This window comes from Schistocerca nitens, chromosome 9 (assembly GCF_023898315.1).
Source record: "Schistocerca nitens isolate TAMUIC-IGC-003100 chromosome 9, iqSchNite1.1, whole genome shotgun sequence".
Classification (NCBI taxonomy): domain Eukaryota; kingdom Metazoa; phylum Arthropoda; class Insecta; order Orthoptera; family Acrididae; genus Schistocerca; species Schistocerca nitens.
In genome coordinates this window covers 294,475,630-294,547,718 of record NC_064622.1, presented here as the reverse complement: position 1 = coordinate 294,547,718, position 72,089 = coordinate 294,475,630, and the positions used below count along the sequence as shown (strand labels likewise).

The following is a 72,089-nucleotide window of genomic DNA, read 5'->3' as shown; positions in this document are numbered from 1 at the left end:
TGCGTACCACCACGTTTCCGACTTTGATAAAGGTCGGATTGTAGCCTATCGGCATTGCGGTTTACCGTATCGCGACATTGCTGCTCGCGTTGGTCGAGATCCAATGACTGTTAGCAGAATATGGAATCGGTGGGTTCAGGAGGGTAATACGGAACGCCGTGCTGGATCCCAACGGCCTCGTATCACTAGCAGTCGAGATGACAGGCACCTTATCCGCATGGCTGTAACGGATCGTGCAGCCACGTCTCGATCCCTGAGTCAACAGATGGGGATGTTTACAAGACAACAACCATCTGCACGAACAGTTCGATGACGTTTACAGCAGCATGGTCTATCAGCTCGGAGACCATGGCTGCGGTTACCCTTGACGCTGCATCACAGACAGGACCGCCTGCGATGTGTACTCAACGACGAAGCTGGGTGCACAAATGGCAAAACGTCATTTCTTCGGATTAATCCAGGTTCTGTTTACAGCATCACGATGGTAGCATCAGTGTTTGGCGACATCGCGGTGAACGCACATTGGAAGCGTGTATTCGTCATCGCCATACTGGTGTGATGGTGTGGGGTGCCATTGGTTACACTTCTCGGTCACCTCTTGTTCGCATTGATGGCACTTTGAACAGTGGACGTTACATTTCTGATGTGTTACGCCCCGTGGCTCTACCCTTCATTCGATCCCTTCGAAACCCTAAATTTCAGCAGGATAATGCACGACCGCATGATGCAGGTCCTGTACGGGCCTTTCTGGATACAGAAAATGTTCGACTGCTGCCCTGGCCAGCACATTCTCCAGATCTCTCAGCAATTGAAAAGGTCTGGTCAATAGTGACCGAGCAACTGGCTCGTCACAATACGCCAGTCACTACTCTTGATGAACTGTGGTATCGTGTTGAAGCTGCATGGGCAGCTGTAACTGTACTCGCCATCCAAGCTCTGTTTGACTCAATGCCCAGGCGTATCAAGGCCGTTATTACGGCCAGAGGTGGTTGTTCTGGGTACTGATTTCTCAGGATCTGTGCACCCAAACTGCGTGAAAATGTAATCACATGTGAGTTCTAGTATAATATATTTGTCCAATTAATACCCGTTTATCATCTGCATTTCTTCAAGGTGTAGCAATTTTAATGGCCAGTAATGTATATTGTCACCAAATTCTGACTCTTAACAATAAATATCTTCTAAAAAAAATGTAGTGCGTGACTTATTGAACGACTCTTGTACAGTATGGCGTCTCCTAAGACCTGCTTGTGAAGTAAAACCGATTCCGAATCTCATTGCCAACATTCCTCTAACATGTCAGAATCTTCTATTCACGCTTCGAAGTGTAGTGGAACGTGGAATTGCGCGCTGTGACGTCATCACCTTCTCACCCGCGTACGGTTTCGCCTACCTTGAGAGGACGGCTTTGGGAGGGCTGAAAGTTTGAACGGTAGATGCTGGGAGTGGAGCCAGCGGCGGCGGCAACACAGCAAGTATTGGACGCTCACCCCAGGCCGGCAGCCGTGACATTTGGGCTGTGGAGGGCTACACACCGGCAGGGCTGTGGCGGCGGTGGCGGCCCAGATCCAGATAGGCGCTCGCTGGACCGGAACGCCGCCGCGGGGGTTCCGGACACCTGCGGCTCCGGCGACGGAGAGGGCGACGGCGACGCTGGCCGCTGACTATCGCAACAGCGGCCGCGCCGGCGCGGTCACGCCCGCCGGCTATCGCAGCCCTCATTGCTGCGCTTGTACCGTGAAGGGGGGCTCCCACATCACATCACTTTCCTCGCGACCTGCGGTCACCTCACGTCGAGAACCTGGTTCTCAGAGCCGAATTTGGCGAAACGAGCCGAGCGAGGGGTCCGATACCGCCTAACCAGTGCTTGTTTTGTCAGAGGGTAATCATTCCAGGCCATTCTCCACAGAGCGCGCTACTTACACCGGAATTTGAGCTCGTTACTCGTTCAAATATCTGCTGCTACAATTTTTGTGGATATGGAGTGCACGTGCAGCAGACTTCGGTTCATTGGTAGGATACTGGGAAGGCACAGTCGGTCTAGTAAGGAGACTGGTAACCAAACACTTGTGCCTCCTGTCTTAGAATATTAGTAAAGAGTGCTGGTCACAATATTAAATCGAACTATCAGGGGTACTATTCCCATAAAAAAGAGGACACCACGAATAGTCACAAGGTTTTCTGACTCACGGTAGAGTGTCTGTCGCTTGAAGACTGACGGAAACTGCCAGGCAAAGGCCTACGTACTAAGTCCGAGAAACTAATATTAGGAGGAGATACTAGATATACACTTTATAGCGTAGGCCCGTAGGGGCCGCGAAATAAAAATAAGTCTATTTCTAGTGCGCAAGGGCCACGCGGTTAGAGGCACCATGTCAAGGATTGCGCGGCCCCTACCGCCGCAGGTTCGAGTCCTACCTCGTCCATGGGTGTGTGTGTGTGTGTTGTTCTTTAGCATAAGTTAGTTTAAGTAGTATTTAAGACTAGAGACCGATGACCTCAGCAGTTTGGTCCCTTAGGAATTCACAAACTTTTTGTAGTGCGTAAAAAAGCATTTAAGGAGCTATTCTTTCCTCGATCCTTAGGTGATAAGAACGGCAAAAACGCTAACATGTGGTACAACGCTTCTAATTCTCTTCCATGTCCTTCACGGTGATTTGCAGAACATACAGGTAGGTACAAATGTTCCACAATTGTGACTGAAAGGTATTTAAAATACTAATCTAATAGTCAAACCATCTATCTCTGGAGGCACGGCGAATACATATGATTGTATAGATACATTCTGGTCTCTGTAAGAGATTTTAGATATTTGCGGCACAAGAGGCGCGACGATAATGCGTGCTGGATACATTGTCCACGTTTTTGTACTTTCAACATTGCAGCCCAGTCAGCAATCGAGATAATCTAATACATAAGAAACTATCAGCCTCGATTGCGGTAATGAAACCAACCTTTACCTAGGTTCCAGCCCAAATAATTGAGCCTTCTTCAGAAGGTATACCTGAATCTATAATTTGTCTAAGAGGTCATGGTCTAGAAATGAAACTAAAACAGCCTTAATAGGCGTAGTCACATTTTAAAAATGTGGTACGTAAGTACTAAGTCAACACCAAGACTTAAGCTCTGGCGTGCGCCTCGTCTCCATTGACGCCGTGATCGCAAAACGTCCATGGAGACTTGCTCCAGCGTAGGACTCAGTGTTCAGAATTGTAGAGATACTGACTCTCTGGTCCTCATACACTGAACAGCAATTAGTGTTTTTTGTATTAATGAAGTTGTATTTACTGGGCTGCTTCATTGTGTGCATGTTTCTACATCATGAACTTTATGGGTTGTGCTTCGAGTACATTTTGTAAGTGATAAGAGTTTTGCATTAGTGAGGTAATTTTCTTGTTTTAAGACAATTTCCATATGAGTGCAAATGTGATGATGAAGTTAGTGTTTTTGAAATTCAGAACTGATGAGATAATGTACATTGATTTTTATTTTATTTTATGCATTACTGATATAATGTGGAATGATGCTGTACATAATAATTTGCTGAGTGTGCTTAACGTATGACGTTGTATATTTTTCTTACATTTATTTGTGTTTGTAATGACGTCAATGTCTATATGCTTTATGCCGCTTTGTGATAAATAGTGATGAGAGAGCTGATTCTGGTTGTTCTTTTGTCTTAATTATTGTGTGTTTATGCATTATGTCACTTGATTTGAGTGTTTTTGTGTGTTACTATAAGGTTATTCTATATTGTGTTTTGAAGTGTCTGTCAGTTTATGTTAAATTGAAATATGAGCCCAGGAAGCAACTTAAAATGGTGATTTATGCCGTTCCAGGAACATGGGGAGAAGTGGTAATGTAAATAGTTAACTTGTGTCTCTTGTTTGTAGGTGCATAGGGGGCAAGCTTGAAAAGCTGAGGCAGTAGGGCAGTGGCATCATATTAAAACTGTGTACATAGCCACTATGTTGTATGAGCTGATTCTGGTTGTTCTTTTGTCTTGATTATTGTGTGTTTATGCATTATGTCACTTGATTTGAGTGTTTTTGTGTGTTACTATAAGGTTATTCTATTGATGTGTTTTGAAGTGTCTGTCAGTTTATGTTAAATTGAAATATGAGCCCAGGAAGCAACTTAAAATGGTGATTTATGCCGTTCCAGGAACATGGGGAGAAGTGGTAATGTAAATAGTTAACTTGTGTCTCTTGTTTGTAGGTGCATAGGGGGCAAGCTTGAAAAGCTGAGGCAGTAGGGCAGTGGCATCATATTAAAACTGTGTACATAGCCACTATGTTGTATGATGTGTTTCCTATAATTGTGTGTCTCATGAATGCCTTCTCCATAGGAATAGAGAAATTCAACACATTCTTTTATCAACTTCTGAATTAATTCTGTGGATGTTTCCTATTTCAGTGGAAAAGAATTTTCCTAAACTTTGCAGTCAGTCAGTGATGTGTCTCTTTCTTGCGTATGTTTTGTTTAAATATAAGGATTCTTGAATTGTAGGAGAAAATAATGACTTGAGTCAAGGGATGGAAGAGGATTGTGAATCATAGCATGTTCGTCCCATTGTTTATACAGTGAAAACAAGATGGGCCATGTAGTAAGAAGTAGTGAGTTGGTGCAGATATGTGAGTGGGTTTAGTATGATGAAAACCATACCTTTTAGATTCTGTTTGTAAAACCCTCGCCAGTTTTGGTAAAAATATATTAGGAAAACTAAGTTAATAAACGAACAAGTAGTGCATTTGATTTATTAAAAATGTAAGATGCACACAAGCATATATTCAGATTATATCAGTCTATGTTGGGTAATATTAATAATTTAGAGGGTAATTGAATATATCACAATATCATGGACTGTGACATGTATCTTAGTAATTCTTTAGATTAAAGTTATTAAGAGGAATGTGACTACCAATAAATAATCACATTAACCACACTTATCACTGTGTTGCATTAGAAAATCTCAGCATGGGAACAGATACAACCTGTGGCTTAGATATAACCAATTTTCTTAACCTAGTTTCAATATGGTCCATGTAAAAAAACTGCTTGAGGGAGGTAACTGAGTCCACCTGGAAGCCACATAAGAGGTGGAGACTGCCAGCATTCTCAAAAATTTTAGAAAAAGTAATGTACAGGCAGCTGCTCAACCATCTGACCACAAATAACATATTATCAAGAACACAGTTTGGATTTCTGAAGGGTTCTGATATCGAGAAGGCTATTTACACCTACAGTGAAAATGTACTTAATTCATTAAATAACAAATTACAAGCAGCAGGTATTTTCTGTGATTTGTCAAAGGCATTTGATTGTGTGAACCACAACATCCTTTTAAGTAAATTAGAATTCTATGGTGTCATGGGCAGTGCTGCAAAATGGTTCAAGTCATACCTCACTAACAGGAAACAAAGGGTGTCAGTGCAAGGGACTAGTGAATTAAGTCATCACTCATCATCAGAATGGGAAGAAATTACATGTGGTGTCCCACAGGGATCCATCTTAGGGCCATTGCTTTTTCTTGTGTACATTAATGATCTCTCATCAGTTACACTGCCAGAAGCAGAGTTCGTTTTGTTTGCAGATGACACAAGTATTGCAATAAATAGTATGTCAAGTGTAGTTCTAGAAAGATCTGCTAATGATATTTTCATGGATATTAATAAATGGTTTAAAGCCAACTCACTGACATTAAACTTCGAAAAGACTCACTATATGCAATTCAGAACCTGTAAGAGGTGTCCACCCAGCATATGCATAAAATACAAAGACGAGCAGATAGAAGAGGTTGACAGTCTTAAATTCCTGGGATTACAACTTGATAATAAATTCAGTTGGGAAGAGCACACCACAGAACTGCAGAAATGCCTTAACAAATCTGTATTTGCAATTCGAGTGTTAGCAGACATAGGCGACATAAAAATGGAAAAACCTTTCATACTTTGCCTACTTTCATTCCATAATGTCATATGGTATAATATTTTGGGGTAACTCTTCAAGTCAAACAAAAGTTTTCAGAGTCCAAAAGCGTGTAATACGTATTATTTGTGGAGTAAATTCACGAACGTCCTGTAGAAACCTCTTCAAAGAACTGGGTATACTAACTACTGCCTCTCAGTATATTTACTCATTAATGAAATTTGTTCTAAATAATGTATCTCTTTTTGCAACAAACAGCTCAGTTCATACATACAATACCAGGAACAAAAATGATCTGCACAAGGACTTAAAAGCACTTACTTTAGTTCAAAAAGGGGTCCACTACTCAGGAACACTCATCTTCAACAATTTGCCAGTAAACATAAAAAATTTAGTTACAAATAAAGATCAGTTTAAAAGGAGCCTGAAAGACTTACTAGTGGCCAACTCCTTCTACTCCATTGACGATTTTTTAGTAGAAAAAAATGATGTAATGTATATATTCATACTATTAGTATTGTTATTTCAGCTTAAAAAAATGGCATGTTCCATATCCACGAGAATCTCCTCAGCATGGATCTATCGAACGAAAACTAATCTAATCTAATCTAATCTAATCTAATCGACGAATCTAACTGATACATGATACAATGAAATTGCTGGCCTATTATGGTAGATGGTCACCTGATGTACTGAGATCAGGCAAGCTGCAGCTAAGTACAGAGCCAACGCCTGTCTGTAGCAATCCAGCTCTGTCAAGACCACTCATGCTATACCACATGCTGTTATTGTGTTCTCCATCCTAAGCATGTGTTGTTAAGTAATTTCATTCACTTTCATTGAGGCCGCCGAGAAGTCATGATTAAGCAATTTCTTTGTAATGATGTACTTTCGTTCACTTTCAGTGAGGTCAAAGAGGCCATATCTAAGTATTTACCTATATTCATTCACTCACGTAATACATATTTAATTTTACATATATATAACTATTCAGACTACACTATGGTCATATCATAATCCTTGTTGACTTTCATTTGTTGAATAATGTCTAATTCCGTTACATACAGACATGTCTAGGTATTCTGCACTAACTGATGTGGATATGTACATTAGTTTCGACTTAGTAAGTGTCTTGGATTAGAATAGTCATTTTTTGTATAGAAATAGCTTGAACACTCTAAAACTATAATAGCATGACTTAGAATGAGATGCTCTTTCCTTTTTACAAGTGCAAAGGGAAATTATGTTTTGTAACATTAAGTTATGGTTCTGTCATGAGAGACTTTCTTTGCTTTTGTATTGTTTACTCAGGACTATGGAACGTAGAATCTATTCCAGTACTAAATTTGTTATACCTAATGTTAGTTGTATCATGTTTTGGTGAATGACGGCCGCATTTCTCATCATTAGGTTGGTTTAAACGATCAGCTTGGAATATATTCTGATCACTGCACCCCACACAAGTTTAATAATTGAGCGTACTCATGTAAGTCTCTAGTTTTCATTGATTTGATAATTGATTAGCTTTTCTTTTTGCTTGTTTCTTGTGACTTAATATGCATAGTTTTTTTGGTACAGAAAGTTGTGGACGATCCTGTATCGATATTAGCAGCAGGCAGCGCTATGACAGTAAGCTAACATGCGTGGTTACTGGATGTGGATTTAGCTTATCAGCTGTTGACAGAAATGTTAACCAGTTCTGTGCAACTCTAATGTACCACTGACAATTACATTCTCCAAGAGAAGCGAGACGATATGTTGAACACCCATCTTCTGCCCTTATTCTACTTCCACAACATTTCACAAATTTTAATGCTTGTTCTGGGAGCTTACATTTGTCTTGACATAACCCATTCGTGTAGCCAAAAATTGAGTATTTTAGAACGCTCCTCAGAGGTATTCAGTGGATTGATGTTTACAGTGCTCATGGCATGAATGAAAAATATAACACTTTTGCTAATAAAGTGCTTACCTTATTTGAACACTGTTTTCCCCCAAAACTAACCAAGGTTAGAGCAAAGTCTGCAAAGAAGCCATGGATTACTCATGGGATAGAGGTATCTTGTAAAACAGAAAGAAATCTGTATCTGTCAATCCGAAACAGTTCTGATGTTGATGCTATAGCACATTACAAGAAAAACTGCAAAATATTAAAGACTGTAATACGGACATTGAAGCAAATATATTACAAGGAAAGGTAGTTATATCAGATAACAAAACAACGACAATATGGGATATAGTGAAGGAGGAGATCGGTGGAACCAGACATGGAGTGGGGCAAAGAGCATTAAGAGTAAATGATACATTGGTGTCAGATGTATATAGTGTAGCAGAACTTTTTAACAAACATTTTATAACTGTTACTGAAAAGATGGGGTTGTCAGGTTCTGTAGACGCTGCCGTGGGATACCTCAGACCAGACGTTTCAAATAACTTCTGTAATATGAATTTGACCCCCACTACCCCAGCAGACGTAATGTCCATCATAAAATTTTCAAAATCAAAAACATCTAGATACTCCGTGCGAATTGGTATGGGTGGAGGTTATACTTAACAGCCGAACTAAGTTAATAATTGGCTCCTTCTACCGACACCCAGACTCCGATGATATAGTTGCTGAACAGTTCAGAGAAAATTTGAGTCTCGTAACAAATAAATACCCCACTCATACGCTTATAGTTGGTGGGGACTACAACCTTCCCTCGATATGTTGGCAAAAATACTTGTTCAAAACCGGTGGTAGGCAGAAAACATCTTCAGAGATTATCCTAAATGCTTTCTCCGAAAATTATTTCGAGCATTTAGTCCACGAACCCACGCGAATTGTAAATGGTTGCGAAAACACACTTGAACTCTTAGCCACAAACAATCCAGAGCTAATAGAGAGCATCACGACTGATACAGGGATTAGTGATCACAAGGTCGTTGTAGCTACGCTCAATACCGTTTCTTCCAAATCCACCAGAAACAAACGCAAAATAATTTTATTTAAAAAAGCGGGTAAGTGTCACTAGAAGCCTTCCTAAGAGACAGTCTCCATTCCTTCCGAACTGACTATGCAAATGTAGACGAGATATGGCTCAGATTCAAAGATATAGTAGCAACAGCAATTGAGAGATTCATACCTCATAAATTGGTAAGAGATGGAACTGATCCCCCATGGTACACAAAACAGGTCCGAACGCTGTTGTAGAGGCAACGGAAAAAGCATGCGAAGTTCAGAAGAACGCGATATCCCGAAGATTGGCTAAAATTTACAGATGCGCGAAATTTGGCACGGACTTCAATGCGAGATGCATTTAATAGGTTCCACAACGAAACATTGTCTCGAAATTTGGTAGAAAATCCGAAGAAATTCTCGTCGTATGTAAAGTACACAAGCGGCAAGACGCAGTCAATACCTTCGCTGCGCAGTGCCGATGGTACTGTTACCGACGACTGTGCCGCTAAAGCGGAGTTATTGAACGCAGTTTTCCGAAATTCCTTCACCAGGGAAGACGAATGGAATATTCCAGAATTTGAAACACGAACAGCTGCGAGCATGAGTTTCTTAGAAGTAGATACCTTAGGGGTTGCGAAGCAACTCAAATCGCTTGATATGGACAAGTCTTCAGGTCCAGATTGTATACCGATTAGGTTCCTTTCAGATTACGCTGATACAATAGCTCCCTACTTAGCAATCATATACAACCGCTCGCTCACCGATAGATCTGTACCTACAGATTGGAAAGTTGCGCAGGTCGCACCAGTGTTTAAGAAGGGTAGTAGGAGTAATCCATCGAACTACAGACCTATATCATTAACGTCGGTTTGCAGTAGGGTTTTGGAGCATATACTGTATTCAAACATTATGAATCACCTCGAAGGGAACGATCTATTGATACGTAATCAGCATGGTTTCAGAAAACATCGTTCTTGAGCAACGCAGCTAGCTCTTTATCCGCACGAAGTAATGGCCGCTATCGACAGGGGACCTCAAGTTGATTCCGTATTTCTAGATTTCCGGAAAGCTTTTGACACCGTTCCTCACAAGCGACTTCTAATCAAGCTGCGGGCCTATGGGGTATCGCCTCAGTTGTGCGACTGGATTCGTTATTTCCTGTCAGGAAGGTCGCAGTTGTGGTAATAGACGGCAAATCATCGAGTAAAACTGAAGTGATATCAGGTGTTCCCCAGGGAAGCGTCTTGGGACCTCTGCTGTTCGTGATCTATATAAATGACCTGGGTGACAATCTGAGCAGTTCTCTTAGGTTGTTCGCAGATGATGCTGTAATTTACTGTCTAGTAAGGTCATCCGAAGACCAGTATCAGTTGCAAAGCGATTTAGAAAATATTGCAGTATGGTGTGGCAGGTGGCAGTTGACGCTAAATAACGAAAAGTGTGAGGTGATCAACATGAGTTCCAAAAGAAATCCATTGGAATTCGATTACTCGGTAAATAGTACAATTCTCAAGGCTGTCAATTCAACTAAGTACCCGGGTATTAAAATTACGAATAACTTCAGTTGGAAAGAGCACATAGATAATATTGTGGGGAAGGCGAGCGAAAGGTTGCGTTTCATTGGCAGGACACTTAGAAGATGCAACAAGTCCACTGAAGAGACAGCTTACACTACACTCGTTCGTCCTCTGTTAGAATATTGCTGCACGGTGTGGGATCCTTATAAGGTGGGATTGACGGAGGACATCGAAAGGGTGCAAAAACGGGCAGCTCGCTTTGTATTATCACGTAATAGAGGAGAGAGTGTGGCAGATATGGTACGCGAGTTGGGATGGAAGTCATTAAAGCAAAGACGTTTTCCGTCGCGGCGAGATCTATTTACGAAATTTCAGTCACCAACTTTCTCTTCCGAATGCGAAAATATTTTCTTGAGCCCAACCTACATAGGTAGGAATGATCATCAAAATAAAATAAGAGAAATCAGAGCTCGAACAGAAAGGTTTAGGTGTTCATTTTTCCCGCGTGCTGTTCGGGAGTGGAATGGTAGAGAGATAGTATGATTGTGGTTCGATGAACCCTCTGCCAAGCACTTAAATGTGAATTTCAGAGTAATCATGTAGATGTAGATGTAGATGGGCATGATGATGAAATATCAACAAGTTAATTAAAGAAAGTGATTGTGAGTTAAGTAAGATATTAAGCTATCTGTGTAACCACTCGTTTATCAGTGGAATATTTCCCACATGGTTGAAATATGCTGAAATTAAGCCACTGTTTGATAAGAGAGATAAAGAAATAGTGTCAAATTTCCGTCCAATTTCACTTTTGCAAGCTTTCTCAAAAATTTTAGATTAGGTAATGTACAATCGGCTTTATAACCATCCTATCACAAAATAACATACTGTCAAAGTCACAGTTCTGATTTCTAAAGGGTTCTGATATGAGAAGGCTATATACACTTACAGTGAAAATGTACTTAATTCATTAGACAAAAAACTGCAGGCAACTGGTATATTTTGTGATCAGTCAAAGGCCTTTGACTGTGTAGATCACAATATCCTTTTAATTAAATTAAATATTATGATGTAACAGGAAATGCTGCGAATGGTTCAAATTTGATCTCTCTGGCAGGAAACAAAGGCTGCAATTAAGAAAGTGACATGTATTAAGCTATCAGGCATCATACAACTGGGAACTAATTACATGTGGGGTCCCACAAGGTTCCATCTTAGGGTCCTTACTTCTTCTTCTGTATATCAATGACCTTTCATCAGTAACACTATTAGATGTCAAGCTTTTTTCGTTTGCTGATGATACAAACATTGCAATAAATAGCATATGAAGTGTATTCTTAGAAAGATCGGCTAGTAAAATATTTGTGGACATTAGTCACTGGTTCCTAGCCAATTATTTGTCAATAAACCTTGAAGAAACACACTACATGCAGTTCAGAACTTTTAAAGGGTGTGCCTTGAATATGTCCTAACATAGGTAGAAGAAGTGAACAGTGTTAAATTCTTGGGATTACAGCTTGATAATAAATTCAACTGGGAGGAGCATACCACAGAACTGCTGAAGCATCTAAACTAATCTCGATTTGGAGTGCGAATTCTGAAGAGATAAGGGATATAAAATGAAAAAGCTGGCGTACTATGCTTACTTTCACTGCAAAATGTCATATGGGTTTTTTTTTTTTTTTTTTGGTAGTTGATAAAGCCAAGCTTAAGTTTTCTGGGCACAAAAACGTGCAATAAGAGTTATAAGTAATATGAACTCAAGAACATCCTGCAGCGCCGTGTTTAAAGAACTAGGGATACTAACTGCTGCTTCCAAATATATTTATTTCTTAATGAAGTTTCTCACTAAAATATATATCACATTTTCAAATCAACAGCTCAGGTTGAAACAACTTGCTAAACCCGCAAGACAGGACAAGTACTTGGAATTGTGGAAAGGGGCCAAAATGAGGGGCTGTCAGTTACATCCGAACACATATAACTTTATTTATTTGTTCAAAAATTACAGTACAAATTCTGAACTTAGTTATCGGCTGAATACGCCACACTATCTTATGCTTAAAGGGCACAAACACTTTAATTAAAAAAAAAGGCTAAAAGCCATTAACTCAAAATTCAGACGCCATAAAGAATATTTAGAAGGCAGAAGGCCTCAGGTTAAGTAAGTTCTGTAATTTGGTTGAAGGCCCAAATATCTAACACTTGAAAAGCAACAACCTTAATTTAAAGACTGCTGAAGGCTGATGATTTAAGACTCAAGGTAAAATTAAATAAAAAAACACAAGGTGGATGGCCTTATCTTCAATTAGGCTGAAGGCCCCAAACAATCTAATGCTCGAAAGACCAAGATCCTTAATTTAAAAACGGCTGAAGGCCCCATGTCTTTAAACTCAGGGTAAAATAAATTAAAAAAACAAAGCCTTATCTTAAATTAGGCTGAAGGCCCCAGACAATCTAACACTAGATAAGCAAGGAACTTTAATTTTAAAATGGCTAAAGGCCCATGACTTAAAACACCACTAAAAACAATTCAACTTTGATTCAAAACCATCAGCTATAAGCCATACAAATACACACAACAGAAAATAAGAAAAGGCAGTGCAGCTAACGGCGTTCAGAAGTTTCGGGGGTTGTCCAGAGCTTGAAATACTAACGTTCACTTAGGCGAGACAGGCAGTCGGACCAACCATTCTCGATCCGACGACAACCCAACGAACAGACAGTCAATGGACCCACCGACACGGTAACTTGCGCTCCACTCGGCCAGCACACAACCGGTAGTTCAATGCAAACGTAAAAGGCATGGACGCCGACAGCCAAGCATATATTAAGCTGTCGAACTACACACCGTGCTGGACAGCGACAACACGGTGAGGAAAGGACACTGCCTAAATTTATGTCAATGGCCAGGGCAGGTAACCAGAACGTTAACGGCGATAAGGCATAAAATTCCGCTGGTGCACTTCAATGGCAAATAACCAAATACAGTTAGACTCTACCAGACAGTGGCTAACCTTCGCCAACTCGAACACACGCGTTGTTGCTCATGGGAATGTCCCGACAGCCAACAATGAGAACCAAATGGCACAATATTAACAGTCTTGACTTGCTGGTAAATTAAATCCAAACTCAACTTTCATGTTCAGGGTCGGTGAGCCACGGACCTCGTAACAATGGGAACAGCCCCACACACTCCGACACTGTGTAGAGACCACCAGCAGGCCAGGCCAAACTACGCCCCGTGGAGACTTCCTCGCTGCTCCACACCAACCGACCTACTCTTCGCACAACAGCACGGAGACAGCACTAAAATAACTGAGCAGTCGAGATCACAAGCTACACACAATTTCACGAACACTAGGACGAAGAACGCAACCAATGCTAAAAGCAGTGACCGAGCAATGACACGGCCGAACCTCGAGACACTCACCGCCAACCCATAAGTGACCAGCGAGCAAATACACGTCGTCCGGTAAAACGACCAACCGACGATGAACCAAGACCGTCCCCGGTTCAAGTCATGTGTGCCGTCGACGGTCGGGCGAGTCATGGCCATCCAAGCCTGACTACTGCTCCAATCCGACCGACTTCCGCTGTGCCCGAACTCTACGACTGCCAGGTCCGAACTGCACTGCAGGCGCGTTCCAACTAGCTGCACGACAGACATCAACTGGGAAGTAATAGCAGTAATCAAGGATAATACGGCAGGGCTATATCGATAAGCGTTGCTGCTGCCACTCACAGGCAGGCAAAGCAGCAACTCACTGACAACAGAAACTGGAACTAACATAACAAGGTGGCAGTATGGTAAAAAAAAGAAAGATGTAACATAAGAGATGGCACAAACACGAGCCAGGCACGGCTCACAGGTCATGGAATAATTACTATAAATAAGAATAATCTTCACAAGTATTTAAAGTCACTTACTCTTGTACAAAAAGGTGTGCATTATTCAGGAAAACATATTTTCAATAACTTACCACCAGCCATAAAAAGCTTAACAACCGATGAAATTAGTTTAAGAAAAGCTTAAAGGCTTTAAAGATTTGTTGGTGGCCAACTCCTTCTGCTCCATTGATGAATTTCTGTCTAGCTTGAAGGGGGAGACCAGATGGCGCTATGGTTGGCCCTCTAGATGGCGCTACTACAGGTCAAACGGATATCAACTGCGTTTTTTTTTTTAAATAGGAATCCCCATTTTTATTACATTTTCGTGTAGTACGTAAAAAGAAATAAGAATGTTTTAGTTGGACCATTTTTTTCGCTTTGTGATAGAGGGCTTAAAATTTTAGCAATTTTAGACGAACAGTTGGTAACTGGTAGTTTTATTTTAAAGTACAGAACGTAGATGCGTTTGAACATTTTATTTCGGTTGTTCCAATGTGATGATGAACTTATCATTTCTGAGAAAGCATGCTGTTACAGCGTCCTTACCTGTAAATTCCACATTAATGCAATAAATGCTCAAAATGATGTCCGTCAACCTCAATGCATTTGGCAATACGTGTAACGACATACCTCTCAACAGCAAGTAGTTCGCCTTCCGTAATGTTCGCACATGCACTGACAATGCGCTGACGCATGTTGTCAAGCGTTGTCGGTGGATCACGGTAGCAAATATCCTTCAACTTTCCCTACAGAAAGAAATACGGGGACGTCAGATCCGGTGAACGTGCGGGACATGGTATGGTGTTCGACGACCAATCCACCTGTCATGAAACATGCTATTCAATACCGCTTGAACCGCAGGCGAGCTATGCGCCGTACATCCATCATGTTAGCAGTACATCGCCATTCTGTCATCCAGTGAAACATCTTGTAGTAACACCGGTAGAGCATTACGTAGGAAATCAGCATACATTGCACCATTTAGATTGCCATCGATAACATGGGGTCCATTTATCCTTCCTCCCATAACGCCGAACCATACATTAACTCGCCAAGGTCGCTGATGTTCCACTTGTCACAGCCATTGTGGATTTTCCGTTGCCCAATAGTGCATATTATGCCGGTTCACGTTACCGCTGTTGGTGAATGACGCTTCGTCGCAAAATATAACGTGTGCAAAAAATTTGTCATCGTCCCGTAATTTCTCTTATACCCAGTGGCAGAACTGTACTCGACGTTCAAAGTCGTCGCCATGCAATTCTGAGATTCCCTATTCTCACGCAATTTGTCTGCTACTGATATGCGCATTAGCCACGACAGCAGGTAAAACACCTACTTGGGCATCATCATTTGTCGCCGGTCGTGGTGGACGTTTCACATGTGGCTGAACACTTCCTCTTTCCTTAAATAACGTAACTATCCGGCGAACGGTCCGAACACTTGGATGATGTCGTCCAGGATATCGAGCAGCATACATAGCACACGCCCGTTGGGCATTTTGATCACAATAGCCATACATCAACACGATATCGACCTTTTCCGCAATTGGTAAACCGTACATTTTTACCCTGGTAATGTATCAGGAAGCAAATACCGTCCGCACTGGCGGAATGTTACGTGATACCACGTACTTATACGTTTGTGACTATTACAGCGCCATCTATCACAAAGCAAAAAAAGTGATCCAACTAAAACATTCTTATTTCTTTACGTACTACTCGAATATGTAATAAAAAATGGGGGTTCCTATTTTAAAAAACGCAGTTGATATCCGTTTGACCTATGGGAGCGCCATCTAGAGGGTCAACCATAGCGCCATCTGGTTTCCCCCTTTAAGCTAGACGACTTTTGTTCTGTGTAGTTTTTTCGTTTGATGCTTATTTCGTGAGATATTTGGCCCGGTCACTATCAATGGACCACCCTGTATAAAATGATTGTTTTTTTTTTCCTAAATACAGTGCACTAATGTGATCTTAGTAAATGAGTGTTGTAAAATGATCCTTTCATATAGTGTTAAAAAAAAAAGACGATCATTCCACCTGGGACCTGTGGAAGGTACATTAGCTTATTTGTCTTAGTTGTAAATATTTGTCAGGTATTATGGTTTTTCTGATATGTTCTACATCCTGGGGGACCTCCTCACTATAGATCAATTGGAATGAAAGTAAATCTAATCTAATCTAATCTTAGCCCATCGGATGATATCCTTCAGCGTTCTGTAAAATCTCCTGTAGATAAATTCTGTAACTGGGTCTGAAAGTCGTTCAGATTATGACGCTACTCTCGTTTCGTTTAGATAACGGGATGGTTTTTAGAAATGTCATGTAATTCTTTTAACTTAACAATACAATGAACTTTTAAATAAAATTATAAATCACCAAACCACCAAAACTGGCGACGTTTAAACCGACTTCCTGTGGTCTTCTTGAGGGCAGTTTAGTTGCTTTAGTGATACTGATGCAGCCTGAAACCATAAATAACTTTATTCTAAACGATACCGGCTGTGGAAGTCTACTAACTTATAATTCAGTGAACTTATTGCTAAATTTGCCCTTTGACACTGGCTTCAAATTTTTCCATTTAAAAGGGGCCCAAATGCCTTCTAATACTCTTGGGATATGACACTATCTTGATTTATTTCAGAGTTATTATCTGTAAACGATAATCTGGAAGACCATTAGTAATTTCTTTCACATTGTGCCTCTAAATTAAAGAACAACATATGAACATTTTATCTACAACTGTATCGCTGTTCTCACGCGCTACAGTTCGAAAGTGTAATATCTGTATCAGATTACAAGACTCAGTAAATTCATTAACTTACTTCCCACGGACAAACAGCAAAAAAGTTAATATTGAATTCTTAATATAAAATTCTCTTGATGGTTTTCATAAGGAATGAGCATAACACCGTGTCAAGTTTCGAGAGAAAAATCCTATGTGCGGTTCGTTGGCAGCCGTAACTAGGAATTTTCGGTAGAAAACTTCAACACTACTGCATAATCTTCAAATAACTGTGGTATAGAATGTTTCTAGATGGCAGTGTTTTTTTAAAGGAGAACCACATTTAGCTACTTCTCCCATCTGCGTAGAATTGCTCTCGTAGAAATCAGGTGAGCACGTGGCACGTCCCTATCAAGGAAGGGAAATTTAAAGACCCTTCGATAACGTTGACAGAAATGGGGACTAAGGTCGAATTGGGCAAACATGGGAAAGCCCTTTTAGAAGAAACCATTCCGATAACTTCTGAAATTTAACGGCTTATATCCAAATTATAGGCATTACGAACCAAAGATAACCATTTTGTGTACCCAGTGGCACGTCATACCGTCGACCGCAGGTCTTGGTGTAGTGGTTCATGTTAGTGCCTTTAGATCCTGCGGTCCCAGATTAGATTCAGGCCCGGGTCGGAGATTTTCTCTGCTTGGGGACTGGGTATTTATGTTGTTCTCATCATTCATCTTAACATCATCGACGTACAAATTACATTCAGAGGCGTCAGCCTAGAGTTGGGCTGCATGAGCAGCGCCTATTAGACGGAGAGGGTCCGACAGCCGATCAGTTCCAACCATTCCACCAGGATGGAGGTACACAGCTCGTGTTGTCTGTAGTTCACCCATGCCTAGACGGTCAAAACCGCGGTTCGATCGCGTCCGCATTGTTACTTTGTGCCAGGAAGAGCTCTCAACAAGGGAAGTGTCCAGGCGTCTCTGAGTGAAGCAAAACGATGTTGTCCGGATATGGAGGAGATACAGGGATACAGAGAGACAGGAACTGTCGATGGCATGCCTCGCCCAGGCCGTCCAAAGGCTACTACTGCAGTGGATGACCGCTACCTACGGATTATGGTTCGGAGGAACCCTGACAGCAACACCACATTTCACATAATGCTTTTCGTGCAGCCACAGGACGTCGTGTTACCAATCAAACTGTGTGCAATAGGCTGCATGATACGCAGCTTCACTCCCGACGTCCATGGCGAGGTACATCTTTGCAGCCATGACACCATGCAGCGCAGTGCAGATGGGCCCAACAACATGCCGTATGGACCGCTCAGGGTTGGCATCACGTTCTCGTCACCGATGAGTGTCACGTATGCCTTAAAGCAGACAATCTTCGGAGACGTGTTTGGTGGCAACCCGGTCAGGCTGAGCGCCTTAGACAAACTGTCCAGCGAGTGCAGCAATGTGGAGGTCTCCTGATGTTTTGGGGTGGCATTGGACGTACGCCGCTGGTGGTCATGGAAGGCGCCGTAACGGCTGTACGATACGTGGATGCCATCCTCCGACCGATAGTGCAACCATATCGTCAGCACATTGGCGAGGCATTCATCTTCGTGGACGACAATTCGCTTCCCCATCGTTCACATCTTGTGAATGACTTTCTTCAGGATAACGACATCGCTCGACTAGAGTGGCCAGCATGTTCTCCGGACATGAACCGTATCGAACATGCCTAGGATAGATTGAAAAAGGCTGTTTATGGACGACGGGGCCCACCAACCACACTGAGGGATCTACGCCGAATAGTATTGGCACTAAAGTGCGTAGCTTACAAGTATAAGCACTTGTTCAGTAGAAGAGATATGTTTCTCAATAGCGATAGTCCCTGTCAAATTTCTGAATATTTACCATATTTCTTGGGACACGCTCTACTGCGGGAGCTTGCTGCAGTTGGCAGAAGAATCTATCCGTTGCGACTATTGTATATGTATTATTAACTTGAAATTGATTTTATAAAGTAAGACTTTGGTAACTCAATGAATTTAAATATAATATTGAAGGGAAAAGGAAATACATACACTGACGGAAAAAATCGCAGCTCCAAGAAATAACGCAGAGTAATGAAATTCCGGGAACACATTTGTCTAGCTGACATAGTTAACTGATTAACATTTGAAAATCCCAAATTAATCTAAGAGCGAGATAAGCCATTGCAAGTGTGAAATGCTGGTACCTTGACACCCGGTGTAACCTTCAATGCAAGCATGCAAACGTGCATGCATCATGTCAGTTTGTCGAATGAACAACTGCAAAGACCACAGAAAAAGAACAAACATTCGACGACCAGACGTGAGTTCATAATATTGTGAGAAAAAAAAAAAAGATAAGGGGAACGCAGGAGTTTTGAACACAGCGTGGCCGATAGGCAGGCCTACACGATGACCACTTGCCCACGACGCCATTGATGTTTCAGGCTGCTCTTTATTGCACTTCTTGTTCTTGGAACGCTCACTGTTTGTGTTTAGCTTTTTTTCGCAGCTTGGTACGCCTTCTTCCTGTTTTCACGACTGATCTGTGTTCCGTTTTTCATAGGGTATCCACTGGTCCGTCTTACTACTAAATCTGAGGCGGCAGCGATGGGCAGTTTCCCTTTTTAGTAGTGCTAGGTGACCATCCGGACCCAGTCTTCTTGTAGCTGTATATTCTCGTTACCACCACTGCCAGAAATCTTCATTTGAATTCCCGATTTGAATACAGTAAGCTGTTGCAGATGGACGGAAGTGACGTGGCTTGCACGGCACAGTCTAGCGCGGCGAGTGGCATCACTTCGGCCAACATAACAACAACAACAAAAAATAGCAACAACGTGTAAATACACTCCTGGAAATGGAAAAAAGAACACATTGACACCGGTGTGTCAGACCCACCATACTTGCTACGGACACTGCGAGAGGGCTGTACAAGCAATGATCACACGCACGGCACAGCGGACACACCAGGAACCGCGGTGTTGGCCGTCGAATGGCGCTAGCTGCGCAGCATTTGTGCACCGCCGCCGTCAGTGTCAGCCAGTTTGCCGTGGCATACGGAGCTCCATCGCAGTCTTTAACACTGGTAGCATGCCGCGACAGCGTGGACGTGAACCGTATGTGCAGTTGACAGACTTTGAGCGAGGGCGTATAGTGGGCATGCGGGAGGCCGGGTGGACGTACCGCCGAATTGCTCAACACGTGGGGCGTGAGGTCTCCACAGTACATCGATGTTGTCGCCAGTAGTCGGCGGAAGGTGCACGTGCCCGTCGACCTGGGACCGGACCGCAGCGACGCACGGATGCACGCCAAGACCGTAGGATCCTACGCAGTGCCGTAGGGGACCGCACCGCCACTTCCGAGCAAATTAGGGACACTGTTGCTCCTGGGGTATCGGCGAGGACCATTCGCAACCGTCTCCATGAAGCTGGGCTACGGTCCCGCACACCGTTAGGCCGTCTTCCGCTCACGCCCCAACATCGTGCAGCCCGCCTCCAGTGGTGTCGCGACAGGCGTGAATGGAGGGACGAATGGAGACGTGTCGTCTTCAGCGATGAGAGTCGCTTCTGCCTTGGTGCCAATGATGGTCGTATGCGTGTTTGGCGCCGTGCAGGTGAGCGCCACAATCAGGACTGCATACGACCGAGGCACACAGGGCCAACACCCGGCATCATGGTGTGGGGAGCGATCTCCTACACTGGCCGTACACCACTGGTGATCGTCGAGGGGACACTGAATAGTGCACGGTACATCCAAACCGTCATCGAACCCATCGTTCTACCATTCCTAGACCGGCAACGGGAACTTGCTGTTCCAACAGGACAATGCACGTCCGCACGTATCCCGTGCCACCCAACGTGCTCTAGAAGGTGTAAGTCAACTACCCTGGCCAGCAAGATCTCCGGATCTGTCCCCCATTGAGCATGTTTGGGACTGGATGAAGCGTCGTCTCACGCGGTCTGCACGTCCAGCACGAACGCTGGTCCAACTGAGGCGCCAGGTGGAAATGGCATGGCAAGCCGTTCCACAGGACTACATCCAGCATCTCTACGATCGTCTCCATGGGAGAATAGCAGCCTGCATTGCTGCGAAAGGTGGATATACACTGTACTAGTGCCGACATTGTGCATGCTCTGTTGCCTGTGTCTATGTGCCTGTGGTTCTGTGAGTGTGATCATGTGATGTATCTGACCCCAGGAATGTGTCAATAAAGTTTCCCCTTCCTGGGACAATGAATTCACGGTGTTCTTATTTCAATTTCCAGGAGTGTAGTTCTATAATTCTTTCAGTTGTAGACATTAGTTCCTGTATTAATTTAATGTACTCTTCATATTGAACCAGGTATATACTGTATTTCACAGGGTTAAAGCGATTAGTGAAAATTAACCATACCCTGCGCAATGCGTCGCCACTGACGTTAAAGGTGCACTGCTGAAAGCAAGTATAGCATTGGGAAACGGCCTGTAGAAACTCATTGTCTGCTTGCTCTACAGTTTATCCACAATTGAGCGAAGGCGGCTTTGTTATTAAGTGTGTAGGTACAAGAGTATCTCTGTAACCCTGCTTCTTCTTTCTTTCTTTTGCTTCAGCGTTATTCATCTGTCGGATACTGTTATTCCTCGCTAGCTGTGCTCTAATAATTTACTCATCATCCTAGTTATAAATATTTTAGCGATGTCTCGTTAATAATAGATTACTGTTTCACACATTGAAGAAATTTAACGCGATTCGTTTCATTTTTGTGACGGGTCTCATTTATGTATAAGATAATGGCTAAAAGGCAGAGAAAGTTGTTGGCCTAGTTACAGTTATTAATATCTTTTACCATCATTTATAATTTTGCGATGTGTCCGTTCATTTGGAAACAAGCTTGAATTTCCCGCTCATATTATAATCAATTGTCACAGCAGTGATAAGTTTCTCATTGAGCCACTGATGTACTGATCGGTAACTACTCAGCTATTCTGCAGTTGCCATCGCCCACCAGTCCCTGAGCTTGGAATTTTGTGTGTTGAACTACGAAACTTTGGAAACTTTCCGTGTTTTTCTTTTGATTAATGCATAATTGATGTATTGGAAATGGCTATGTCAAAGCTGAGCTGGGAAGGTAAGGGAATTAGAATTAATGGAAGACGGCTTACCAGCTTGAGATTTGCTGATGATATTGCCTTGGCCAAAGACTTCGCAGAGCTCCAAAACTTAGTTACAGATCTTGCATCGGAATGTCAGCTGATTGAATTGAACATGAACCTTTCCAAAACAAAAGTAATGTCCAACAAATGGGTCGCAACTGGAGATGTGAAAGACAAGGACAGTCTATTAGAAGAGGTCAGGGAATATGTCTACCTTGGCCAGATTATAAATATGAAGGGAGTCATAAGGCGAGAAATCCATCGACGCATCAAGCTTGGCTGACAAGCATTTGGGAAGAATTCAACAGTATTGAGATCAAAAATGCCAGTAAATCTGAAGGAAACAGTATTTGATCAATGCATTCTTCCTGTGATGACGTATGGCTGCGAGACATGGACACTGAACTCATTTACAAAAGGGAAACTTAGGACAGCACAGAGAGCCATGGAGAGATCAATGCTGGGCTATACAAGAAAGGATAGGAAAAGGGCAGGTGAAATCCGGTCTGTGACGAAGGTTAACGACATCTTAGAGACAGTAGGGTTTTTGAAATGGCAGTGGGCTGGCCACTTCGCAAGAAGAAAAGACAACAGATGGACGAAGCTAGTACTGGAGTGGAGTCCGAGAGAGCACTGGAGGTCTAGAGGAAGACCACAAAGACATCAAGAAGATCGCTGGTAACACCTGACAGAGAACTGCCCAAGACCGTCCCACTTGGAGAAGACTGCTGAAAGCCTACCCGAATCCACGACTCGAAGAAAACATGATTGAATTGACTGATGATGATGATGATGTATTAAATTTGTCTTTCTGTGCGATGCTTTTCACTTCGCTGTTTATTAAATATGAATTAGCTTACTACCAGATCTGACCATTATTCTACAGAATGATGAATCTTGTATCCAAGCACCTGGATGTGTCGCTTGAAGGACTGCTGCATATTCTCATAAAGGAATTGTGGTGTCTCCTGGAAACGCTCCATGGGAAGATAAGCCGGGTGAGGAGGCGGAGGAAAGTGGAGTGGGTGCTTTGACACGCAAAGGTCAGTGCATGACACCAATACTACATGTCCATCTGAATTTTCAGTTTTTAATAAATAACTGTTTCCCTGTGTTTCCCTGTATTGTGTGTGTCCTTTGCCACTACTTGTGATTATTTGTGATTTTGTGCTGAATAAGAATAATCTCCTTACATATGCTGTAATCTATAACATTATATAGGGTCAGCAGTTTGGGTACTAGAATGGGCTATAGGTGTTACAAACATTAGGGGGAGGCAGTGAATGGAATATATGCAGCAAATTATTGAGGAAGTAGGATGTAGTGCGACTCTGAGATGAAGATGATGGCGGAACAGAGCAACTCGTGGTGGTTCGCATCAAGCCAGTCAGAAGACTGACGACTGCAGCATGGAAAATAAAAGTGTATAACTGTAAGAATAGCATAGGAAATGCTGAAGGGAACTCCCTCTCGGTAGCAGGCAATGACAACCTCGTAACTGCATCTTTCTGTGAAAACTCGTAATCCCAGTAACCGGTAACACTGTAATCAGAGATTTGAAAGCGCATGGATTTCTCTAATTTGTCAATAACTTGGCTTCTACTAAGCGCTTAGGCATGTAGCAACTTTCTGTATCACTTTATATTATTTTTTAAGAAACCATTTTTGCTTCACCTGCAAAATTTAACAAAATGCAGTTACGAGATTTACATTGCAATCTAACGCTCTGTGTTAAGGAGCCAAAAGCGCTAAAATGGAAGAAGTGGAGGTCGAAAGGAGAGCGCGCCCACGTACAACAAAGCTGCAGGTAAACACTGTTCTTACACGCAAGGCAGCGGGAAATATTGCCACTTATAAACGTAGGCCAGTGCTATACTTGGCACTGTAGTCAGACGTTCGGTGATGCTCATCCCGGCTTGGGCTGTACTGTTATAAGGAAAGAACGTTGTATGGGAGACAGTTCCGTTTGTATACGTATGGGTTGGTTATTTAGAGCCCCATGGCACTGGAAATTAGAAGAAAAGCCATGTGTGGGTTTCCACAAAGTCAGAGGCTATTTTTGTGCAATACTGGATAACGTCGGTGGGATGGTTCCTGTGAAAGGGCACGTCCGACTTCCTCCCCATCCTTCCCTAATCCGATGGGGCCGATGACCTCGCTGTTTGGTCCCCTACCCTCAAATCAACCAACCAGTTAACGACGTCGGCGCAGTGCTCCGCATCGTCTATGCACTGTACTGTTTCCTTTAGTACCGCATTTTAAATCAAAACAGATGGTATTTATTGTGTGTTTTTTATAAACACATTGGAAAGTTGAATTTACGAATGCAGACAATTATTAACCTAATCCATTTTACCAGTGACAGGTTTCTCTCGATCTTAAAGTTTACCGTCCGCAACTCGTGGTCGTGCGGTAGCGTTCTCGCTTCCCGCGCCCGGGTTTCCGGGTTCGATTCCCGGCGGGGTTAGGGATTTTCTCTGCCTCGTGATGACGGGGTGTTGTGTGATGTCCTTAGGTTAGTTAGGTTTAAGTAGTTCTAAGTTCTAGGGGGCTGATGACCATAGATGTTAAGTCCCATAGTGCTCAAGGCCATTTGAACCATTTAAAGTTTACCTTACAGTCATAATTATAAGAAAAACCATTATATTTTACTAACAAAGATTATCAGATATTTGTGTTGCCTGTAAAAACAATTGACTGATTAAATGCAGTTAAGAAAATGCTCCTAATTTAAGTGTTGCGCAATGTTGTAAAATAAGTGGAATTTCATGAAAAGTTTACCGTTAATATAAATATCACCGTCTCTTGACAGTAATATGTAACAGACAAAATGATTCAAATGTCTCTGAGTACTATAGTACTTAACATCTGAGGTCATCAGTCCCCTAGAACTTAGAACTTCTTAAACCTAACTAACCTAAGGACAGCACACACATCAGTGCGCGAGATAAGATCCGACCTGCGACCATAGCCGCAGCGCAGTTCCGGACTAAAGCGCCTAGAACCACTCGGCCACAACGGCCGGCTGTAACAGACAACGTTGATGAATGATTAAATTGTGTTTAGCATTTAGAAGCTGAATATTTAGCTTTCTCATGAAATAGTTAATGAAATCATCATTGACATTCTTCGTTAGGCCATCAGAATTTCCTTGGTCTCCCAACAGTATATCGGAGCTGGACTGGCGGCGTTAATTTTACCTTGTTACAACTCGTAACTACACTCCTGGAAATTGAAATAAGAACACCGTGAATTCATTGTCCCAGGAAGGGGAAACTTTATTGACACATTCCTGGGGTCAGATACATCACATGATCACACTGACAGAACCACAGGCACATAGATACAGGCAACAGAGCATGCACAATGTCGGCACTAGTACAGTGTATATCCACCTTTCGCAGCAATGCAGGCTGCTTTCTTCCATGGAGACGATCGTAGAGATGCTGGATGTAGTCCTGTGGAACGGCTTGCCATGCCATTTCCACCTGGCGCCTCAGTTGGACCAGCGTTCGTGCTGGACGTGCAGACCGCGTGAGACGACGCTTCATCCAGTCCCAAACATGCTCAATGGGGGACAGATCCGGAGATCTTGCTGGCCAGGGTAGTTGACTTACACCTTCTAGAGCACGTTGGGTGGCACGGGATACATGCGGACGTGCATTGTCCTGTTGGAACAGCAAGTTCCCGTTGCCGGTCTTGGAATGGTAGAACGATGGGTTCGATGACGGTTTGGATGTACCGTGCACTATTCAGTGTCCCCTCGACGATCACCAGTGGTGTACGGCCAGTGTAGGAGATCGCTCCCCACACCATGATGCCGGGTGTTGGCCCTGTGTGCCTCGGTCGTATGCAGTCCTGATTGTGGCGCTCACCTGCACGGCGCCAAACACGCATACGACCATCATTGGCACCAAGGCAGAAGCGACTCTCATCGCTGAAGACGACACGTCTCCATTCGTCCCTCCATTCACGCCTGTCGCGACACCACTGGAGGCGGGCTGCACGATGTTGGGGCGTGAGCGGAAGACGGCCTAACGGTGTGCGGGACCGTAGCCCAGCTTCATGGAGACGGTTGCGAATGGTCCTCGCCGATACCCCAGGAGCAACAGTGTCCCTAATTTGCTCGGAAGTGGCGGTGCGGTCCCCTACGGCACTGCGTAGGATCCTACGGTCTTGGTCGTGCATCCGTGCGTCGATGCGGTCCGGTCCCAGGTCGACGGGCACGTGCACCTTCCGCCGACCACTGGCGACAACATCGATGTACTGTGGAGACCTCACGCCCCACGTGTTGAGCAATTCGGCGGTACGTCCACCCGGCCTCCCGCATGCCCACTATACGCCCTCGCTCAAAGTCTGTCAACTGCACATACGGTTCACGTCCACGCTGTCGCGGCATGCTACCAGTGTTAAAGACTGCGATGGAGCTCCGTATGCCACGGCAAACTGGCTGACACTGACGGCGGCGGTGCACAAATGCTGCGCAGCTAGCGCCATTCGACGGCCAACACCGCGGTTCCTGGTGTGTCCGCTGTGCCGTGCGTGTGATCATTGCTTGTACAGCCCTCTCGCAGTGTCCGGAGCAAGTATGGTTGGTCTGACACACCGGTGTCAATGTGTTCTTCTTTCCACTTCCAGGAGTGTATAACGTTGTGTGAGCTGACAGTAACGATTTATAATCTGCATCGCTTTGTATGCTGATAATGGTATGTTTCCGGAAAAAATAACTTTGAGTTCCGACGGCCTAAGCATGAGTATCACCACCACGGTCAAAATTTCGTATAATAACTGCATGCAAGTTATATTATTGTAGGTAGTAATACATTGTGTTGTAAGTGTCTCACAGCATTTTTTCCATATAGTGAGTCATATGCGTGTCTAGATTGCCTGAAATAGTTATAAGTGTTTCACAGCTAAGACTTAAGCTAAGCCACGAACCCAGACCCTGAAGGTTAAATGCATCAGGAACCCCGAAAACTATTGGTACGACACTGGTACGTTTTTCAACTCCCCACCTCACCCACATGAGTGAAATACGAGTATGTGGGGCGAATGAATGGAGAGAGTTTCAGAGCACACTCTTGCCTTTCTGGAGGGAAACTGATTCCGAAATTAGGATGAACAACGATCAGTTGCATTGGGATGCAATTAAAGCCACCGCGTTAAATACATATAATATGTATCTACAGGAAATTAAAAATGGTTTAAATGGCTCTGAGCACTATGGGACTTAACATCTGTGGTCATCAGTCCCCTAGAACTTAGAACTACTTAAACCTAACTAACCTAAGGACATCACACACATCCATGCCCGAGGCAGGATTCGAACCTGCGACCGTAGCAGTCGCGCGGTTCCGGACTGCGCGCCTAGAACCGCTAGACCACCGCGGCCGGCAGGAAATTAAAAAAAAAATAAAAAAAATGCCATGTGCTCACGCCATCAGTAAGAGATTCCAAATTAGTCGCATTCAGATCCTTAGGAATGGAATGTCAAAAGAGAGATAAGGGGTGAATTAAAGTTTGAGGAACCTATGAAAGGGTAATATTCTACGAGGTGGCAGCCGTAGCAGGCATTAAATATCCTAAAATGGGAAGTGCAGAAGGAAAAGATTTAATTACTGCATTCCTTTTTGTCAGAATTTACATTAACCAATTCTAAAATTTCTCAGTTTGGTCTCAATTGTCCGCAGCTCGTGGTCGTGCGGTAGCGTTCTCGCTTCCCGCGCACGGGTTCCCGGGTTCGATTCCCGGCGGGGTCGGGGATTTTCTCTGCCTCGTGATGACTGGGTGTTGTGTGATGTCCTTAAGTTAGTTAGGTTTAAGTAGTTCTAAGTTCCAGGGGACTCATGACCATAGATGTTAAGTCCCATAGTGCTCAGAGCCATTTGAACCATTTTTTGGTCTCAATTAACAATTAATTAGAAAGAAGAGAGCGATGAAAGCGTTATTCGGTCGCAACAGCCTGCCTATATCAGTTTTCTACGTTCTGAGACTATATCGTCTGTTGCTCCGCAGCTACACAGCCTAGGAAGTTATCCAGTTAATTTCCCGCACGTGGCCAAGTTACGAACTGGGCCGTTTCCCCATTTACGTTGACAAGTAACCTTCAGGCGCCAACACAATCTGCCGTAAGTCACCTAGGGCGCCGTAAATTCTCTTGCGCTTTCTACTAAGCCAGCCTTCACCGCCATTCGCTCGTTGTTTATGTCATGAGATCACAATTGGGTTCGTGTTTTGTGCGTGACATTGAACACTGTAGAGACACAAGGCCGACCCCAGTGATACGTTTTTCCATATTTGATTTTATTTAATGCGTATTACGAACATAACTGCATTTTGAATTGTAATTTGAGATCAACCGTGCATCCGATGGCGCAATTCCATGGTGTACACTAGTGTCCAAGAATGTTGCATGATCAATAAATTATAAAGCAGTATAAACTGAATGCAAGACGTTTGGCATATAACAGTACCTAAAACACTATATTAGGACAGTAATGCAAAAATGGCAGTTAAATTATTTTTTGGTTCGTCAGTTTCCTGTTTGTAAATGTGCGATTGGTCACAATTTTGTATTCTACATTGAGTGTCATAAATAACTTTGTATATACATGTATTCCAGTCTCCGCCTTTTCCTACAAATTTTACCCTCTACCGATCCCTCTAGTACGATTGAAGTCGTTCCCTGACGTTTTAAGGCATGTCCTACCGTCTTATCCCATGCTCTGATTAGTGTTGCCCACATATTGTGAGGAGAGTCCCTTCATTAGTTACCTTGTCAATCCAGTTCATGTGAATTAAAATTTTTCCGGTGAATTAAATGAGCGAAGAGATTTCAGGATTGCAGCCGGTCGTCGCAAACTTCACGCTACGATATTTCTACTGGACACGTACCAAATTCCTTCAGGTGAGCCATCGAAGACTGACGAAGACGTTCTCCACCCCGACTTATATGGCATGCCGATACATACATCAAGAAAAGTTTTGCATCATCTCCGTTCCGAGAGTTCCGGAAACTATACAGAAAATTGGAGTAGAGATCAACATAAACATCATTTCCGTCCTTTTTATTGCTCATGAAAACAACACATTGCATGTTATACCAGCATACAGCGAGAACTTCAGAGGTGGTTATCCGGATTACTGTGCACACCGGTACCTCTAATAAACAGTAGCACGTCCTCTAGGAGTGATGCATGCCTGTATTCGTCGTGGCATACTATCCGCAAGTTCATCAAGGCACTGTTGCTCCAGACTGTCCCACTCCTCAACGGCGATTTGGCGTAGATCCCTCAGTGCTTGGTGGGTCACGTCGTCCATAAACAGCCCTTTTCAATCTATCCCAGGCGTGTTCGATAGGATTCATGTCTGGAGAACATGCTGGCCACTCCAGTCGAGCGATGTCGTTATCCTGAAGAAAGACATTCACAAGATGTGCACGATGGGGAGCGAATTGTCGTCCATGAAGACGAATGCCTCGCCAATATGCTGCCGATTGGTTGCACTGTCGGTCGGAGGATGCCATTCACGTATCGTTACGTTACGGCGCCTTCCATGACCACCAGCGGCGTACGTCGGCCCCGCAACATGCCACTCCAAAACAGCAGGGAACACCCACCTTACTGCACTCGCTGGACAGTTTGTCTAAGACGTTCAGCTTGACCGGGTTCCCTCCAAACACGTCTCCGACGATTGTCTGGTTGAAGGCATATGCGGCACTCATCGGTGAGGAGAACGTGATGCCAATCCTGAGAGGTCCATTCGGCTTGTTGTTGGCCCTATCTGTGCCGCGCTGCATGGTGTCGTGGTTGCAAAGATGGACCTCACCATGGACGTCGGGTGTGAAGTTGCGTATCATGCAACCTATAATAAAATAAGTAAAATAGAGTACCTCCAGTAGTCACAGGTTCCTTTCACTATGCTCTACTTTATTTATTTTATTTTTACTGTTAGATATATGTTTAGTTTTTTGTCAAAATAAACCCAAAACCATGTTCTGAAAAATTGTTTTGATTCTCCACTAGACAGTGCCACAAGTTCCTCGAAAAAATCGTAACACAACACACACACAAATGTCACACTAACAAATGTAAATCCACCTGATGATAGAGGTTTAAACCTTTGAAACACGCCTTGCAGATACATAAACAGTAACTGGTAACAGTAAACTTGTTGCTTCATTTAAAGATTGACTCAGTATCCAGAAAAATCTAAACAACTTTCGATGAAATTAAAAGCAAGGACTGTAACATTAAGAGTGTAGTGAGTATTCCACTGTTAAATGCTGAGGAGAGCGCGGGTAGCTGGATAGAATATACTGAAGTCTTCTATGAGGGGCAGGCCTTGTCAGATGTCACGATATAAGAAGAAACAAGAGTCGACAACGTTGAGATAGGGGATCCAGTATTAGAGTCAGAATGTAAAAGAGCTTCGTATGACTTAAGATCAAATAACGCAGAAGGGTTAGATACCAGTTTATCACAATTTCTAAAATCATTGGGACATGTGACAACCTAACGACTATCGACGCTGGTGTGTAGAATGTATGATACTGGCGATGTACCATCAGACTTTTGGAAAAATATCATCCACACAATTCTGAAGGCAGCAAGAGCCGACAAGTGCGGAAATTATCCTACAATCAGCTTAACAGCCCATACATCCAAGTTGCTGGTGTAGCGTGCGGTGGTAGATTGTAGTCTCGATGTTGTACGATTTTGGGCAGGACTACAACAAAACCAGTTACTTATTATTAGCGTAACATGAGCTTTTATTCAATCACTGCTTTTCCCGGATAATGATCATTGTTTTGTTACAGAAATCTCCACCTGGGGACGTGTAGAAATGTTGTCTGTCAAGCAGTGTAAATGACACTTAGTTCATGCACAAATGTGATCTTATACAACCAGCAAACAAGATAAATGCATGTTAAGTAATGATTTTTAGCAATCTTCAGTGCTGTTTCATAATAGTCTCATCACCATTTGCAAATCGTCTATCCAGTTTGCCGCTACTCTTGTTCTAGGTGCCACACTTTTCTTTAACCAAAATGAACAGTTATAACACACAATACCAAATGCCCACAACACTAATGTACTGTTTCCTGTTAAAAATATTTCATAAAAGTTGTTACAAAAAAGCCAGGCTTCATACATCAGAAGAGAACAATTTTTATCACGTAAGATGCTGTTTCCCTATAGTTAAAGATTATTCACAATGTAAGTGGAATTTATTACCTCTGAGTGGGTTCTGGGCCACTAGTACATAATTATTATCGCAATAAAGACCATCAAGATTTATGTCTGGTTAAAAATTCAATTTAAAACTGCCGCTGCAATATTTCACCAAGATGACGGCTAACATAAGACAATCACTTATCGATTCTCCTTCAGGCTCAGTTTTACTACTAACAAATAATATATATTAATTGTTTTCTGAACCTTTCCTATATGCATTAACATTTAAAAGTATTTTTCAATGTTAATCACTTATTATTCAGCAATTAGCAGTACACCACGATGTAGATCAGTACCGCTAATGGCTGCGCTCCATTGTAGCTGATCAGAAAACTTAACATTTATATAGGACGAGAATCACATTGAAATAAAAGTTCAAACAAAAGGGTTGATTTCAGTGACACAGAAACTCTATTTTTCAAACATTACTTAACAACATAATACAGGCTTTTACAGACCTCTGTGCTACGAGACATCAGTCACATACGATCAGTACAACGATTCGAACAAGAAGAAGCATTACTGTAGAAGAGTCATAGGTAACAAGAGATAGAGATTTTCATTATCTTTTTCCATAGGTGTTGTCTGAGATACAGGTTTTTACAGAATAGTAAATTATGTCATTGACAATAATTATTTATTATTTTAGTAACGATAAAGTCCTTTTTTATTAATATCACAAAAATGTTCATTCAGATTCCACACACAACTATGTCGTAAATATTTTTCTGAATAAAATATATGCGTGGATATTACAATGGCAAGAATAATATGGAGAAGAAGGAAAAGATAATTGAAGATCTGTTAGATGACAATCAGTATGGCTTCAGGAAAGATAAAGATACCAGAGAGGCAGTTCTGAAGTTGAGGTGGATAATGGAAGCAAGACTAAAGAAAAATCAAGACAAGTTCACTCGATTTGTTCAGTTGGAAAGAATTCGATAATGTAAAATGATTGAAAGTGTTCGAAATGCTGAGAAATAAGGGAAAGCTGTAGGGAAAGACGGTAAACAGAATATGTACAAGAACCTAGTGGGAACAACGGTATTGAAAGACAATCCTCATTGAAATTATGAGAAATAAGGGAAAGCTGTAGGGAAAGTCGGTAAACAGAATATGTACAAGAACCTAGTGGGGACAACGGTATTGAAAGACAATCCTCATTGAAATTATGAGGAATAAGGGAAAGCTGTAGGGAAAGACGGTAAACAGAATATGTACAAGAACCTAGTGGGGACAACGGTACTGAAAGACAATCCTCATTGAAAGTGTAGAAGAATTACAGGATAATTTGAATGGAGTGAACAGTTTAATGAGTACAGAATATCGATTGAGAGCAAATGGAAATCGAAGGAATCCGAAAGTAATGAGAAGTAGTAAAAATAAGAACAGCGGAGAACTTAGCATGAAAGCTGGGGACCGCCAAACAGACGAAGTTAAGGAATCCTGCTACTGAGGCAGCAAATTAAGTCATGGCTGTCCGAGCATTGAGGCAATAAAAAGCAGACTAGCACTGGCCAAAAGGGGATTCCCGGCCAATATAAGTGTATTAGTAATAAACACAGGCCTTAATTTGAGAGAAGAGGATCGAAACATTTGACATGTGATGCTACAGAAGAATGTTGAAAGTAAGGTGGACAGACAAGGTAAAAATGAGAAGGATCTCCGCGTAATCGATGAGGAAAGGAATGTATGGAAACCACTGACAAGAAGAAAACACAGTATGACAGGACATCTGTGAAGACATCAGAGAATAACTTCCATGGTACTGGAGGGAACTGCAGAGGGTAGAAACAGCAGAGGAAGATAAAGATTGGATTACATCGAGCCAATAACTGAGGACGAAGGTTGCAAGTGCTACTCTGAGATGAAAAAGTTGGCACAAGAGAGGAATTCTTGACCCAGTGGTGCATCCTTAGCACAGGACAAATATAAGTACAACGGGATAAGAACCGATTCGTGTCACCTGATGTGTTTAACAGTTTTTTCATGAACAGAGAATCTTACTTCATTGCCTTCAACTTCACCAGATGCATCGTTACCTGAATGTGTACGTATTTTACTCGCAAATAAGTGGACGGCCCAATTCCATACATCTTCAGTTTTTTAGATTCATTCCTGCTGTTTGCCAATTCATTTTATAGCCAATCAATGCTGCATTGTGTAGATGTTCATTCAACTGTAACAGCTGCGAATTTTTGTTTTTCTCGCCGTCAAAACTTTCGTGTGGTGCTGTAAATGTAATATAGTACACTATGTGTCATGAGTAAATGTATATAACATCTTATTTCGAAGGCCCTAGAGTATCAAAAATTCGGAGACAGCATATTTCTTTTTGTACAATAGACAGTTTAAAGTATACTACAAACTGACATAACTGCTGCAGTAGACACGACATCCTCTACCTTTGTCTAATGACTGTGTACAAGTTTCGCCAACGGATTGTGTAAGACGAATACCTCACAAACGTCAGTTGAACTACAGCGTTTACTAATGGTCTAGATACTCAAAATTAAAAGCATTTTCCTGTATTAATGTACCTTACCGTAATAAACCGCGCTACTTTCCCTGTCGTTCGTACTGTGACGAATAGGCCTATTGAATTAGAACTCAATAAAGATTTGAGCTGTATAATTAATAGCCTGTAGAAATTAACTGTGTGCACGTGGCATTAGGTCACGGAAAGTTACAAAAGGCAAACGTAAGGTACGTTTCGTGTGCTCCTTTTAAGAAGAAATAGCCAGACCCTGACCTGTTTGTGGCAATGACGTGCTTTATAATTGGTGTGTTTCTCTTCCTAATCACCACCTGGGGATATTGCACGGTTCTCTTTGTTTGAAGACAGCCCAATTCAGCACTGCAGTCCACAACAATTCTGTGAACCGTTTACCTTATTAGTCTACATGGCTAATGACTGCGCCAAGCGAGTCTTGGAACTATAATTGCAGGATGGTGAAAGATATTTGAATTTATGCTATGAAGGAACTCAAGTCTGGAATTAAAAGTATTGCTATAAGAATTTATGTTTTCACAGTCTTGGCGGCGCCTTATTTGACCCCTATATTGGGTTTACTGTATGTATGAACAAGTCTCCTTCTCTCGGATCCTGCCTTTTTTCACTTCACCTTTCCCTTTCTCCATTATCCTTTCCATTTTACCACTTATGTTTCACCATGTTCACTAATTTCTTCTGTCTCATTAACTCATACTTTCACTTTCGTCCCATTATTCTTTTCTTCTTTTTCCATTCCATATTAATTTCTTCTTTACCTTTCCTTTGTCTTCTAACGCATTGATTTTCTTTCTATTTTCTCGTTAAATAAATTTAAATTGCTGTCATTGTTTCATTCTTTCCCTATCTCAGTTTCCTTCATTTAGAATTTTTTATTCACCTCCTTTTCGTCCCTGCTTGCATCCTCTTATTCCATTTCTTCTGTTTACATTCTTTTTTCTTCTTTTCCAGTCCCTGATTTTCACATGATTCTCTCCATCCATCTCCGTTTCTGTTATCTTCTCTTTAGACTACTCTATGTAAATCTGCTAAGAACTATATGAAGGTACTAACAGTAAATACTGAGGTATTTAATGTCTTGTATTTGGTAATACTGGAAAATCTCTATAAGAAATGATGAAATGTTATTCATGTTATGAGATAAGTAATGGAAAGAAATTTCATATAATTAAAGAAGAAAAACTATTCAAATGTGTAGTAATGGTGCATTTGAAAATTCGTAGTCGAAATGCATCAATGCGCTACAGTTCCCTACAGTGAAGCTCCTTCCTATCTGGTCTATATAAAACTAGGGACAATTGTCACATAAAAGGCTGTAAATATCTGATTTTCACTGAGAGTGGTTGTTGGCCTTCCTGCAGTTAATTTATACGTTGTTGTAGGTTGTTGTTAGTGGTGAAGGATGTCTGAACAGCAGTATTACGAGAAAGATTAGCATATTGGTATGAAATTTTTCTTATGCACGACAGACACGAAGGAGCTTGACAACAGTGAACAGGAACACATGAAAGCCTTTGTACTAAGAAGCTTTTATAAAACCACCTTTGCAACGGTTTTGAAAGAACATGGCCTATCAACCACAGACATTAAAAATAACCTTCAAATGCTACGCATTGTCGAAAAAGAAATGAAAATTAATCTCCTTGAATAGCTCGAAATTATATTCACTGTCCCATTTCACATACCTCATCCTCAGTGAGCAAGTGGATCTATCAAGCAAGTTATTTCAAGACTTCCTTCACGAATTATTTCGAAACACAACCCTGTAACTTGTCCTCACAAAACCACCAATTTTTTTCAATTAAACTCTTTATCACAAAAGGATATTTCTTCTGAATTACTTGATTTCTGTAAATCATCTGAAAGTTTAATTTATTAATATGGATTACTTTGCACACACTGTTCGATTTATGTGTACACTTTTAATTTGCTTTTTATAATAGGCAATATACCAAAGACTGTTTCCTTTGAAACGAAACGACACTGTTGCTCCGTCTTTTAAGAACTACCAATATTTAAACCGTACGTCATCTGTCAGAGAAAGGGTACATTTTATTGATTACATCAGGTATTATAATTTGGTAGTGACTTAATTACATATTATAATTTGAGAACATGTTTCTGCAACCGTGAGATAATTTTTGTGACTTGTAATATCTTCTATGCTTAAAAGGGGGGAACAGATATGTACCTTTTAGCTGTTATCTCTTTGACCATAATTTCTCCGTAGTGGTAATACCGGTTTTCGTCAGATCACTGAAGTTAAGCGCTGTCGGACTGGGATAGCGCTTGGGTGGGTGACCATCCGGTCTGCCGAGCGCTGTTGGCTAGCGGGATGCGCTCAGCCCCTGTGAGGCAAACTGAGGAGCTACTTGATTGAGAAGTGGCGGCTCCGGTCTCGGAAATTGACATACGGCCGGGAGAGCGGTGTGCTGACCACATGCCCCTCCATATCCGCCTCCTGTGAAGCCTGTGGGATGAAGATGATCGGCGGCCGGTCGGTGCCGTTGGGCCTTCATGGCCTGTGCTGGAGGAGTTTAGTTTAGTTTAGTTTAAATTTGTTGGATGCAGTGAATTGATGTTTTGTCCGTATTTTATAACATTTGAAACGGAATTAGTGTGTGAATGTAGAGATAGAGTGCTTCGCATGACTACTTTCGAGGCAGATGCGTAATTACCGTTTGGTAAATTGGACTGTATATAAGTAGGCCTGTATATTCAACTCTTGTCACTTCGCTTCTTTAAGTACCTTCAATTACATTTTCTCAGTCAATATCATATAAATTATTTTTCATTTTACGTAACGAACTCAGTCATTGAATTAGGAAAGACAAAACTGAATGTAATCGCCTTAATGTGGGCAGTAGGACCAAACTGGTCGTTCTTTCAACCAACCACCTTCAGACCTGACTGGTAACAGACTGTCTTCAATATTACCTTTCAACGGGAAAAGACTCCGCATTTACAGATGCAGGAAAATATTTTATTTGAGATGTACCATTGTAACCAAATAAATATTAATCTACGAATAACAGATAAACAGTACGTGTCTAGTACACCTGAGGATGCAATAGCAAATTTTTTCTTTTACTAGCAGCTATCCTTCTATTTCACTTTACTAATAAGGAAATGATCCGATCCGATATAATGAAACCTACCCTGAAATTTTTCTGACGGAGTGAAAACATCGAAAGGAAGGCACTGTCAAAATTTTAGCTAAGACGCGCTGTAAATATTTTAAAACTATGTTGAACTTATTTGTATTCGCCGCTCGAAGAGCCGCTTATAACAGAGGTTTGTACAGGGCTTTCTGCCTAGCGTGGTAACCGGTGAATAATCAGATGCAGAGAAGAAGGATCACATGCCTCAGCACCCGCGAACGAATACTATCGGTCGAGAACAAACCGCCTCGGCAAAGACTTACGTTTGTCATATTCATCAAGCAAAGATATAGGAAAAGAGCTTATACTGGTAGATCGAAACCGCTTAGCTCAAGTTCTCACACAGTACAGAAAATTTAAGCATTGCGATTCACAAAAAGGCAAAATATAGCGTGAGGAAACAGACATACTTCATGTATCACACAAATGGCAGGGTATAAAATGCCACTGATTAACGTTTGGGTTTATATGCATCGGTCATCAGATGGGCGCAACCTTTTTTAATTGCTGGTAGAAGCTCGCAGTGTTCTGTTTCCTACAGCTATACGTATTCAGTAACAATAAAAGAGTTTATTTTTGTTGCCTAACGTCTCTCTATCTGTATTACTAACACTCAAATCTCCAGATATCAGACACTCAGATGAGTACCAAACGTTGTGTGTAGATAAAGTATCAACCAAAACACCGATTTACTTCGTGCTATGTGATATGTCAAGCAGAACATGCGTAAACGGAAATTAAACGGAACATCAGAACTACGATGGTTCAAATGCCTCTGAGCACTATGGGACTTAACTTCTGAGTTTATCAGTCCCCTAGAACTTAGAACTACTTAAACCTAACCAACCTAAGGACATCACACACATCCATGCCCGAGGCAGGATTCGAACCTGCGACCGCAGGGGTCGCGCGGCTCCAAACTGTAGCGCCTAGAACCGCTCGGCCACCCCGGCCGGCATCAGAACTACAAAGCATGTGAAAAGCGTATCTGTGAGTAACTGTTTGGAAATCTCGTGTGGTGACTTGGTAGCGTCTGAGGACGTTTTTAGTAAAGATTCCGCGTTCAAACCGCACTGATGACTTTTTTTTTTAACTGTTTAAGCGTAAAAGTGTTACATGTAATTTGCTTCATACCCGTCTTCGTGTGCAACCATTATTGTGAAGCCTTTGTTTCTGAATGATTGACACCGTGTGTGTGTGTGTGTGTGTGTGTGTGTGTGTGTGTGTGTGTGTGTGTGTGTGTGTGTGTGCGTGTGTCGTCGTGTTTGCACTGAGTTTCAGTGTAATGCATTTGATCTTACTATGTTCGTTACTATTACTACTATTAGTTTTATTATGCGTACATTACTATTACCATTACTTCCACACGTGTGATGCAACAGTTTCGTTGTTTTTTGTTCTGAATGTATATTCTGTGATACTACCGTGTACACTACAGGTTTAGTACTTTCAAAGAAACGAAGCGAAAGCAGAATGTCAAGAGAACATTGCTGTAAACTCCAAACGGCCCTTTTACATGTTATACTCTTATTGTCCCATACAACACTTTCACGCAAAATGCAGTAAAAAAAAGTTGTCATCAGTGGAATCTGAACTCACGATCCTTGGGGCAACCATCCAACTTCCCCACACACATAGTTATGCGTTTCCTGTGCTCCGTGGTTCTCGTGTCACTTTCAGTTAACTTTTACCCCCGTTCTGCTGGACAACAGTACGTAGTACGAACTAAATTGGAATTTAATTGATACCCTCTCGACATACAAGGTTTGGTGCCGATTCGAGCGTCTGACTTCTGGAAGTTTCGTTGTAAGCGACAATCACGAAACTCAGAAGGTTACCTACGTAACAGCTTCTAGGGGCAACAAAAATTTGATTTCTAATATTTCACGTAGTTATTGACCGGATTTAAAAATTTAAAATGCTGTCATAATTTGTGCATTAAGATTCTATCATGTTAAGCGTTCTCACATGTTCAGCGTTTAACACATTTCAGGTAAGTATTACAATTAGAAACTGTGTATTTGTCTTGAGACAGCGAAACTAACAGCGCGCAGATACCTGGATTTTATTCATCCAGTGTTTGAGAAAGAGGACGCTTAGGGACTCCCGAAAAACTTTACACATAATTTCAAACCTTTAAGAAACTTTTCTCTACACATTTTCGTTGTTCATGTACTAAACTAAAAGATCAGCATCAGACACATTTAATTTATTACTTCTTTACTCCCCATTCTATTCACAACACAGCACACAGCATCTACATATGCCACTGAATGTACCTACAAAACTCTCATTATACAACACATTGTTCAGGACATACGAAGTCACAGACATTTAGATGAGTAGAAGACTAGCTTCTGTTTAAAATGCCGCGCAGTGGAACTTCATCAGGCATGAAACTTAACTTGTTACTTCTTTACTGCTTAGTCTACTCGCAATACAGTTTGCAGACATTACCTACACGTATCAGTGAATGTAGCTGCCTAATTATATCACTGTATGGCACATAGGTCAGGAGATGAGATATCACAAACACTGAGATGCGTGAGAAACTTTCTTTTGCTTAAAATGGAGCGTAAATTACCCGGACCGTATTCATTCAGTGCATCATAATGAAAGCCCTTAGCAACTTCCAACGAACTTAAGTATAATTTCAACGTCAAATACACTGACGAGAAAATCCGTAAGCAAAGAAGAAGTTATGCGGCATACACGAAAGTTAGTAGGCGTGTTCCCACATCTGAAAAGTGATGTTTATTCCGATTTCGCGCCAGTCGCATAAGAGTAAGGCTAGTAGTGGCACTGTAACGCTGCAAATTAGGTTGGCTTTAAATGCACGCTATAACGGTGTTGAGCAATAGTTACCTTTGAGAGTGGACTTGATTAGTCCATGTTGTCAAGTATGCCTTTCAGGCGACAAAGACGGCTTTGTCAGCACCTCACTGAGTTTCAACGACGTCTTGTAGGAGAGCTACGAGAAGCTGAAAGTTCCTCCTACGATACTGGAGAAAGACTCGACAGGAACGTGGCCAATGTACATGACTGCTGGTAGCGATGGCCACGGTCGCCAGAAGACCGGACTCCGTTCATGTGGAGGGAAGAAGGAGGGTTGTCGGCGTATGGCTCTGTTGCATCGTATTGCATCTGCAGCAGCAATTTCAAGCGCAGCTGGCAACACAGTAACATGTCGAACTGTTGCAAATCGGTTACTTCATCAACATCTCCGGGCCAGATCCCCTGTAGCGTGCATTCCACTAACGTCAAATCACCGCCATTTGCAAATTCAATGGTGTCAAGCGAGAAGTAATTGGAGGGCAGGGTGTAAGTCTGCTGCGTTTTTTTGATTAAGTCTGGTTCTACCTCGATGCCAGTGATGGTCATGTGTTGGTTAGAAGGAGGCCAGATGAGGACCTGCTACCAATCTGCTGCGTGCTAGACACTGTGGACCTACACGTGGTGTTGTCGTCTGGGGTGCTATTACGTATAACAGGAGCAGCACTCTCTTGGTTGTCCCACACATTCTGACAGCAACAACTACTCAAAATAACTAAGAGGTGTCCAGTTATCTGTTGCACCATAGTAGAAAAATAACTTATCTCTGTACAAGTCTATTACATGATGATCAAGTTCTTTCACTGTATTCATTTCATCATCAGCTAGGGAAAAACATTTCTCAATACCTGCGGATTAATTAATTGTCTGGTAACATCAGAAGCATCACTTCCTGAAACACGAATTAAAAAATACAGCTACTGTAGGCAGTACTTCATCTTACTGGGAAACAAAGTGAATATCCATGATAAGAACAATATTATGGGTACTATGGGGAGTACAGATTTTGTTAGGAATTTTCCATTGGGTGACTCCGTCATTCGCTCAACTGTGGGGAATAAAAGATAACACTTAACCACCCGCTTGTCTATGTCTTCATTTTTTAACATATTCAGTATAATTTTACACCCGATAGAATGGCCAACAAGATACAACCTGATGTTGCTTGGTACATATTTCTTTATAAATTCTATTTTATGTTGAGTCTGAAAATCAAGGTCATAAGACTGCTTTCCGTCAACTGCAGTAACATTGCCCGTTGGTAATTCGTGTCCTGCATGAGATATCACACACACCGGCATTTTCAGAGTCTTATAAACGGTATCTAAAAATTCTTCATAATAACCAATTAAACCAGGGTTTCCTGGAATAAAAAGTACCAGTTCTTCACAATTTTGTATTTCTTCCTTTTTTCCGATACCCCATGTAGCAATGTGTGTTGGAGTAGCACCGACTTTAACAAATTCATCTTACATGTTGTCTTATGAATTTTCCTTCAAACTTAACCTTCCACGTCCTTCCAAGTAGATGTAACGGGACCCATTAGCTCTGAAGGAGGGTAACAGGGTATTCCGCTTTCTCTTTTCTGCGATACCTCCTACCACATCCCAACAGCCTATGACCTGCATAATATATTATCGACTTCCATCTAACAGCGTAAAACAGGAGATCAGAATTACGTCCGCATTTTTTAATCATTGATTTTCTCGTAGTAAATTTGTACTGCAGTCTAGACTTTCGACCTGTTGTGCTGCCATTCCAGTACAACACATCACGGGGTGCTTTCCAAGAGAACAACGCTCGCCCACAAACTGCTGTTGTAGACTAACATTTTCCACAGTGTCAACATATTGCCTTCGCCTGCTCGAGCACCAGATCTGTCTCCAATCGACCACATATACGACATCATCGGACAGCTCCAGCTTCATCCATAAACAGCATTAACAGTCCCTATGTTGACCGCCCAAATGTAACAGGCATGGAATTCCGGCGCACAAGCTGACGTCCGGTAGATGTATAGCACAATACACGCACTTTAGCATACTTGCTTTCAACATTCTGCCGGCTACATCGGTTATTTATGTGCCAGCATTTCACTTTTGCGAAGCCTTGTGCAGCGCTTACATTAAGCTATAAAGTAGCAATGCTAATTACTTAAATATGTTACCTAGACAAACGTATTCCCGAAATTTCATTACTCTGTGTTAATTAGTTTTTGGTTTTGCGATTTTTTCACCAGTGTATTTAACAAGTTAACTAATTTGTAAAGTAAGTGGATATTTGAAGCCATTTTATACTGATAGTTCGATTCTTTAAAGAATCGGAGTTTACTGAGTTTTATCTAAGTCTTCTGCAAATGTTCATTTTGCTTTACATATGACGTTATACGCTCACTCATTAGTCGTCTTTCAGTTCTATAAAGGCGTTATCTGAGAACTCAGTCCTCATTTCTTATCCTGTGCAACTCTAAATTTAATTGGAGGTAATCAACGTGAGAAATAAGAACTGAGTTCTAAGATAGAGCCTTTCCAGGAGGTACGTCGACGATAATTATCAGTCTGTACCTTGTGACTTTATATAGGCGCTACGGCATAGTGCATTTAAATTAACACTAACGACGTACACTGCTCGTTAAATACTAGTACGCGTCATACACAGCGTGTTCTAGCAATAGGATAGTGCGTATAGATACGGACGTGGCTTGTATTCGTAATTCTTGAGTACATTAATTGATGGAAAACAATACTTCGTTTGATTGAATAGCAGTGCAGATGCAGACAACAAAAACTGTCCGCGTTTGGAAAAAGACAATGATAAATCGTAGCCTGCACTGGTATTGTTCTCTGCTAAACAAGCGTCACGACAAGCACGGACCTCGACCTGCTGTTGAGAACGGACGACGATACCACGCAGTAAAACAATTAGAATCTCGTTACAGACAGCACTGCGTCTGATGTGCGATAAATCATACGTCGCAGCTGTTACCCCTGTGTTACAACCACTAGCGGCATCTAATTGAATGAACGAAGCAAACTGGGTGTGCAGCAAGAAATGGACGTTGATGAAGCAGACGATAGGAACGTTGGCGCAAGTCATGCAGCCGTACTGATGCGGGATTTCACGGTGCTGCGCGCACACTGGACAACCGTAGATTTGTTACCGAGGTGTATGTCGGCTTCTTAAAGAGATAAGAACATTTTTATTCATCACCACACTGTCGGATTTATGTTAATGAGGCAGTCTTACGAATTTGTAGCGGTAGCTTGGAAACATTCAATCACGTGAGCGAGAGAGATATCACAGGACCCGCAAGGACCGCTTTGACGAAACATGGTCGTTGGTTGCGTATAGAGGGCCATTTTGCACGATGGCAACTTGTTGGGACAGGAAGTGAGAGCCAGGTCGTTCGGTTAAAATTCGGCGGAGAAGACAAAGATTATGTCAGTCACAGAGCTCATGCAGAGATAAACGCTACCATAAAAGTCCCCTTGACTTAGAACTACTTAGATCTAACTAACTTAAGGACAGAACACACATCCATGCCCTAGGCAGTGTTCGAACCTGCGACCGTAGCAGCAGCGCGGTTCCGGACCATAATAACTATTTGGGCTTTCTCAGGCTGTAGTAATACAGGCTTTCTTAGTATCCGGAATACGGAAGAAAGTATTCCGAACGCATTTTCCACTATCCGCCGTGCTCTTGGAAGTCCGCTATTAAAAAAAAAAAAAAAAAAAAAAAAAAAAAAAAAAAAAAGGAAGTTGGTTTGGGTTGTTTGGGGGAAGAGACCAAACAGCGAGGTCATCGGTCTCATCGGATTAGGGAAGGATGGGGAAGGAAGTCGGCCGCGCCCTTTCAAAGGAACCATCCTGGCATTTGCCTGGAGCGATTTAGGGAAATCACGGAAAACCTAAATCAGGATGGCCGGACCCGGGATTGAACCGTCGTCCTCCCGAATACGAGTCCAGTGTGCTAACCACTGCGCCACCTCGCTCGGTAAAAAAAAAAGAAAAAAAAGTCTTTTCATTGCCCTCTGAGGTTTTTGTCCACTATACGCCTTGACGATATGACCGTTCAGGGGAAACGCGTCGTCTACGACAATAACATTGGGTACTTTTTTCTGTCTACTTGGCATGGTAGGATCGGCCGGAAAAACGATGATATCATTACTCATATTCTTAAAAAAAGATGTATTTCGAAAAACACCACCGTCTGAAATTTGATCTTGGCAGCCGACATCAGCATACATCATCCACCACCTGCGTTTTCTTGGGTCTTTGTATCATCTTCTTCTATCTTCTACCTCAGCTAAAAGGCGCATCACAAGGAAGCTGGCACTTACTACAACCACTTCGTCCATTTTTTAAATTAGTAAACTGGCTAGGACTGCGAGTACGGTGCGGATCCTCATTAGCCAAAGTCTGGCGAGCAACTGGAGTAGTGTGGTCGAAGATAGAAGCAGCACGATCGCAAGTCAGGCAAGTCAGACAAGTTTCCTGACAGACGAGTAAGACGAGCACAAGTCTGGCGAGCAACTGGAGTAGTGTGGACGCTCCTATAAAACCTTCTTTTTTTGTCGCCATTGCTTCTTCGACGTATAGATTGAACAGTAGGGGTGCCAGATTGCATCCTTTTCTTACATCCTTTTTAATCAGTGCACTTCGCTCTTGGTCTTCCACTCTTATTGTTCCCTACTGGTTCTTGAACACGTTGTACATTACACGTGTTTACCCAAGGTTTATCCCTATTTTTCTCGGGATTTCGAACATCTTGTTCCATTTTACATTGGCAAACGCTTTTTCCAGGAGTTTCTGACGTAGCGGTTGATAATGAAAGCAAGACTGAAGAAACATCAAGACACGCTCATAGGATTTATGAACGTGTCTTCATGTCGCTTCAGTCTTGCTTTTATTATCAACCGCTACACTATAACTGCTTCTCTGGTGCCTTTACCTTTCCTAAAGCCGAACTGTTCGTCATATAACACCTCCTGAATTTTCCTTTCGATTCTTCTGTGTATTATTTCTGTCAGTAACTTCGACGCACAAGCTTTTAAGCCTACTGTGCGATAATTCTCACACTTGTCGGATCTCGGAATTTTGGAAATTATGTTGATGGTATTTTTCTGGACGTCTGGTGGTACGTCGTAGGTCTCATACATTCTACACAGCAACGTGAATAATCTTTTTACTGTCATTCCCCCAACGATTTTAGAAATTCTGATGGAATGTTATCTATCGCTTCTTCCTTACTTGATTTTAAGTGTTCCAAAGCTCTTCTAAATTCTGATTCTAACACTGGATTCTCTGTCGCTTCTAAATCGACTCCTGTTTCTTCTGTCCCATCAGATGAATCTTTCCCTCATAGAGGACTTCAATGTAATCTTTTCATCTGTACGTTCTCTCCTCTGCATTTAAAAGTGGAATTCTCATTGCACTCCTAATGTTACCGGCCCACCTTTTAATTGCATCGAAGACTGTTTTAACGTTTCTATATACCGAGCCAGTCCTCACAACAGTCATTTCTTTTTTCGATTTTCTTATGTTTTTCATGCAGCCATTTCACCTTAGCGTCCCTGAACTTACTATTTATTTCATTCCTGAATTTTGTGTCCCTGAATTTCCCTGAACGTTTTTGTACTTTCTTCTTTCGTCTATCAACTGAAGTATTCTTGTGTTATTCATGGTTTCTTCGCAGTTACTTTCCTTGTACGTATGTTTTTCTCTTCAGATTCTGTGATTACAATTTTTGGATATGTCCATTCGTCTTCAACTTAACTTCCTACTGAGCTATTCATTATCGCAGTATGTATAGTCTGAGAACTTCAAGTGTATCTCTGCATTCCCTAGTATTTCGGTATCCCACTTCTTTGTCCACTGATTCTTCCTGTCTAGTCTCTTGTACTTCAGCCTACTCTTCATCGTTACCACATTGTGATGTGAATCTAAATCTGCTCCTAGGTACGCCTTACAATCCAACATCTGCTTTCAATATCTCTGCCTGACCATGATGTAATCTAACTGAAATATTCCTGCATCTTCCTGCCTTTTCCAAGAATACCTCCTCCTCCTGTGATCCGTGAAGAAGGTATTCGCTATTACCATCTGAAATTTTTGGAGAACTAAGTTAGTCTTTCTCGTCTCTCACTCCTAGTACCACTCCCGTAACTGTTTCTTCTGCTCCTTCCACTACAACCGTACTGCAATCCCCCTTGACTATTAGAATTTCATCTCCCTTTACATGTTGGTTTACCCGTTCAGTATCCTCATACACTTCTCAAACTCTTCATCTTCGCCTTGTGACGTCGGCATGTACATCGGAATTATGTTGTCAGTGTTGGCTTGCCGTCGCTTGTGATAAGAACAACCTTATCGCTGAACTGTTCACAGTAGCTCACTCTCTGTCCTACCTTGCTATGCATATCGAATCATATTCCAGTTATATCATTTTTTGCCGCTGCTGACATCAGCCTATACTCTTCTGACCAGAGATCCTTGTCTTCTTTCCATTTCACTTCAATGACGCCCACTGTATGTAGATTAAGCATTAGCATTTCCATTTCCAGATTTTCTCGCTTCCCCTACCACGTTCAGAGTTCTGACATTCCGCACTACGATTCGTAGAACGCTAGCCTTTCATTGGTACCTAATCTTTTTCTCATGGTCACTTCCACGTTGGCAGTCCCCTCCCGTAGATCCGAGCGAAGGACTAGTCCCGTATCTTTCGCCAATGGAGAGATCATCATGACACTTTTACAATTACTGGCCACATGTCCTATGTATACACGTTATGTATTTTTAATGTAGTGGCTTACATTGCCTTTTGCATCCTCATGCTGTAGATCATTTGATTCCTTCGCCTTTTAGGGGCCGTTTCCCAACCCAAGGGCAATACAGTGCCCCGAACCTCTGTCAGCTCTTCCGTCCTGTTTGACAAGGCCATTACCGGAATGAGGGTGTCTTCTTCTACCGGAAATCTTCGGCCGCAATTACTGATGATTTTTTTTCAGAGTTTAAGTAGTGGTGGTGTTCGAACCCGGAATGGATGACATTTTGATTGCTAATCAAAAATGCTAACCCTAGACCACGGGTGTTAAACAATTTAGGAGAGAACCTGAGCAGCCCTCTTAGACCGTTTACAGATGATGCTGGCATCCACCCTCTTTACAGGGGGGATGATCAGAACCAATTGCAAAATCTGTGTTGTGCGAAAAGTGGCAGTTAACGCTAAATAACGAAAAGTGCGAAGTCATCCACATGAGTACGAAAATGAATCTGATAAATTTCGATTCTAAGATAAAGCACACCACTCTAAAGGCTTTAAATTCAATTAAGTTCTTAGGGATTACACGTACGAATATCTGAAATTGGTACGATGACATATCGTTGTAGGGGAAGCAAACCAAAGATTGCGATTTGATGGCAGAACACTTAGAAAATATGCAGATCTACTAAAGAGATTGTCTCACTGATTTTGTCCTGCCTATTTTGGGGTACTGCTGTGCGATGTGAGATCCGCGTCAGGTACGATCGACGAAGGACAACGAAAAAATTCAAAGAAGGGCAGCTCGTTTTATACTATCACGGGAGAGAGTGTCAGGGATATGATAGTCCTATTGGGGTGACAATCGTTAAAACAAAGGTATTTTTCGTTGCGGCTAGATCTTTTCATGAAATTTCAGTCATCCATTTTCACCCATGTGAAAATATTTTGTTGGGGTCCACCTACACAGGGAGAAATCATCATCGTAATGCGAGTAATACAAGAGAAATCAGAGCTCCCACGGAAATATTTATCTATTCGTTTTTCCAGCACTGTGTTCGAGAGTGGAACGGTAGGGAAACAACTGGACGATGTTTCGATGAATCATCTGCCAGGCGCTTAATTGTGAGTAACAGAGTAACACTGTAGATGTATATGTGAGTGTAGATGTTGCGCAGAGCGGTACAGATCACGTCGCAACTTCGGACCTTAAATGTAAGATGCCAGCTAACTTGAGTCGACTATAATTTTCGTTACTAGAAACAAAAAATAAATACGTTGTCTAAAAGAAAACACGTGCTTACTTCACTAACCTTGCCCTCCACAGCTGGCATGCCCAACAATATCGAAGCGTCATTCTCTCCACAGTGTTGCCGGCTTGTGCATTCTTTATGAAATGATTCACGTACTACGGTCTCACTTCAGCAGACAAAAAAGAAAAAAAAAGGAAACTGAAGACAAAGCGAAAGGTCTCGCAAAACATTAGCAAGAGGGAAGAATGATAGCACGTGCAGTCGGGTAGCGGAGCCAGAGCTGACCGTTCCACAGAGTCCGCCAAGTACAGACAACGGCATGGCTTAGTAGACCGAGATACACGGACGTGATAGAGAAGTCTCCATTTATTTCGCGGGAAGTTATCTGACTGTGGAGAGGGGGAAGACGAACGAGAATTACTGCTCGTGACGTAGCTGCCCGGTTCGGTAACAAGGAGGGCGCGACGCAAAATACAACACCCCCTGGCTAGTACAGCAGATCCAAATCACACTGGCCCATCACCTTTCAAAACAATAACAACAAAAAGTAGCTACACAAATGGAAATGGAGCTGGTGACTGTACGACGGCCGACAACCTTGTGCTTCGTGAAGTACGAGTGCGGGAGGTAATAGATACCTTGTGGCGAGGTCGGCGTTCTGCGGCCAAGCCGTATCGCAAATTAGTACGCCATCTGATGCAGATGATGTAAGCGCTGCAGTCGAAGCTAACCTCGTGTCCGAGTCTATTTCTGGGCATACAGCAATCATTTGCGTCATACAGGGCGACCAGCAGTGTTCAAAGAAAGTTACGTGCTTATTACCTGCTGGAGGTGTACATTACGTTGTTGTCCCGTGTTAGGAAACCGTGTTGTGGAGCTGATAAGTGACCTTATGACATCTGGGACATGCCTTTCTCAAGAAATGTGATATGTCCGTCTACAGAAAATTTTACAGTTTGTCTTGTACTCTAAGGTCATAGCCGAGTCCAAGTACTAGCAGACTCATGTTTTCCCAATCTCGTAATTGACACAGTTTCCTATTGTCGTACTGTTGCAACGTTTTACCCTGGGTAACGATTTGTTTTCATTAAAACTTGACCTCATATTACATCTGTGGACATTACGATAAACTACAAACTGTATACCCCATACATATTATAAAATTAGATGTATGTATACAGCATATGTATGTACGTATTTTTCAATCCACTTTTAAACCACTGGACCGATTAAACCAAACTTGGTACACTTATAACTTACCGTCCTGGCAGAATCACTGTGAGGAGAAGAATCACCTACCTATAAAGGAGGTGAGACAGAGGGTGGTAAAGTATCGTAGTCCTTGACGCGAATAACCCGACTTCATTCATCTAGTATTTGAGAATGACAGACAACAGCTAAAAAAATTAAAAGCTAAACGAGTAGTGATACCTCGACGACTCATACACGTTCTGAGTAGCCCAAATCATATGGCGTTTGTTTACAAATTATATTGAACTCTGTAGCATTTTTTTAACAATACTGTTCTGCAGAGGATAAAAAATGGTAAGACTACCTACGCGTTCAAGCGGTGGTACTGTCTTGAGGTACCTCCACTGACTTATGCCATCACCTGACAGTCAAGAATATTAGTGACCCACCTTTTGGCAGGTTCAGATACCTCAGGTTTTTGACACAGCATATTTGCAAATTAAATTGCGTCACTCTATGTTGCCTGGAAACTAAATATCAATGGTAAATGCATAATTTCTTTAAAAAATGCGTCAGTGTCACCTTCTCTCTTTAAAAACGGGAGTCATTACCGCTTTTATGAAGAAAGGAATCATTGCCAGGGAGGCAACGCTCCTCAAACAATGAAGTGGGAATGGTTCTCTTCGGTTTTTGTACGGAAAAGGCATCCTATGGTACGCGTTTTAAATGTGCTACATAGTCCAGACCATGGGTCTGTGACTCAAATTCCTACACAGCAAGCGTTTTGTAATGAGCGCTCTGTCTGAGAGCACTTCGCTATTCAATCACCGCTTCTTCTGTAGGAGAAGAAGGTAAAAACGACAGGCGAACGAAATGCATGCGTCACTCACTCCACATATTTGTTTAGTACCTGACTGTTGCAAAGTGTCTGTTACAGTAGTTCACACTCTGGGATGCGGTTATTATGACAGCGGTAACAATTACACATACGCTGAAAACACTACCTATTTGTTGTGCGTGATTTTGAGTACAGCAACCGTACGATGAATAAATCTTGTAATCAGGCTTGGTTTTATCCAACGTTGCTATCCAACGTTGTCGAAGTAACAATGTCCATTTAGCCTCTATTTTTTTATCTACTTCCTGTCGATGTGCACATGTCTGCTATGTTTATGTAGCTGTAATAAGACAGGTTTCGGTAAAATGGAAAGGTATTGTTGCATTGTGATATCAGAATATTACACTATACTTCTTTGAAACAAAATACTTAAAACACTAAGAATACTACTAATGATGCGGAGCTGAGTAACTCATCTGGGAACTTCACATGCAGATGTTAGAAACCTCCCAAAGGAACTCTCAGGTTGAACAGTGTACCAGGAAAATGGTCACAAATCACGAAAACACGTCACAGGCTTGTCTCGAAACATGGCGACCTGGACGTTAAGCAATAAGAGCACGTTAAAAAGAGACCATTTGTCACATGTTTGCATCTCTTCAGCTTCTTCCCCGTACAGTTACGTCGACCATAGAGGTACCCATTAAATCACAACACCCTATTTCACATATGGTGTACGACCAGGGCGCTAAATTAAGGAATTCGGATCTTATGCAACTCATTCAGTCATTCCGCAAATTTAGTAGGTAGGAAACCTTTCGGTAAAGGTACACTGGCTGTGCAAAGCAATAAACTTATGTAGCCAATAGGTTAATGTTTATAGCGGAGCTGAAATTGTGATTTAGGTTTGCCGTAGTTTCCATAGTATGGTCGAACTGATGTGGTACTGATTTCTGAGAATCTCAACCATGAGGACTCGTTGAAGTCTCACCTTTCTCCATTCCTCTATCACACGCCTTAACGTGGCCTTCTGGGTAATAATGTTGTATTTGCGCATCTATCTGTCACTGTACAATAAAATTAGTTTCATCGTTTCTTACAAAAATGGTAGATATTCAGTTCTTGTTGTTGAAATCGGAAATTATCTGGATCATATAACGACATGGACGGACTAGGTACCTCTACATCTACATCCACACCTACGTGATTACTCTGCTATTCACAATAAAGTCCCTGGCAGAGGGTTCAATGAACCGCCTTCAAGCTGTCTCTCTGCCGTTCCACTCTCGAACGACACGCGGGAAAAACGGGCACTTAAATTTTTCCGTGCTAGCCCTGATTTCTCTTATTTTATCGTGATGATCATATCTCCCTATGTAGGTGGGTGGCAACAGAATGTTTTCGCAATCGGAGGAGAAAACTGGTGATTGAAATTTCATGAGAAGAACTCGTCGCAACGAAAAACGCCTTTGTTTTAATGATTGCCACTCCAATTCACGTATCATGTCTGTGACACTATCTCCCCTATTTCGCGATAATACAAAACGAGCTGCCCTTCTTCGTACTTTTTCGATGTCATCCGATAGTCCCACCTGATGCGGATTCCACTCTGCACAGCAATACTCCAGAATAGGGCAGACAAACGTGGTGTAAGCAGTCTCTTTGGTAGAGCTGTTGCACCTTCTAAGCGTTCTGCCAATGAATCGCAGCCTTTGGTTTGCTCTACCCACAATATTATCGTTCCAATTTAGGTTATTTGTAAATGTAATCGCTAAGTATTTAGTTGAATTTACAGCCTTCAGATTCGTGTGACTTATCGTGTAATCGAAATTTAGCTGATTTCTTTTAGTACTGATGTGAATAACTTCACACTTTTCCTTATTCAGGGTCAATTGCCACTTTTCGCACCATACAGGCAACTTATCTAAATCATTTTGCAAGTCGTTTTGATCATCTCATGACTTTACAAGACGGTAAATGACAGCAACATTTGCAAACAATCTGAGACAGCTACTCACATTGTCTCCTATGTCGTTAACATAGATCAGGAACAATAGAGGGCCTATAACGTTTCCTTAGGTAACGCCGAATATTACTTCTGTTTTACTTGATGACTTTCCTTCTATTACTACGAGCTGTGACCTTTCTGGCAGTAAATCACGAATCCAGTCACACAACTGAGGCGATACTCCGTAGGCACGCAGTTTGGTTGGAAGAAGCTTGTGAGGAACGGTGTCGAAAGCCTTCTGGAAATCTAAAAATATGGAATCAATTTGACATCCCCGTCGATAGCACTTATTACTTCATGAGTATAAAGAGCTAGATGCGTTTCACAAGAACAATATTTTCTGAAAGCGTGCTAATTGTGTGTCAATAAATCGTTTTCTTCGAGGTAGTTCGAATACAGAAAATGTTCCAAAACCCTACTGTAGATCGACGTTAGGGATATAGGCCTGTAATTCAGCGGATTACGCCTACTTCCCTTTTTGGGTATTGGTGTGACTTGAGCAATTTTCCAGTCTTTAGGTACGGATCTTTCTGTGAGCGAGTGGTTGTATATAATTGCTAAATATGGAGCTATTTTATCAGCATACTCTGAGAGGAACCTGACTGGTATACAATCTGGACCAGAAACCTTGCCTTTATTAAGTGATTTAAGCTGCTTTGCTACACAGAGCATATCTACTTCTACGTTTCTCATCTTGGCAGTTGTTCTTGATTGGAATTCAGGAATATTTACTTCGTCTTCTTTGGTGAAGGAGTTTCGGAAAACCGTGTTTAATAACTCTGCTTTAGTGGCACTGTCATCAGTGACTTCACCGTTGTTATCGCGCAGTGGAGGTATTGATTGCGTCTTGCCACTGGTGTGCTTTATGTATGACCAGAATCTCTTTGGGTTTTCTACCAGATGTCGAGACAGAATTTCGTTGTGGATATTATTAAAAGCGTCTCGCACTAAAGTACGCGCCACATTTCGAACTTCTGTAAAACTTTGCCAATCTTGGGAATTTGCGGTGTTTTAAATTTGGCATGCTTTTCTCGTTGCTTCTGCAACAACGATATGACCCGTTTAGTGTACCATGGGTGATCAGTCCCATCACTTATTAATTTATGTTGTATATATATATATATATATATATATATATATATATATATATATATATATATATATATTGAATTTAATTGATGAAAGGAGAAAATATAAAAATGCAGTAAATGAAGCAGGCAAAAAGGAATACATATGTCTCAAAAATGAGATCGACAGGAAGCGCAAAATGTCTAAGCAGGGATGGCTAGATGACAAATGTAAGGATGTAGAGGCTTATCTCACTAGGGATAAGATAGATACTGCCTACAGCAAAATTAAAGAGACCTTTGGAGAAAAGAGACCCACTTGTATGAATAACAAGAGCTCAGAAGTAAACCCAGTTCTAAGCAAAGAAGGGAAAGCAGAAAGGTGAAAGGAGTATATAGAGGGTCTATACAAGGGCGATGCATTTGAGGACAATATTATGGAAATGGAAGAGGATGTAGATGAAGATGAAATGGGAGATACGATACTGCGTGAAGAGTTTGACAGAGCACTGAAAGACCTGAGTCGAAACAAGGCCCCCGGAGTAGACAACATTCCATTGGAACTACTGATGGCCTTGGGAGAGCCAGTCCTGACAAAACTCTACCATCTGGTGAGCAAGATGTATGAGACAGGCGAAATACCCTCAGACTTCAAGAAGAATATAATAATTCCAATCCCAAAGAAAGCAGGTGTTGACAGATGTGAAAATTACCGAACTATCAGTTTAATAAGTCACGGCAGCAAAATACTAACGCGAATTCTTTACAGACGAATGGAAAAACTAGTAGAAGCCGACCTCGAGGAAGATCATTGTGGATTCCGTATAAATATTGGAAGACGTGAGGCAATACTAACCCTACGACTTATCTTAGAAGCCAGATTATGGAAAGGCAAACCTACGTTTCTAGCATTTGTAGACTTAGAGAAAGCTTTTGACAACGTTAACTGGGATACCCTCTTTCAAATTCTGAAGGTAGCAGGGGTAAAATACAAGGAGCGAAAGGCTATTTACAATTTGTACAGAAACCAGATGGCAGTTATAAGAGTCGAGGGGCATGAAAGGGAAGCAGTGGTTGGGAAAGGAGTGAGACAGGGTTGTAGCCTCTCCCCGATGTTATTCAATCTGTATATTGAGCAAGCAGTAAAGGAAACAAAAGAAAAATTCGGAGTAGGTATTAAAATTCATGGAGAAGAAGTAAAAACTTTGAGGTTCGCCGATGACATTGTAATTCTTTCAGAGACAGCAAAGGACTTGGAAGAGCAGTTGAACGGAATGGACAGTGTCTTGAAAGGAGGATATAAGATGAACATCAACAAAAGCAAAACGAGGATAATGGAATGTAGTCAAATTAAATCGGGTGATGCTGAGGGGATTAGATTAGGAAATGAGACACTTAAAGTAGTAAAGGAGTTTTGCTATTTAGGGAGTAAAATAACTGATGATGGTCGAAGTAGAGAGGATATAAAATGTAGACTGGCAATGGCAAGGAAATCGTTTCTGAAGAAGAGAAAATTGGTAACATCGAGTTAAGATTTAAGTGTCAGGAAGTCGTTTCTGAAAGTATTTGTATGGAGTGTAGCCATGTATGGAAGTGAAACATGGACGATAAATAGTTTGGACAAGAAGAGAATAGAAGCTTTCGAAATGTGGTGCTACAGAAGAATGCTGAAGATAAGGTGGGTAGATCACGTAACTAATGAGGAGGTATTGAATAGGATTGGGGAGAAGTTTGTGGCACAACTTGACTAGAAGAAGGGATCGGTTGATATGACATGTTTTGAGGCGTCTAGGGATCACAAATTTAGCATTGGAGGGCAGCGTGGAGGGTAAAAATCGTAGAGGGAGACCAAGAGATCAATACACTAAGCAGATTCAGAAGGATGTAGGTTGCAGTAGGTACTGGGAGATGAAGAGGCTTGCACAGGATAGAGTGGCATGGAGAGTTGCATCAAACCAGTCTCAGGACTGAAGACCACAACAACAACAACATATCTCTCAGTAGCTGTCGATACTATCTCTTTGAAAACATTCCAGAACTATTCTACACTTACATGATCAGATCGGAAGGAGTGAAGACTGTCTCTTAAAAGGCATTAAGATTATTTTATCAGCTTTTTTTAAATGGATATACTTTGCGTTTCTTTTTGATGGTTGTAGGTGTTACGGTATTCAGTCTAGCAGCAACTGCCTTGTGGTCGCTAATCCCTGCATTCGTCACAATACTCACTATTTGTCCAGGATTATTTGTTGCTAAAAGGTCAAGTATGCTGTCGCAACCAATTACGCTGCGAGTGGGCTCATGAACTAATTGTTGAAAGTAATTTTCTGAGAAAGCATTCAGTACAATTTCGGATGATGTTTTATGCCTGCCGCCGGCTTTAAACGCATAACTTTTCCAGGATATCGAGGGTAGATTAAAGTCACCACCGACTATAATAGTATGAGCGGGATACTTATTTGCAATGAGACTCAAGTTTTCTTTGAACTGTTCAGCAACCATATGTTCTGAGTCGGGGGGTCGGTAAAACGATCTAATTAATAGTTTAGTCCAATTGTCAGGTACAACCTCTACCCATACTATTTCACACGAACTATCTACTTCAATCGCGCTACAAAGCAAACTACCTCTGACAGCAATAAATACTCCACCACCAACTGTATTTAATCAATCCTTTCTGAACACTGTTAGATCGTTTGAAAAAATTTCGGCTGAACTTATTTCCGGCTTTAGTCAGCTCTCTGTAGCTACAACTATTTCAGCTTCAGTGCTTTCTATTAGGACTTGAAGCTCTGGTTCTTTCCGAACACAGCTTCGACAATTTAGAACTACAATACCAATCGTTTCTACCTTACTGTGTTTTTACCTGCCCACCTTTAGACGGACGTCCCTTCTGTGGTTCCATGAGACCCTCTAACCTAAAAAACCACCCTGTCCTTTCCAAACAGCCTCCGCTACCCGTGTAGCTGCCTCCTGTGTGTAGGGGACACCTGACCCATTAAGCGGAATCCGGAAACCCATCACCCGATGGCGCAAGTCAAGGAATCTTTAATTAACATCATTTATCCTTTTGACACAAACTATTTTTTAAGTAGCAACAGATCCCCATCAAGAAAAACACGTGGAAAAATTCCATGTTAATTTGCCATGGCCGGCCGGAGTGGCCGTGCGGTTCTAGGCGCTACAGTCTGGAACCGAGCGACCGCTACGGTCGCAGTATTGAATCCTGCCTCGGGCATGGATGTGTATGATGTCCTTAGGTTAGTTAGGTTTAAGTAGTTCTAAGTTCTAGGGGACTGATGACCTCAGAAGTTAAATCACATAGTGCTCAGAGCCATTTGAACCATTTTTATAACAAGGATACAATGTGGATTAAACAAAACAATAACGCTAAAGAGAAAGTTTCCTGTGCAGAGCCAGTAAATCAAAGGCCTCTGGAACGTCAGCGAATCTCATTTACAGTGCAAGTCAGGACGCGAGACTGCAAACAAATATAGAGCCGCAAACAAATATAGAGCCGCGCTATGGAACGCTCGAGAGCCGTCCACACGGCTGCAAGTAAGCCAGGCCCACGTGGCGAGAAGCCGCCGACACGGAACGCTCTCCCGGCAACTCAGCAAGCGCTGTTAACAAACACCAAACATAAATGTCTCACTGAATTGCACCACAAGTGAAAGTTGTTGTTTAACCACGACTGCACTTATAGAGTCTTTCCAATACAGATATACGCCCGAGGAAATAAGCTTCGCTAAAAATGTAAGGTCTGAAAACCATCAGCTGGAGCTCATAACACACAAAACTTAAAGGGCTGAATAGTACACTGGTGTCCAAAACTAAAGCAACAAACGGAAATTTTGCAAAGTTGCCTTTATTCTGACACAAAACAGTATGAATAGAAGATAGTAAAGTAGAAACAACGTAGAGAATACAGAACGTAATCAACTGCATCATGCATAACCGTGGACAAAAAAGATTTTCGTTTTTTTCAAATTTCACGGATTTGCACACACATTCTGACAACTGGTTAATGTACTTGGTATGGATGTGACGACCTCAAAAAGACGGGATATGCTGTGAATGATGCCATATATCTTATTTTGAGGTAATAACACCTATTTTTCCAGGAGAACTGCTCACAAGTCTTGGAGAGTGTTTGGTGGATGCTGACGTGATGAAACCTGTCTCCCTTGGCGAGAAAGCGAGCAGGCCACGCCATGCGTCTTCTGTTTCAAAAAGAGTCAACCACCCGTGCACTGTGAGGTCGAGCATTATCATCCATTTATACGAAATCTGGGCCCAGAGCACCTCGCAACAACCGCGCATGAGATCCCAAGATCTCATCACCATACCTGACAGCAGTTAAATCTTGCTGATTCACCAGCAAAATTTCATGAAGAGGTGTTCGAGTGGTCAAGAAATGGTTCAAATGGCTCTGAGCACTATGGGAGGTAACATCTTAGGTCATCAGTCCACTAGACTTAGAACTACCTAAACCTGACTAACCTAAGGACATCACACACATCCATGCCCGAGGCAGGATTCGAACCTGCGACAGTAGCAGTTTCGCGGTTCCGGACTGAAGCGCCTAGAACCGCTCGGCCACAGCGGCCGACTGGTCAACATAATCCCTGCCACACTGTCAGGAATCCTCCTCATTACCGTTCTCTTTCCACAATATTTGGGTCGCGAAATCGTGTTCCTCGTGACCTCCAGATGTCAATCCGTCGAGAATCACTCTGCAGACTAACGCTGGACTCATCTGTGAAAAGAACATTGGCCCACTGTTCTATGGTCCAGATGGCATGTTGACGGCTCCACTTTAGACATTCTCTTTTGTGAAGAAACGCCAGAGGTAAACAGACATCAAGTGTTCAACAATAAAGGCAACTCTGCTGAAGCCTTCTCACACCGTTTGCTTCGATACAACACGTCCAGGGGATGCTGCAAGGTCAGATACCAGTTCCAGTGCAGTACTAAGGCGGTACCGTAGTTCCCGTACAGTCAAATAACGGTCCACTCTGTATGACGTCACACGTGGCCGGCCTTGTCCTGGTCTCCTGGATACAGTTTCTGTGTCTACAAACTGTCGCCTCATCCGAGATACAACAGAAAGATTCACATTAAACCATCGGGCCACACCAGTTTGCAGCTCTCTTGCCTCCGAATCAAATGGTTCAAATTTCTCTAAGCACTATGGGACTTAACATATGAGGCCATCAGTCCCCTAGACTTTTAAACCTAACTAACCGAAGGACATCACACACATCCATGCCCGAGGCAGGATTCGAACCTGAGACCGTAGCAGCAGCGCGGTTACGGACTGAAGCGCCTAGGGCCGCTCAGTCACAGCGGCCGGCTCTTGCTTCCATTCTTCCTGTGGCCCTCTACAACAGAGAGTCTGTAGGCGTCTTCTCTGTGCCATACTGCACCGTCTGTGACTGTGTACACAGCGATTGTGGATGTGGGACTACCCTGCAAACACTACCCCGCTTGATAGGTGCCCTGACGTCACTGCTGGTGTGGTTGTCCGTTGATTGGAATGCCATCTTGCGTGTAAAACACAATCGTAAGGACATCTGTTGTCTGATTTTATGATTACATCGTGAATTAGACACAGAACTGGTAAATAGCAGTCCTGTTGCTTTAATTTTGGACACCAGTGTAGTAACACTACAGAGCACAGCAGCTTCTAGAACATAGTGAAAATACATACTAAAGCTCGGAAGAAGTTTGTTCTCTCGCATAGAACAATTTAAAAACAAACATAAAATTAAAAAAGAAACTAGATAATTCATAGGCACCTGATACAGTTATGCCTGAAAGCTGCGCACATCACATAGCCAGAACATCTGCTCAAACAGCTTGCGGTGCGGGAAATGTGTGCACAGAGCTGGACAACCAGAAATGCGCGGCATAGGCGAACCAAATTTTTTGATTGCTATCCAGTCCTATCGAACAAGTGTGAACGACGACCCGAGAAAGACGTCGTGCCGTACCGCATCGCATGTCCGTTGCTTGGTTGCTTTGGAAGAGGGACCGACCAGTGAAGTCATAGGTCCCATTGGATTAGGGAATGATGAGGAAGGAAATCGGCAGTGTCATTTGAAAGGAACCATCCCGGAATTTGCCTGAAGTGATTCAGAGAAATGACGGAAAAGCTAATCAAGATGGCCGGACCCGGGTTTGAACCGTCGTTCTCCCAATTGCGAGTCCAGTCCGCGTGTACGCTGCTCAAAGCACTGCCGCTGGCCCCAGCTTCACGTTGCGCAAAACTGCCTGAAATGCAGAGGTCGATTGTTAAGCCTATCTGGGGCAGCGAAAACCGCACAAGGGAGTAATCCGCACCATCTGGTGAGACGCCAGCTAAATGTGATCGATAGGGGGAGGTGAAGCGAGCCGCCACGGCTCGGCGGTATTGACAGATGTGTTTCGAGCAACATCGCATTCCATACCGCAACCAGCCATAATGTTTCTGGATCGCCGGCCGGTGTGGCCGATCGGTTCTAACCGCTTCAGTCTGGAACCGCGCGACCGCTACGGTCGCAGGTTCGAATCCCGCCTCGGGCATGGATGTATGTGATGTCCTTAGGTTAGTTAGGTTTAAGTAGTTCTAAGTCATAGGGGACTGATGACCTCAGGTGTTAAGTCCCGTAGTGCTCAGAGCCATTTGAACCATTTTTGTTTCTGTATCACTGATTTTACAACATTAATTTAGTAGCGACCTAGTTCAAGTTGCTGGTAAGCACATTCAGGAATACAAATAAAGATAAGTTATATATGGTGTATTTTTTTTTCGAAACATCACCGAAAAATATACACACTGTGAGTCAATAGGAACATACTGGCAAACATATTCTTAATACATAAACATCTCCTTTTGGCAGTACATATACTGTGTACACTGGAGGAAAAAATTGTAAAGCAAAAAAATAATTAATACAGAGTAATTAAATTTCAAGATACATTTGTCTGGCTAACTTATTTAAGTGATTAATATTACAAGATCACTGGTTAATGTAAGCGTGAGATAAGCCACTGAAAATGTGAAAAGCTGGAACATTAATAACCGGTATAACCACCAGAATGTTGAATGCAAGCACGTAAACGTGCATGCCTTGTGTTGTAGAGGTGCCGAACGTCATTTTGTAGGATTGAGTTCCATGCTTGTTGCTCTTTGTCGGTCAGTACAGGGACGGTTAATGCTGTTTATGGATGACGCAGGAGTTGTCGTCCGATGATGGCCCATGTACGGTCGACTGGATACAAATCAGGTGATCGAACACGCCGAGACGACATGTCTATCGACGCTCTGTAGAGCGTGTTGGGTTACAACAGCGGTCTGTGGGGGAGCGTTATTCTGTTAGGAAACAGCCCTTGGAATTTTGTTTGTGAATGGCAGCACAACAGATCGAAATACCAGACTGACGTACAATACTGGAATCAGAGTGCCAGGCATAACCACGAGAGTGCACCTGCTGTCGCGCTAAATCGCACTGAAACGCCCGCTAAATCACGCAGGGCTAACAGATAATTAGGGTTGTGGATAGGGCCAAGGGAGTTGCAGCCGGATTCATTTCGCAATTGTAATTTATAATCATTTGGTTCACAAATGCACTTTTGAAAGAATTAAATTTGCTTCGCGGCTGAAGGCCTCCGAACAGATGCTTTGGATAAGTTCAATTTTGAAAAGACATGACACACATTTAAATTTACGAATTAGATAAATCGTATACATGTATGAGATCAGCATGCGGAGCGGCTGAAGGCCGCTGGATTAAATGTTCAAAATTACAATTATATTATGATGATTACTGAAGACAGAATGCCACAATGTTTTAAGATGCTAAAAGGGCTGATGGACCGTAAGGTGCACAGAAAGAGATAAGCAAACGCAATAAGATGGCTGAAGGCCGTAAAGTTAAATTCAGAAAATTAAGGAAATATATATATTGCAACAATCAGTAAAACAATAAATTAAGTTTAAAAATTTCCTTTTGCAACACCAACGACGGAAGGCCCACAATAACTTGAAAAATCTTTCAGAGGAAATTACAATAACCTTTCAAGAGCAGAAGGCAATAATGTTTGGGCTTGAAGGAAACTCGGTGAACAAGTTTCCTGGGCTGAAGGCCCTCAATTAACTTTGCACAATTGAAAATGTAAAATACAGTAAAGCCTCCAAAAACCTTTTAAAATAAATTACCACAACATTAACACTGCCAAATAATAACTAAGGGAACAGCACTCAGGAGCCTCCAGGGGATCGGTATGCCCTCCTTCACTTAGGCGAGATAGGTGGTCGGCCCCACTACTACCGACAGTCACAGACTAACCGACCAACCGCTTGCTTGCCACGACGGAGTACGCGAGAATTCAAGGCCCCAAAAAAGTTACAAGTATCCCTATCCCCAAACAAACGCGTATCTGAACTGAGCTGCCAAAACTACACACCATGTTGGGCAGCAACAACTGCCAGCCGGTGTGGCCGAGCGGTTCTAGGCGCTTCAGTCTGGAACGGCGCGACCGCTACGGACGCAGGTTCGAATCCTGCCTACGGCTTGGATGTGTGTGATGTCCTTAGTTAGGTTTAAGTAGTTCTAAGTTCTAGGATACTGATGTCCTCAGATATTGAGTCCCATGGTGCTCAGAGCCATTTGAACCATCTGAGCCAGCAACAACCGGTGAGGAAAAGACACTGCCTAAAAATTACGTTAGCGGCCAGGGCAGGTAACCAGAACACTAACGGCCACAAGGCAGAAAATTCCCCTGGTTCACTTAACTACGAGAGAAGATAACACGGTTAACTTCACCCAAAATGAACACTTCACTTTTATTGGTCACAGTAAAACCTCCACAACAGCAACGCCGGAACCAACAACGTAATGCTCAAAACCACTCAAACTTCATGTCCTGGGTCGGCGAGCGACGATGTTCGTACCGATCGGACAGCTCCAGAAAGACTCCGGCACTGCGCAGAGACCGCCAGCACGCCTCACGGAGATGTCGTCGGACGAACCGACCGACCAACAATCCACCGAAAGTCAGGCCCGGCTTAAGTGATGCGTGGCAGCAACGGTCGATCGGGCGATGTCCACGCAGGGCTCACTGCTGCTGCAAGCCGGCGACTGGCTGGCCCAGGCTGCGCTCCAGACGCGTTTCAACTGACTGCCAGGGCCCAACTCTCCTCGTCGCATGTTCCGACTGACACCTCTCAGAATGCCGACAACATCTAAAATAGTCGTCAGTGGGGATAACGCCAACTACACAGACAACCTGACAAACACTTGCACGAAGACCTGAGTGATACCCAACAGTAACTAAGGACACATGATGACAAATCTGGAGTCGATGCACACAGACACTGCCGACTCATGAACGATCGTCGAGCCAAAAAGTCTCGTCCGGTAGGGCGACCGACTGACGATCCACCCAGACCGTGGCCCGGCTCAAGTGATGCATGGCAGCAGAGGTCGGGCGAGCCACGTCGGCGCAGAGCTCACTGCTCCAACCCGACTGCACTAGTGCCGCAATGCAACTTCCCGACTGGCAGATCCGGACTGCGCACCAGACGCCTTACAACTGACTGGCAGACCCCAACTCGCGCCCCAACTCCTCTTACGACAGACAACGTCCGGGAAGCAATAGCAGTCGAGCAAAGATACTACGAGAGGGGATATATCTGTACGTGCTGGTAACGCCGCTCACGGTCAGGCAAAGCGGCAACTCAGTGACAGTAGTAATTTATATTAACGTAGTGAGGTGGAAGTACTTTAAAATCCGGATGTAAAATACATGATGGCGGGAACACGAGCCACGCGCGGCTCACGCACCACGGGCCATAACTCCAGGCGTAGGTCCAGTGTATCTAGTCCGAAGACAGGTTAGCTGCAGGCCTTCAAAAATGGTTCAAATGGCTCTGAGCACTATGGGACTCAACTGCTGTGGTCATTAGTCCCCTAGAACTTAGAACTACTTAAACCTAACTAACCTAAGGACATCACACACATCCATGCCCGAGGCAGGATACGAACCTGCGACCGTAGCAGTCGCACGGTTCCGGATTGCGTGCAGGCCTTCAACTGGCCTTCTTCTAATCAATACACGGCAGTCACTAGGACCGAGGCAGAACCAGCTTTCATCTGAAAATACAACAGCCCTCCACTCTGCTCTCCAATGAACTCTCGCTGGTCACCACTGAAGTTGCAAACGGCGGTGGTTTGAATCAGTGGAAAGCACAGTACAGGGCATCTGATTCGGAACAGTCCTCGAAGTAATCGATTTGTAACAGTTCGTTGTGTCACTCTGGAACCAATGTTGCTCAAATTGCTGCTGCAGATGCAGTACGACGCACCAGAGCCATATTCGAAACACTATGGTCGTCTTACTGCGAAATGCCATGTGGCGCTCAGCAGTTCAGTCTTCTGGCGGCCGTACGTTCTCGTGACCACCGCTGCCATCAATTCATCTCGACCAATCTCAAAGGTAACTAATGCTCAAGACCATTACATGGAGTATTTAAAGCAAATCTGACTTGCATCCTCATAGCCGTGCTACTAGCGCAACTATTTTCCAACTGACACGACATTTGAGTACAAATGATCTTTCTCATGTACAAACACTCAAACCAATTTTCACGTGTGCCACACAACTCCTTCTTGGTGTTGCGATTTTTTTCTGTATTTGTATGTTTATCATTTTGAAACGTCCCCTTCGAAAAATTACTGACACACAATATTTTTTTAGCGCAACGCAATCTGACTTTCAATAATTCCTACAAAAGAATGACCCTGACTAACATTAACCTGTACTTTTCACAAATCACTTACCTCACAAAAATCTTCGTTACTCGATCTACTGCAATACAGCGAGCGCCACTACTGCCAGCTAAGTAAAAGATTCAAACTACGGAAGGCGCTAACTACTGATAGGCATAGTTAGCAAATGAAAGATTTTAATAGAGAGCAAACAATGTATTTACCTTAATAGTCATAATATATATAGCAGTTCATGACATCCAGTCTTACAAATTTCAAAACTCCGCCATTTCTCTCCCCACATCCACCACTGCTGGCGGCTCACCTCCAACCGCGCAACGCTACGCTCTGTTCACATCCAGCTGCCGCTGCCCAACACTACAATGGCAGACAACAATACAAACTAGCCACAGACTGCACACAGCACAGCCAGTGATTTTCATACAGAGCGCTACGTAATGTTGTCAATAAGAAAACAAACAGCCTACTTACATAGAATAAGAAAAAAAACAGCCTACTTACATAATAGCCCCCATGCTCCCCACAAAAAATTTTACAAATTGTTTTGGGCACTGGCCAATACAAATTTGAAAAATTTTTTCATAATTACAGTAAGAAAGATATCAAATGCACACACTTATTAATACAATGTTGGTCAAAAGCTAAAATTTTCTCACAGTCCATAAAGACAGTCCTGATCATTCATCACAGTAAAACTGCCGTTTCCTTTCTCAAAGTCTGAGCAGTAAAAGACAATGCACACAGAAGTAGTGGATTTCCATGCTGTCTTGAAGAAGTAGTGTTGTCCTTCCAATGGAAAGACAGTGCTGACTCTCGACATGCTGACAGGTAATGGGCCACAATAGAGCAAACCCACAGCAGAGTCATTCGACGTTTTGAAGAATATTGGTAGGTAGGTCATCACAGAGCAGACCCACTGTAGACCTGGTAGAGACTACGGTATTGGTGGGCCACCAGAGGTGCAGACCCACTGCAGTCCTTGTAGAAATAATGGTATTGGTGGGTCATCAAAGATGCAGACCCACTGTAGTCCTTGTAAAGATGGCCAGCAACCATCTGTTGTGACTGTGCAGGTGCACAATCTCCATCGAAGAGTCTTGCGGATAATGTAGCAAGCCCATAACCACCACTTGTGCACTCACAAAGTTTTTGGAATTGTCCTCAGAACCAGCAATGCTGTTATCCAGTCCCTTGCTGAATTATTAACACACATGCAAAGACTAACAGTCCCTACTTCTCACATATTGTCCAAATACTATGACCAACACAAACGTGTGCAGTGAAATGGAACTTACAAGTCACTTAATTTAATGAACTGGTGTCACTTACAATTTTATAACATAAGAATACAATTACAAAGGTACAAAATACATCATTAAAGAACATAACAATACGGATAACATTTGTAGTAACACAAACTTTACAAAAGAAGAGAAATAAACATATACATCAATGTTACAGGAATTATGAAATAAGTAAATACATAAAATATCAGAATAACTTTTGAAACATCAACTTCACACATGAGCATTAAAACAAAACAGAATAAATAATGTCTAAGCATCTTTACAAAGTAAATAACATATTATTAGAAAAATACTACAACATAACTCTTATTAGCTAAACACATAAAGACAGGAAAAGCGCAAATATACAAGAGTACACAAACACATAGGGGGATAACATAATGGAAAGGACAGGGTTCGTTTTCAGTGCAACATTTGGTACTGCAGTCCAACCCAAAACTTCATTCCATAGATCTTTCGTCTTATTTCAACATTTGTTTTCACCAAAACATCCTATCCAAGCATGCTTTCTGTATTTATATGTTCACATATTTCTTACCTCATTATTTACTTTCCATTATCTTACATCATTTATTTCCAAGAAAATCCTACCTAAACTTGTTGTCTCTAAACCCTACCTTTTTTTGTTCATATCCTCTTTCAAAATACTTTTTTTTGGCCAAACCATATTCTTATAGCTTCTCAGTGCATTTCTTCCAATTCATCACAACTCGTTCTCTTATATAGCCTACCCCATTTTAAGCTAAGTTAAATCTAGTGAGCTCAGATATATATACTAAGGAACAAGGCAATGCAGCAGCACAAAACAGTTAACACAAACACCAATGTTAAAAAATACAAAAGGCAAAGCAAGCAGCATAAATTATCAAAGCAAATGCAATATTACAATTAATATAAGGCAATGTGGAGCAAACAAGAAAAATAAATTTGTAGTAAAACTGGCTTAACAGAGTAATACGAAGTCAAATTCAGTAACACTATGCCTGGCAAACAGCAGCAGCAAATGCAATAACTTATATCTAAACATGACAAAGCTCAAGCAGAAAAATATTACACTAAAGACAACAATGCAGATAAGGGAAATGTCTATTCACATCTTAATGTCTATGTAATTAAAGTGGTGCACCACAAAAACTAATTCTACAAAAAATTACCAAGTACTCGAAAAGAAAATTATATATGCAGTTACTGTTATTAGTCCCTTCTTATTGTTCTTTCCATTCCAAGAGCTCCTTTTTCGAAGAATGTGGATCATAAAGCAATTATTTAATAGATCTGTTGACAGAAAGTGTTCACATTAGCAAATGCATTTAATTTTATTTTATGAAACCAATGCTGCAAGACAGCTGGAAACCAGATATCAAATGAAATAAGCAACTATGTACAAAGTAAAGCATAAAATAATCATTCAGTAGTCATGAGGCATTTCATAAGTTAGTAGAAATTCTCTCAATTCTCGTAGATAGACACTTGTCCTAATCAGGTGTGCAGATGTAAGAATGTTTCAAAGTTATGAGCGTGTCATATTTGCGGTGCTTTCTACAAAGGAATGTCAATAGCGAGGTTAATGGCCTCTTTTTTTCTCCACCTGTGCCTCTGAAAGGCACACAGTAATTGCTTTTTTTCCAGGCAACTGTCGTGCGGCTGGGTGCTTAAAGTGACCTACCTTCCTTACTGAAATATTTACATCATCAGTTTCCGCTACAGTGACAGTTTGATAGAAATAAGATTTCACAGGTCGAAATATTTGCGTTCCAAATCTGTAGAAACAAAATCCTATAAATATAACAGTGTCCAAAAAATTATCGCTGGCATTGTGATACATTCACGCATTTACACACATTTCATAACTCTTAAAGTACGATTCTTGGTTTCCAACATCCTTTTTCACAATTCAGAGTCCCTAACCACTACTCATTATTCCTTACCTTATTACACATATACATATTCATCAACACGTCTTCAATATTTCATCATAATAAATACATAGCACAATCAGATTCCTCATATAGCATCATCTCATTTATAATAAACACACCTCAACAACATAATACACATCGTCGTTGTAATAATATCATAAAACCTCAGTCAAATCTCAAAAACGTTGTAGCTTTCTGCAATAATTTCAAAACCTAAAAAAAATTCTCTGCTCATTTAAGTAGTGTCATCCACCTCAAACGTACTTTAAATATCATGACCCATACCAAATACATCATTCAAAGCTCTCATAGTATCACAATGATTCTGAAAAAATATGAAGAGTTCACAAAGTACATACAAAATACAATTTCATAAATGTGAAGTTACCCAACTGTGTAATTGCGTAAACATGTGTCACTGATGTAGTAAAAAAAAAAATGTTTATCTCTCAGTTAAATGATCAGATAGCTGTGTAATTTGTGTGTTAGAGAAATATGGTACCGATGTGTGAAGTTGTATAAGCAAATACCATATAAGCTAGGGCTAATTGTGCTTGCCAAACACATGGTACACAAAGTAAGCGTGTACCCCCCTGAGGATTAATGTAATTATACCGTCAGGTGTTACAGATTACAGAAATGGAATGAAATGTATCACGTAAAACTTTCATTGTAATTAAAAAATCTTGAAAAATAAATGGTTTAAGTACAAAATTAATCACTCAAATGCGTCTCCTGTAGCACTGAATGTGCGTCTTGCTGAAAGATAATTCTGTGGAACTGTCGTAGTTATCGTCCTCTGTAAGCAAAGTTCTGCTGAAGTCAATGTACTTCCCTCATCATAAACGAAAGTGAAATGCTTTGCATATAGATATCGTAGTTATTACATTTATTGCTGTGATGAAGGAAGTACTGTGCTGTAACGTATTGTTGTGCTACGGAAAAGGCTATACCACAAAAGTTACTACTAAAACATGTTTTACTTTCCAGAATAATACAGAAAAGCTGTGCAGATATAAAGCAGATACAGCACAAAAGCAACAATGTAAATTGTGTCACACATTAGTAACATCGTGATATAATTGTGTAGCTGTCAAAGAAACCAAATGCTGAGTCATCTTTAATCCCACAGAAAGTACTTCAAATAAAGAATGTCTTTTCAAGTAAACCAAAATGTTGCGTTAAAATCTCATTAGCAGTACAAGTTCTAAGTATGTAAGCCTGATAGTCGTTATGTAATCATGCAACTTGTTGCAAGAATGTACAGCACTGTGTCGTCTGTTCACTATAACAATGCATTCATAATTACTGTCTAAATAAGTTGCCCAGGTTCTTGACTGGATATTTAACTTCAAACATTGTTGCATGGTAACAGTTTCTTAAGTCTGACAAAGCATACTAGAAATGTGAAGTGAAAAGTTTTATGGCAAAGACAAAGTTAAAAAGCAGATTATCTTTCAATAACGGTTTTACATGTGAAATGTGGTGTAAACCTCTACTCTTCCTAGTACGCAGAGTTTCAGCTTCAGTGGAATTATCATGTGGTATATGGTACATCGGTAAAGAATGCTAAAATTTTTCTCAAGGTTAGCGTCTATGTAATTTTTCCCAGAGCCAGCGGGCGCACGTGGCTGCCTGCGGTGCGAGTCATTGTCTGTCTCTTTGTTGGCGCGCGTCGTTATTGGGATTAGGAGACCTAACTTCTACAAATTCACCTTGTCGAGCAGGCCCTGCCCTGTTTGAAGCTCGCCAGTTCTGATGGAATTCAGGTTTGTCGTTTTGTCGGTAGTTTACATAGTTTCTTGTTTGTCGGTCATGTGGTGGAGAATTTCTCACTGAATCGTAACTGCCCGCTGAACTGTTGCGTCTGAAGTTATTCTGCCTCCCTTGATAATAATTGTTTTCGTTTCCATATTGTCTGTTTCTATGGTTATCTCTGTCATATTCATAATTACGGAAGTGCGATCTTTCTCTGTAACTATCTCTGCCAGTGGTTGTCAGATGAGTGGTGTCTGTTTTGTTCACGATTTGCGTTGTAAGAATAGCCTTGTTGTGTCCAGTTATTATTTATTTCATGGCGGAATTATGACGGATTTGATCTGTAATTGTTGTGTTCCTGTTTTCGCGTTCCGCGATTATCAGTGTCAATTTCTAATTCTTGTAAGAGTCCCTGAAAAGCTTCAATGTTGTCTTTGCAACGTCCTGCCAAAATAACATTTCTTAAATGTTCAGGTAATTTGATTAAGCAAATGCGGATGAGTTCTGAGGGGCTGTATGGATTTGACAGGTACTGATTCTTGTGCAACATGTCTTCAAAATATTTCACAAGACTGGAAAATTCAGATTGTTCGAAATGTTTCATCATTATGATGCTATGTTTTACACAGTATTGTGTAGCTTGAGACCAATACTCTGAGAGGAAGGCATGATAAAATTCTCCTTCACTGTGACAATCGTGAATGACCGATCGCATTCTTACAGCTGGTTCATTCTCCAAGTAGCCACACATAAATTCTAATCTGTACTCTAATGACCAGTTGGGACGAAGACAATGAGAGAATTGATGAAGCCATGCTCGTGGATGAATGTCGTTGCCAGAATTCTTAAATGTTTTGAATTTACATGTAGAAATGAACAGCTTATAGTCAAAATCATCGTGTCGGAGAATCACACATCGCTCATTGTTACTTCGTTTCGGCGGTTCAATCTCAAAATTCGGTGTACCTTGCCAATTTCTTTCATAATTTCCGAAGTGCCCTGTGTTATTATTTTGTGGCTGTTCCGTATTTCTGTCCCTCTTCCCGTATTGGAGCGCGAGTGTCCTCTGAAATACGTAATTCTTGTATTACCTGTGTCAGCTGATCTTGTACTTCCCGGATTTCTCTGTGGTGTTGCGTATTAATTTTATTCAGATTTTGTTTGAATTTCCTAATTTATTCGCACTCGTCTGTGTCATTAAAGACTACCGGTTTTGTGTCATTCAGATTATCATCTACCTTCGTAAATAAATTATTTAGCTGATCCGAAAGTTCAACTACTTTCTCTGATAAGGAACTAATTTCCTCCATGTGTCTTTCTGAACCAATTTTCAGAGTATCTACTGTGTCCTTTAAGTTTTCCTGAGTTTTTGCAAGTTGCGTAACTGAATCGGTAGACGCAACTGAGTCAATTTTAGCTTGCAAGGTGTCGTGATTTTCATGAACTACAGTTTGCAGTTCCTTTATGGCTGCTTCGTGATTCTGTAATGCATTCTCATGACGCGAAAAAATAGGTTGGAAATGCTCACAAATTTGTGTTTTTACGTCATTACAGACTTTTTGGCATTTCGATTCGATTTTATGTAACTCAGTAGTTAAATCTTCACGTGTTTGTTCAAGTGTGGTGTCTAACTTTTGAAGATTTTGTTCCATTGTGTCTAACTTTTGAAGATTTTGTCCCATTTGTTTCTGATTTTGTTCAAACGTTGTGTCTACCTTTTGAAGATTTTGTTCCATTGTGTCTAACTTTTGAAGATTTTGTTCCATTGTGTCTATCTTTTGTAGCCTTTGTCCCATTTGTTGCATTAGCTGTAATAACAATGCATTAGTGTCTGGAATCTGTTCCTCTACGCTTTTCGGCAGTGCTTTTGCACTGACAACATTCACATTTTGACAAGCAGAAAATGTGTCTTGACTTATTTGAGAAAACGGTGAGGACCCAAAACCTGAATCTGCAGTAGTTGCAAAATTGTGTCCTGTCATTCCCGATTCCTGAGGCGGGCTGTTGCCGACCGATCGATCGATAATGCTTCCCTGTTCACTAATTGTTTCACTGTCTACACCATTGTTTGCCGCCCACTCCATTTCCCTATGCACAATTACCAAATTACTACTTTGAACATTAGTTAATTCATTACACGGTGGCGCTAACACACTGCTTTCGTCTTCACTGTCATTTCTCAGTTTACTTTGGGGCCTAGTATTAGGTTTTTCACACGCCATTATTGTCACAATATTTCACACAACAACACAGAAAAGCACAATTTGAAGATCACAATAAGAAAACACATTAACATAGCATTGAAAATGATATCTTGTTAATTGCAAGCGCAGCTGCGAAATACTTGGTGCAAATTTACATGCATGCTACAACTGTTTTACTGTACAACAATGAAAGACTGCAACTACAAAGGAGATTCTCTCTACAATTACGCACTAGCAATAAACTAAAGCTACACTAATTACACAAACTACAAGAAAAAATCAGAAGATTCCAGTGAGGTATCCTGGCAGGGTCGCCATATGAAACGTCCCCTTTGAAAAATTACTGACACACAATATTTTTTTAGTGCAACGCAATCTGACTTTCAAAAATCCATACAAAAGAATGGCCCTGACTAACATTAACCTATACCTTTCACAGATCAGTTACCTCACAAAAATCTTCGTTACTTGAACTACTGCAATACAGCGAGCGCCACTACTGCCAGCTAAATAAAAGATTCAAACTACGGAAGGCACTAACTAGTGATAGGCATAGTTAGCAAATGAAAGATTTTAATAGAGAACAAACAATGTATTTACCTTAATAGTCATAATATATATAGCAGTTCATGACATCCAGTCTTACAAATTTCAAAACACCGCCATTTCTCTACCCACATCCACCACTGCTGGCGGCTCACCTCCAACTGCGCAACGCTACACTCTGTTCACATCCAGCTGCCGCTGCCCAACACTACAATGGCAGACAACAATACAAACTAGCCACAGACTGCACACAGCACAGCCAGTGATTTTCATACAGAGCGCTACGTAATGTTGCCAATAAGAAAACAAACAGCCTACCTACATAGAATAAGAAAACAAACAGCCTACTTAAAATTTCAGTGTAGGAAGGCTTGCAAACTGAAATCAATGAAGATTTTTGCAACTGCTTAGCAAAATAAAGACAGTTTAAATACTAGCCATCTAAGTAATTTCAGTACGCTGCTGGTTACTAAAATTGCAGCACCATGAAAGCAAACTGACACAGAGGGTACTACATTCTCAGATATGCAAGAGAGTGTCATTTCAGTGCAACCATACAACATAG

General features: G+C 41.9%; 1 pseudogene; it reads right to left on the bottom strand.

Moving 5' to 3' along the window:
- Nucleotides 1-40,601: 40,601 nt before the first annotated feature.
- Nucleotides 40,602-50,941, bottom strand: LOC126204190 (lipid droplet-associated hydrolase-like; annotated as a pseudogene).
- Nucleotides 50,942-72,089: the final 21,148 nt, after the last annotated feature.